General features: G+C 48.6%; 1 protein-coding gene across 5 annotated transcripts; it reads right to left on the reverse strand.

Moving 5' to 3' along the window:
- Nucleotides 1-9,764: 9,764 nt before the first annotated feature.
- On the reverse strand, nucleotides 9,765-25,470 carry LOC105473092 (asialoglycoprotein receptor 2). 5 transcript variants are annotated; one of them, XM_011726735.3, is made up of 9 exons: nucleotides 25,378-25,470; nucleotides 24,558-24,734; nucleotides 19,052-19,168; nucleotides 18,744-18,839; nucleotides 18,128-18,199; nucleotides 16,569-16,655; nucleotides 16,338-16,489; nucleotides 10,532-10,638; nucleotides 9,765-10,183 (listed from the first exon to the last, which is right to left on the reverse strand). In XM_011726735.3, exons 2-9 carry the CDS (start codon nucleotides 24,679-24,681, stop codon nucleotides 10,018-10,020), a joined length of 921 nt encoding a protein of 306 aa, XP_011725037.1. In that variant the 5' UTR covers nucleotides 24,682-24,734; nucleotides 25,378-25,470; the 3' UTR covers nucleotides 9,765-10,017. The 5 variants fall into 5 exon arrangements, with proteins under 5 accessions (XP_011725037.1, XP_011725041.1, XP_011725025.1 ...); XM_011726739.2 differs by lacking the exon at nucleotides 25,378-25,470 and adding an exon at nucleotides 25,045-25,200 and having other exon boundaries at nucleotides 24,615-24,734; XM_011726723.2 differs by lacking the exon at nucleotides 25,378-25,470 and adding an exon at nucleotides 25,045-25,199.
- Between the last annotated feature and the right edge of the window lie 46,027 nt (nucleotides 25,471-71,497).

Genomic DNA, 71,497 nt, shown 5'->3' on the forward strand with positions numbered 1-71,497 from the left:
ATTATGATTATGCACAAAATTTCAATAGTTTAAACAAAATGGAACAATGCCTCAAAAACCACTAACTACCAAAATTTACCCACGATTAAATAAATATACTGAATAGGGCTGAGCACGGTGGCTCATGCCTGTAATCCCAGCACTTTGGGAGGGCAAGGTGGGAGGATCACGAGGTCTGGAGATCGAGACCATCCTGGCTAATATGGTAAAACCTCATCTCTACTAAAAATACAAAAAATTAGCTGGGCATGGTGGTGGGCACCTGTAATCCCAGCTACTCAGGAGGCTGAGGCAGGGGAATCGCTTGAACCCGAGAGGCGGAGGTTGCAGTGAGCCGAGATGCGCCACTGCACTCCAGCCTGGGCAACAGAGCTAGACTCCATCTCAAATAAAAAATAAATAAATAAGTAAATAAACTGAACAGTTCTAGAACTATAAAGAAATTGATTTTAGCCAGGCACAATGGCTCACACCTGTAATCCCAGCACTTCGGGAGGCCCAGGCAGGAGGATCACTTGAACTCAGGAGTTTGAGACCAGCCTGGGCAACATGGCAAAACTCCATCACTACAAAAAAAGAAAATACAAAAATTAGCCAGGTGTGGTGGGGTGCACCTGTGGGCCCAGCTACTCTGGAGGCTGAGGTGGGAAGGTGACCACAGCTGTACACCCACCAGCTGTACACTCACTGCAGAAAGTCGAGGCTGCAGTGAGCCATCATTGCACCACTGAACTCCAGTCGAGGTGACAGAGGCACTGTCTCACAAAAAAAAAAAAAAAAAAAAGGAAAGAAATTGAATTCATAGTTTAAAACCTTCCAAAACAGAAATCACCAGCCCAGATGGCTTAACTAGCGAATTCTACCACACATTTAAAGATGAAGTAACACCAATTCTATGCAATCTCTTCCAGAAAATAGAAGAGGGACCACTTCCTAACTCATTTGATTAGGCTTACATTTGCTCTGATCCTGAAAGCAGACAAAGGTAATAAAAGAAAAGAAAACTACAGACCAATATCTGTCATGAACATAGACATAAAAGTCTCAACAAAATATTAGCAATTGGAACCTAGCAATACATAAAAGGATAATACACTATAACTAAGTAGGGCTTATCTAAGGCCTGAAAGGCTGGTTCAATATTCAGAAATCAATAATGTAATCCAGCATATTAACAATCTAAGAAGAAAAGTCATAAAATTGTATCAACTCATGCAGAGAAGGCATTAGACAAAATTCAATACCCATTTTTGATTTTTTAAAATACTCTTAGTACACTAGGAATAGAAGGAAAGTTCCCCAATCTGATAAAGGGCATCATGTACTAATATATCATTCATTGTTATTCAATAGACTTTTTTTTGGATTTTTCTTCCTATACATTCAGCTATTGAAAACAGTTTTAATTTCAGGTCTCAAAAATCCAGCCCAGACTAAAGCAAACTTTTTTTTTTTTTTTTTGAGACGGAGCCTCACTCTGTCGCCCAGGCTGGAGTGCAGTGGCACGATCTCGGTTCACTGCAAGCTCCACCTCCCGGGTTCACGCCATTCTCCTGCTTCAGCCTCCCGAGTAGCTGGGACTACAGGCACCTGCCACCATGCCCGGCTAATATTTTTGTATTTTTAGTAGAGACGGGGTTTCACCGTGTTAGCCAGGATGGTCTCGATCTCCTGACCTCGTGATCTGCCTGCCTCGACCTCCCAAAGTGCTGGGATTAGAGGCGTGAGTCACTGCACCCGGCTCATTTTATTCTTAACACTCAGCACCGCTGTCTGTCTGTCGGAGGGCCGCCCTCATGCAGCTACAGAGGCAGGAAGTCTCGGAACCGATGTCAGCCTGTGACTGTTGCCTGAGGTGCGAGCACTACAGCTCCCCGTTCCTAATGGGGGCGGCTCTGAGATGTGACCTACACTGTTTCCAATGCTCCCCAGCGGGATTGAGGCATAGTTACACCACCACCACCACCACCACCAAGGCAAGACTTGCCTTCAAGCACTTCCTGATTAATTCCTTTCACAAGAACCCGCCTCTCACAGCGAGCTTCTATGGCAGGCACGCTTGCCTTCCTTCCCTTCCTCTTGCTGCTTCCCCGTTCTCCTGTCCGGTTCTCCTAAGATCACTTTCTAATGAATCGCTTTCACAAGAATCATCTCGGGGACTGCCCAAGAGAAGCCAGGACTGGAGTCTCGGGCTGTTCTGTTCCTCCTTTCTCTTTCTTTTCCTCTTCTCAGTACTCCTTAAGGGCTGGGGCAAGGGAGAGAAGAATGCAAGGAAACCAGGCCTGTCATCTGTGCTAGTGTAGCAGTCAAGGAGGTCTTCACAGCAAGCATCCAACACTGGCCTTTCATGAGGCCTATCGGGGGTGCCCAGAGACCCCCGACAGATCTTCTGTGACACAGCCGTTCACCACCAGTTCCTGCCCAGATGAAAACTGTACACCCACCGCCTCTTTCAGCCTCGCTCTGCCATGCAGTCCTCTTGGGCAGGGTCCTTCCTAGTTGGCTCAAGCCTGACATCCATGGAGTTGCCTCGGCTCACAGGTTCTCTGACGTTCTTATGCTGCCGACTACCAAGTGTAGCCTGATCAGCTGGTGGACGGGGCGGCTCCAGCCCGGGTATTTGCCTTCAGACTTCTCCTGTCAAGAAGCAGAGATGAGTCTCTTCCTTCACAACTGCCACAAAACTCCTGAGGACACAGCCACAGCCTCCACTAAAACTCTTCTTGCCCTTCTCAGATAGCATTCCACAGTGGTCCCAGTGGTGTCTGCATCTTATAAGGCTACCATCAGGCCTGGTAGGGAGATGCTCGTCTTATCCCCTGGGAGACAACCACCATCTCTACAAACAGTTCCCTTGGGACTCTATTATCTCACTGATAAAGGTATAAAGAAGCATTCCCCTTCCTGTGGAGGGAAAAACTGTTGATTCCCTGGCTACATCTAAGAATTCCCTTGAAGCCTGGCACAGTGGCTCACGCCTGTAATCCCAGCACTTTGGGAGGCTGAGGCGGGTGGATCACTTGAGGTCAGGAGTTTGAGATCAGTCAGGCCAACATGGTGAAACCCTGTCTCTACTAAAAACACAAAAAGGAGCCAGGCATGATGGCGGGTGCCTGTAATACCAGCTACCTGGGAGACAGAGGCAGGAGAATCACTTGAACTTGAGAGGTGGAGGTTGCAGTGAGCTGAGATCGCACTACTGTACTCCAGCCTGGGTGACAGAGCAAGACTCCGTCTCACAAAAAAAACAAAAGTTTAAAAAAATGAATTCCCTTGAAACAATCTCCTTAAATCCCCATTCATCTTTTACATAGCCTGGGAAGAGTGGTGGTGATTATCTTGCGTCTCTTAATTAGTCCTGCCTCGATGCATCCAGCTTATCTCTGTTTTAAATGGCCACTTACCAGCAATCACTCTTGGCTTTGGGAATCTAGCCACATTTCTATAAAAACAGGAAAAGTGTCATTTAACCTCCCTATTTCTTGTGGTCATGTCACTTTTCTCAGTTCCTTAATTGGGCTTGCCAAGATATTATTTACCATATTAGTCTTTTTGGAAATGGGTTTTTGTTAAGAGGATAACATGACAAGCTACAGACTTGGAGAAAATATTTGCAAACCACATATCCAACAGAGGGTTAGTACCTAGAATATATAATGAATTATCAAAACTTGACAGTAAAAAAACAAACAATCTCAATTAGAAAATGGGCAGAAAGCTGGGCACAGTGACTCACGCCTGTAATCCCAGCACTTTGGGAGGTCAAGGCAGGCGGATCACCTGAGGTCAGGAGTTCAAGACCAGCCTGGCCAACATAGCAAAACCCTGTCTGTACTAAAATACAAAAATGAGCCGGGCATGGTGGCAGGCACCTGTAATCCCAGCTACTCAGGAGGCTGAGGCAGGAGAATCACTTGACCCTGGGAGGTGGAGGTTGTGGTAGCTGAGATCGCACCACTGCACTCCAGCCTGGGTGACAAAGCAAGACTTTCTCCCAAAAAGAAAAAGAAAAGAAAAGAAAAGAAAATGGACAGAAGACATGAAGAGACATTTTACCAAAGAGGATATGCAGATGGAAAATAAGCACATGAATGAAGGTACCACCTCATTAGCTGCCACAGAAACGCAAATTGGAACCACAGTAACGTATCGCTTTATATCTATCCAAAGAGCCAAAACTTTCAAATACTGACAACCAGATGCAGGTGAGGAAGTGGGCACACCGGATCATTTATACATTGCTGGTGGGAATATCAAATGGTACAACCGCTCTGTGAAAACAGTTTGGCAGTTTCTTTTAAAAGTAAACATGCACCCACTACATGACCCAGAAATTGCACTCTTGGGCATTTCTCTCAGAGAAATAAAAATGTGTGTTCATACAAAAACTTCACATGAATATTCACAGCAGCCGTATTTGCAACAGCCAAAGACCGGAAACAGCCCAGATGTCCTTCAATGAGTAAATGGCTAAACGAACTGTGGCACATCCATCGATACCACAGAACAGCGCTCAGCAACAGAAAGAAACGAACCATTGACACGTGCAACAACTTGTAAGAATCTCCGGGGAATTACGTTGAGTTTAAAAAGTCAGTTCCATGGCCAGGCATGGTGGCTCACGCCTGTAATCCCAGCACTTTGGGAGGCCGAGGCAGGTGGATCACGAGCTCAGGAGTTCAAGACCAGCCTGGGCAAGATAGTGAAACCCCGTCTCTACTAAAAATACAAAAATTAGCTGGGTGTGGTGGTGGGTGCCTGTAATCCCAGCTATTCAGGAGGCTGAGGCAGAAAATTGCTTGAACCCGGGAGGCGGAGGTTGCAGTGAGCAGAGAGAGTGCCACTGTACTCAAGCCTGGCGACAGAGCGAGACTCCCTGTCTAAAAAAAAAAAGCCAATTCCAGGCCGGGCATCGTGGCTCATGCCTGCAATCCCAGCACTTTGGGAGGCCGAGGCAGGCAGATCACCTGAGGTGAGGAGTTTGAGGCCAGCCTGGGCAACATGGTGAAACTCTGTCTCTACTAAAAATACAAAATTGGCCAGGCATGGTGGTGGGCGCCTGTAATCCCAGCTACTCAGGAAGCTGAGGCAGGAGAATCACTTGAACTCAGGAGGCAGAGGTTGCAGTGAGCCGAGATCACACCATTGCACTCCAGTCTGGGCAACAGGGTAAGAGTCTGTCTTAAAAAAAAAAGGAAAAAAGAAAAGAAAGAAAAGAAAAGAAAAAGCAAACGACTTTGTAATATGCAGAAGTAAACAGTGAGTATGCAGGGAAAAAAAGAGGCAAAAATGGGTTTTACAGGAATTTTGAAAGATTAATTATTAAAATATTATAGGACTGGCGCAGTGGCTCACACTGTCACCTATGGAAAGTATCCGAGTTACCGGTGGTGATCCTTACAGGTCTGTAGCAACCTCATTTCTTGCCTCCTCAGAAGAAAGAATTTGACTGAGGGGCATAAGGCAGAAGGAGAGGCCAAGGCAAGTTTCAGAGAAGGAGTGGAAGTTTATTTTAAAAGGCCCTAGAACAAGAAAGAAAGGAAAGGAAAGTACATTTGGAAGAGACCCAAGCAGGCTACTTGAAGGACAAGCTCGACGTTTAACCTTGATCCGAGGACTCCAGGCTGGCCCCTTTCCCATGATTCTTCCCACAGGCTGGCTGCCCACCTTACACTTGGGAGGTGAGCATGTGCAGCGAGTCTAGGAAATTGTACATACACCCATCTGAGGCTTTCCTCCCTTTTCCAGTGGCGTGCCCCCAGAAGGTCATACTCTGCCATTTTGTTTCTTTTATTTTCCTTTTTTTCTTTTTTTGAGACAGTCTCGCTCTGTCGCCCAGGCTGGAGTGCAGTGGTGCCATCTCAGCTCACTGCAACCTCCGCCTCCCAGGTTCAAGCAAGTCTCCTGCCTCAGACTCCCGAGTAGCTGGGACTACAGGCACCCACCACACCTGGCTAAATTTTTTTTTTTTTTTTTTTTTTTTTTGAGACGGAGTCTCACTCTGTTGCCCAGGCTGGAGTGCAGTGGTGTGATCTTGGCTCACTGCAAGCTCCGCCTCCCGGGTTCACGCCATTGTCCTGCCTCAGCCTCCCGAGTAGCTGGGACTACAGGCGCCCGCCACCACGCCTGGCTAATTTTTGTATTTTTAGTAAAGACGGGATTTCACCATGTTAGCCAGGATGGTCTCAATCTCCTGACCTTGTGATCCGCCTGCCTCAGCCTCCGAAAATCCTGGGATTACAGGCGTGAGCCACCGCGCCCGGCCTAATTTTTTTATTTTTAGTAGAGACAGGGGTTTTCCCCATATTAACCAGGCTGGTCTCGAACTCCTAACCTCGTGATCCGCCTGCCTTGGCCTCCCAAAGTGCTGGGATTACAGGCGTGAGCCACCGCGCCTGGCTCATTTTGTCTCTTAATGTGGGTGCCCGGGAAGTTGCCTCTCCCTGGAATCTGCATTCAGTCGACACTTCAGTGCAACAGGTGTTGTCCCTCAGGAAATGGCCTCTCCCTGACACCAGCTACCAATTTATCACTTTTAGAGAGGCGATGTGATCATTGCCGAACCATCACCCAACATTCCTAGTGGGTGGGAAAGCCCCCTCCTGCCTGCTCATGCCTATCTACCTGTAACAACACCTGGAAACCCAGCACTTTGGGAGGCTGAGGCAGGTGGATCACTTGAGCGCAGGAGTTTGAGACCAGGAGGCTCAAACTGGTCTTGAACCAGAAGGCCTTCTGGTCTTGAACCCAGTTTAGTGAGACCTTGTCATTATAAAAAAAATGTAAAAACTAGCCAGGCGTGGTGGGATGCACCTATAGTCCCAGCTACTTGGGAGGCTGAAGTGGAAGGATCACTTGAGCCCAGGTGTTTGAGGCTGCGGAGAGCCATGATCATGCCACTGCACTCCAGCCTGGGTGACAGAGCGAGACTTTGTCTCAAAAATATATGTATAGATGTGTGTGCGTTTATACACATATATATGTATATGTACACACAAAATTTATATATATGTATATATATAATAGCATTTTCTAGATTCTGTGATGTTTCTGGTAGCTTTCTGCTTTTGAAATTTGTGATTTTTTAAATTTAAATAAATGGTAATTTTTATGCTTAATTTTATATGCATAATTTTGTAATTGTTCTTACAGAGGGCTCCCCAAAATTGTGTACACCTCAGGCCCCATAAAACTTGGAATCACTTCTCTGGCTCTAGGAAAAAGTACATCAAATACAACTAAAATACTGATTATATGACTGGTTTGCACATCTGGAAAAATCATATTGTCAAGCTTTTTATAGTTCAGGAAGACTCAGCAATAAGTTCAAAGAATATGAGGCAAATTTTTTAAATGGAACACTGATAAATTTCAGAAGAAAGGAGAGTTGTGCAAGAAAGGAAGTGTAATCAGATTATAGTAGTTGATTCAGCAGTAACAATATTGACACAGATACAACTGATACAAATTTTAAAGTAGTATTTAAATACAAACTGTAGACTACCTGGGAAGATTTTACCTCGTTTACATGATGGCGACTAAATAATGTCTACAATTGATACAAAGGACTAAATAATGTCTACAATTGATACAAAGATGAAATATCAGTTCGTGTGTCTTACTTAGAACTGCAGATGTCAGTACTAAAGAAACAGCTAGAACCACTGAAAGCAGTTTCTCCAGGCAGTAAGAGGAGCTAAAGGGGGCAGGTCAAGTAACCTATAGCCCTATAAAACTTCTAGTCTTACAGACTTTATACTTCTAGTTTTATAGATTTTATAAAACTTCTAATTTTCTATAAAAATTCTAGTCCTAGAAAACTTTAGAGTTTTATTACTTCCATAATTTATTTTTTGAGAAAGGATCTCGCTCTCTTACCCAGGCTGCAGTGTAGTGGCGCAGTCATATCTCACTGCAACTTCAATTTCCCGGGCTCAAACTATCCCCCCATCTCAGCGTCCCAAGCAGCTGGGACTGCAGGCATGAACCACCACCTCCAGCTGGGGTGTGTGTGTGTGTGTGTGTGTGTGTGTGTGTGTGTGTGTGTGTGTGCGCGCGCACACGCGCTCAGGCGATCCACCACCTCAGCCTCTCAAAATGCTAAGATTACAGGCGTGAGCCACTGCGCCCAGCCTATTTTCACGATTTTTTTTTTTTTTTTTTTTTTTTTGAGGCAGAGTCTCGCTCTGTCGCCCAGGCTGGAGTGCAGTGGCGCGATCTTGGCTCACTGCAAGCTCCGCCTCCCGGGTCCACACCATTCTGCTGCCTCAGCCTCCCGAGTAGCTGGGACTGCAGGCGCCTGCCACCATGCCAGGCTAATTTTTTGTATTTTTAGTAGAGACGGGGTTTCACCGTGGTCTTGATCTTCTGACCTCATGATCCGCCCGCCTCTGCATCCCAAAGTGCTGGGATTACAGGCATGAGCCACCACACCCGGCCTACGATTTTTTAAATTTAATCCCAATCCTGTACATTTTGAAGGGGCAATCCTAGAAAATGTTGCAACTGAAAACTTGACCTATCACAAGGTTATGAGCAAAAAATTACTTGGAAACATTCTATGTGAAAACAAAGAAACAAAAGTGGTAACTACTTGCCCCCGCAGGGAATGATGACATAATGTATCCTACATCCCTACTTGGAATTCTCTACAGCTGCTAAATCCAAGGAGGTAAAACCTGCCAGGTAATGGCATAGATTAGATTAATGTCCACCAGACACTGCGAAGCGGAACAGGCACTATGTAGTGACATAATATTGCATCTACTCATGCACACAGGAAGGGCTCTGGCAGGGGACATAGGAAAGAGCTGACTCTGGGGAGATGAGGGAGGACTGAGAGGACACTCGTGTGTGTGTGTGTGTGTGTGTGTGTGTGTGTGTGTGTGTGTGTGTGTGTGTGTGATTTAAAACATTTTTTACTAATAGAATGTATTACTTCTATAATTTAAAAATTAAAAAATATGGGGCCAGGCCCGGTGGCTCATGCCTGTAATCTCAGCACTTTGGGAGGCAGAGGCGGGCAGATCACCTGAGGTCAGGAGTTCGAGATCAGCCTGGCCAACATAGCGAAACCCTGTTTCTACTAAAAATACAAAAATTAGCTGGGCATGGTGGCGCACGCCTGTAATCCCAGCTACTCGGGAGGCTGAGGCAGAAAAATCACCTGAACCCGGGAGGTGGAGGTTGCAGTGAGCGGCGACCGCACCACTGCATTCCAGTCTGGGCAACAGAGCAAGACTCCATAATTAATTAATTAATAAAGGATGAACAATCTTTTTAAGGTCAGTTTCAGAATGTTCTTGGAGCGGGAATTTTGTCCACTGTGGAGACTGTTGGGGACACCCTGTGTTGGAGATATGTCTAGATCTGCTTGGGGAAAAAAAGAGAGAGCTGTGGTGGTAAGAAAGCGACTTACCCATCCTCCTCTTCATAACCATCTTCCTTGAAGGCTGAGAGTGGAGCTGGGGTGTGCCCTGCGACCCAGTCTGGGGAGAACCCAACGGCAGAGAAAGATGCTTCCTTTGGGAGCCCTGGGAGCCAGGCGGACCCTCCAGCCACAGCCCAGCTGACCCCTTTCCCACCGGTGCCAGCCACTAAGCCCATCTGTTCCAAGCCCCTTTCCCGTTTCCCTGACCAATGTCCCTCGGGATTAGGGACCAAGGGGCAGCTGTCTGGGACGCACACCTTGCCTCTTCTATACTCTCCCCTCTCCCTCCTCTTTGCATGCTGTGTTTCTCAGTTCCCAATAACCAGGCCACAAAGAGATTCAAGCATTTGTTTCTTCTTTCCTACTCCATTGAAGAGGCTGACAATTATAATAATTACAATGAATTACAGAAGGAGGTGGGATCTCAGCCCTCCAGGGTCAGGGACTCTTAAACTACCTCCTTTCTCTCTTTACTCAGCTCTTCCCCATACCCCTGTCTTAATGTTTCTTCCTTTCCTCAAAATCCTCAACAGAGAAGCCAGAGCTGGGCAGGTGTGGGGTATGGGTTAGACAGAGGTGTGCTGGGGTCAGGCTGCCTCGCCGGTGGCATTCCGCCTCTTCTCACACACCCAGCGGTGCACCTGCAGGCAGAAATCATCGTTCCAGCGGCCATCCGGCCGGACTTCAACACAGTCTTCACTTCCGCCCAGCTCATGCCCGTGCCAATCATCTGGCTGAGTGACAGCCCAGTTCCTAAGGAGGCAAGAGAAAACTCAGACTCTGCCACAGTGGTAAGAAAGCGACTTACCCATCATCCTCTTCACGACCATTCTCCTTGAAGGCTGAGAGTGGAGCTGGGGTGTGCCCTGCGACCCAGTCTGAGGAGAACCCAACCGCAGAGAAAGATGCTTCCTATCCCCAGTCCCAGCAACCCTCACCCCCAGCCCAGAAAAGCGCAGCTTTGGAGGGGTTGGGAGTCTGGGGAGGAGAGGACTGGGGAATTTGGTACCTGAGGGATGAGTCAGGGTGGCTTGGCATAAAAGGCCAAGGGGGCTGTCCCCAGAGAAATCTAACAAGGAGATGAGGGAAGAAGCCACTTACTTGTAGTTGTGCCTATAGTCTGTGCCGTCCACCCATTTCCAGGAGCCATCACTGTCCGTGAGACCTATCCAGGTATTGAAGGGGTTCGTGTGTTGTACAATGAATTTCTGGAAACACAGGCAAGAAGGAAGTTTACAGTCTCTTGGGCCTTTATCCTCCCTCCACGCAGGCATGGAACTGTGGCCCCCCTCAGCCTTCCCCAGCCTGATCTGCCCCCAGGCTGAAGCATCAGCTCCCAACAAGGCTGCTTCCTAGCTTTTCCTTCTGTCACTCTAGCTATTGTTCAGCGCACATTTGCTGGGCTAGACGTTGTGCTGTCTGTGCAAAGACGATCTCATTTAATCCTTCGAAGCCCTCTAAGATGGGCACTGCAGTGACCACACTTTGCAGGGAGTTGCAGAGACAGAGAGCCAATCCTGTACCTGAGTTAGTGGCCACCGTCCCCTGTTCACAGCCCTGGCCCAGTGTCCCCCTTCATTCCCGGCTTATGGCTCTACCCAAGCTCCAGTTCTCTCCCTGTCTTCTGCCCACAGCTTCGAACTCCTGGGATCCCAACCTGGTCCCTGCTCTTACTGCCCCCCAGACCCCAGACCCACTAAAGATCTCAGCTTCACTCGCCTCTCAAGTACCTCGGCCCCTGGCAGCTCTCACTTCTATGGTAGCTTCTATGAGATGTGTCAGGCCCAGGAGCTTCTAAGCTCAGACCCCATTATGATCTAGCTACACGGAGTCTGACAATGGGGGAAAATAGGGAGACGCCTGGGGTGTGAGGAAGCAGCCCAGTCAGCCAGTTGACAGGGGCTTGGGTGAACGTGGCCTTCGAGCCTGCAGACAGCTCCCCGGGACTCACACACACCCACACTCCCAGCATGGCAGCCCCTCCAACTGGCTTTCTCTTACACATACAGCTGTTCCTGGGGACCTAAGTCCTGCGGTTCAGTAGGGTAGGAGGGGAAGGTGTGGTCACCTGATTTTGTGGAGGAAGCAGAGGGATGGATCCGTTGAGCAATGTGCACAGTTAACAATTCCCTCTGACAGCCTGTGAAGGGGCCCCAGTAGTATTGGAAGGACAATTGCCTAATTCTACTCCCACCCTCTAGAAAAACAACTAAGGTTGCAGTTATTCACCTCATCTGATTGAGCACCAGAAACTGTGGCATCCCTAAATCCTGGAATCCCACAAACAGGACAATGTCCCATGCGTGAAGGGGCAGTCCTGAGGCAGGTGAGGCTGCTCCCCAAATTCAGAGGACTCAACGGAGTTGGAGAGAAAGTGCCTGGAGACACACTATGTGCTGCTACCTGCTGCCAGTCCTCCCTCCCATCACCACCAGCAACGGAACAACTGGCCTGACACGGTGGCTCACGCCTGGAATCCCAGCACTTTGGGAGGCCGAGGCGGGCGGATCATGAGGTCAGGAGATCGAGACCATCCTGGTTAACACGGTGAAACCCCATCTCTACTAAAAATACAAAAAATTATCCGGGCGAGGTGGCGGGCGCCTGTAGTCCCAGCTACTCGGGAGGCTGAGGCAGGAGAATGGCATGAATCTGGGAGGCGGAGCTTGCAGTGAGCGGAGATGGTGTCATTGCACTCCAGCCTGGGTGACAGAGCGAGACTCCGTCTCAAAAAAAAAAAAGTAACGGAACAACTGAGCAGAGATTACAAATTAGCAGCACTCGGCCCTCTGTGTTAAAGACTGAGAGAAGGAATCAGATCGTGCCAGATGATCAGAGAAGACGGTCCAGGATAATTCATTCCCCTTTTCCTGGGTGAACCATCGGAAAGAAAGCATTGTGCCCATTCATAAAAGTAACAGAGAAAATCGACACGAAACTTATGCCCCCAAAAAGAAAGAGGAAGATGAGGTAGAGGAAAAAAGAATTGTGATATCAAAAAGAGAGGTGAAAAATAGACTTTGAAAAGAAGCCTTGTTTCAGAATATGAGGGGATGTTGGAGAACAGTTTCTTTACATACTCGAAAAATTTTAAAAACAATGACATAAGGCCGGGCGTGGTGGCTCAACCCTGTAATCCCAGCACTTTGGGAGGCCGAGACGGGCGGATCATAAGGTCAGGAGATCGAGACCATCCTGGCTAACACGGTGAAACCCCGTCTCTACTAAAAAATACAAAAAACTAGCCGGGCGAGGTGGCGGGCGCCTGTAGTCCCAGCTACTCGGGAGGCTGAGGCAGGAGAATGGTGTAAACCCGGGAGGCGGAGCTTGCAGTGAGCTGAGATCCGGCCACTGCACTCCAGCCTGGGCAACAGAGCGAGACTCCGTCTCAAAAAAAAAAAAAGAATGACATAAAACATGAAAGAAGATATCAAAAAAAAAAAAAAAAGAGAGAGAGAGAGAGAACATGATAAGGAAAGGAACTGAAAAGTTTGAGCTACATTAAAAAATAAAAAAGCCCAGGCATGGTGGCTCACGCCTGTAATCCCAGCACTTTGGGAGGCAGAGGCAGGTGAATCACCTGAGGTCGGGAATTGAGACCAGTCTGACCAACATGGAGAAAACCCATTTCTACTAAAAATACAAAATTAGCCAGGTGTGTCGGCGCATGCCTGTAACCCCAGCTACTTGGGAGGCCGAGGCAGGAGAACTGCTTGAACCTGGGAGGCGGAGGTTGCAGTAAGCCAAGATTGCACCATTGCACTCCAGCCTGGGCGAGAGAGCAAGACTCAGTCTCAAAAAAAAAAAAAAAAAAAAAAAAAAAAAAAAAAAATTTTCAGATAAAACACTTAAGCAACCTAGGAAAGGAAAGACACAGACACATGGGAATAAGAGGTGTCCTGGTCTCCTCACCTTTCCTATGGAAGTTATACAAACTTTTAGTTTTCAAAGCCAATAATTTTCAGCCTATTAAAGTTATACAAGCAATCACTGGAATAACTCTAAATAAACTACATAGCTTCCAAAATGCCATAAAGGAGAAAACAAAAAGAACACCTCTCACACAGCAATTGTAAGAAATTAAAAAGCATGTAAAGCAGAAAAAAGAAAGGACTAGAATTAAACATAGCTATTAAAATATAAATGAGACATTCACCTATTGAAAGAAAAGGTACTTATTAGATTTTAAACATCAAAAACAAAACCTGCCAGGCACAGTTTTTGGATTACAGTGGCTCAGACACCTGTAATCACAACACTTTGGGAGGCCCAGGCAGGCGAATCGCTTGAGGCCAGGGGTTCAAAACCAGCCTGGGCAACATGGCGAAACACCGTCTCCACTAAAAATACAAATAACTACCCAGGTGTGGTGGTGTGCACCTGCAGTCCCAGCTACTCAGGAGGCTGAGGTGGGAGAATCCCTTGAGCCTGGGAGGCACAGGTTACAGTGAGCTGAGATCATGTCACTGCACTCCAACCTGGGCAATAGAGCCAGATCTTGTCTCAAAAACAAACAGAACAAAAAAACCTATACAGGAGAAATACCTTAAGCTTAGCTGCCCCATGGTACCCTTCAGGGAATGATCCAGGATGAAGCCAAGATTAATTTAAATCAGTTTTTTTTTTTTTTTTTGAGTCTGAGTCTCACACTGTCACCCGGGCTGGAGTATAATGGCGCAATCTCAGCTCACTGCAACATCTGCCTCCCGGGTTCAAGTGATTCTCCTGCCTCAGCCTCCCAAGTAGCTGGGATTACAGGCACCCACCACCATGCCCAGCTAATTTTTGTATATTTAGTAGAGACGGGGTTTCATCATTTTGGCCAAGCTGGTCTCAAACTCCTGACTTCATGATCCGCCTGCCTCGGCCTCCCAAAGTGCTGGGATTACAGGCGTGATCCACTGCACCCGGCCTAAATCAGCATTTTTAAGGGCGAGATCCAGGAGTCGATATTTTTTTTAACTCTTGAAGAAATTACAATGTACAGTCAAGACTGAGAATCATTAATTTAAAACAGAGATTTGAAAAGGTAAGAAACGAAAGGATGGACAGAGATACAGCAAGCAAGTGCAAGTGAAAAAAAATCAAGGACTGTGGTATTTATATATCAGATAAATTCAATGCAAAAAGCATTAAGTGGGCCACATGGTGGCTTCATAATGACGAAAGCATCATCTGCCACGAAGTTGTAGTGACCATGAGCTTACTGTGTGCCAAATCACAGAGCACTGAGATCTTAGGTTGAACTGCATGAAACTGACATTTTTATAGGTCAAACCTGATTAAATGCTGGCAAGTTCAACCTGACCAGTAAAGCAAAATATGTTTGTACTCACTCTATGCTGTCAAGCACTAACAGAGCCTGATGTCATGCAAACAATACATATATTCTGGCCCCTGTATCACATGGCTTAACTACTGTGGCATTAAAATACTTCCAAGTTCACGCCAAGCACAGTAGCTCACGCCTGGAATCCCAGCACTTTAGGAGACTCAGGTGGGCCGATCACTTGAGGTCAGGAGTTCAAGACCAGCCTGGCCAAAATGGTGAAACCCTGTCTCTACTAAACATACAAAAATTAGCTGGGCACGGTGGCATGAACCTGTAATCCCAGCTACTCAGGAGGCTAAGGCAGGAGTATCACTTAAACCCAGGAGGCGGAGGTTGCAATGAGCTGAGATGGCGCCATTGCACTCCAGCCTGGGCAACAAGAGTGAAACTCCGTCTCAAAAAAAAACTTCCCAGTTCATACAGAACAAGGCCCTCATAGACCCCACAGTACCAAGGCAGCACGTAGCAGTTGAAAACACTGGCTAAAGAAGCTGTGTGGGTCTCAATTGTGGCCCCATCTCTCGCTAGCTGTGTGACAAGTTACTTAACGTCTCTGTCCCTTTAGTGCTGACATCCTCCCTTCCCTCATACTGGGAGAAATATGAGCGCCTGTGCCCTGGGATGGTGGGATTTGAAGAAGTGAAAGGATGAAAGCACATAGTAAGTGCTCAGTAAATGTTACCATTATTACCCTCCTTTTCCAAAACTGTCCTGTCTATTCTAATGGGCTGATTCTTCTCCAGGAACTTTGCTGTCTGGCAGCAGCCGTGGGAAGGGGAGACAGAGCACCTTGGAGGGAACCGGTCACCCTCTGCAGGTGAGTCACGGGGTTCCTGCCTGCTGGGTTCCCTTCATCCACGTGACCAGCATTCCGAAGGCCAGCATAGCAAGAAGGGACTCTCACTGCCTTCCCTGTGTTCTCCGCCCTGTCCTGGCCCCTTCGGTCATCCTGTCTCTCATTCTGTCTCCTGACCTGCTCCACATCACCTGGTTGCCTGGCTCCTGTCTCTTTGTCAAGCTCCAGGCTGCAAACTCCCACCTCTTAAAATCGACGGCTGCTTTAGATCAGAAAGCTGAACATATTTAAAAAAAAAAAAAAAAAAGATTCAATGGCTGTTTCACTGAACCTGCCAGAGCTCCACCACAATTCTCCTTCTGCTTCTGGACTCTTTTTTCAGATTCAAAGGACAGGTCGGGCGCGGTGGCTCACGCCTGTAATCCCAGCACTTTGGGAGGCCAAGGTGGGCGGATCACGAGGTCAGGAGATTAAGACCAGCCTGGCTAACACGGTGAAACCCCGTCTCTACTAAAAATACAAAAAATTAGCTGGGTGTGGTGGCGGGCGCCTGTAGTCCCAGCTACTTGGGAGGCTGAGGCAGAAGAATGGTGTGAATCCAGGAGGCAGAGGTTGCAGTGAGCCAAGATCGCACCACTGCACTCCAGTTTGGGTGACAGAGTGAGACTCCATCTCAAAAAAAAAAAAAAAAAAAAAAAAAGGATAAAATAAGCCTGATCCAGCCTCCCAGAGCCTGCCTTCCAAGGGCTTCCTCCTGCCTGTGGGAAGCGTGGCCTCACCTGCTCCTCCCAGGAGTTGATGACCACCAGGTGTGAGTTCTCCAGCTGGCAGTACTTCTCCGCCTCGGCCCAGGCCTTCCCGGAGCGAGAGAACCAGTAGCAGCTGCCTTGGTGCTCCACCCAGTTGACAGGGCAGCAGGTCCTTTGGGAGCCTGAGGGGGCAGGGGGCAGGGGGATGAGATCCAGCCGGAGGGGCAGGCACACTGGGCCTGGAGACGGCCCCACCCCTACCGTTGCTGTGGAGGAGCTCCATCTGGCAGGCCACGAAGCGCAGGTCCACGGGGAAGTGCTTCAGATGGAGGAGCAGGATGTCATGATCTAGGACAGATAGGCTGAAAGTGTGGCCGGCAGGCGCAGTCCCCACCTGCCAGGCTCCAGCCTGTGGCTGGGGAAGTACATACACCCACAGACACGTACACCATGCATAGACCACACCACACAGCATACCACACACACACACACACCACAGACACATACCACACATAGACCACACCACACACCACACACTACACCACACACACACATACACTACAGACACATAGACCACACCACACACCATACCCCACAAACACACGCCACAGACACGTACACCACGTATAGACCACACCATACACTACACCACACACATGCACACGCATACCACACACACATAGACCACACCACACACACCCACCCCACAGACATGTATACTATGCATAGACCACACCACACCACACACATATACACATACCACAGACAGATCACACCACACACCATACCATACACACACACCACAGACATGTATACCACATATAGACCACACCATACACATACCACAGACACATAGACCACACCACACACCATACCACACACACACCACAGATGTATACCACACATAGACCACACCACACACACCACACACATACCACAGACACAAAGACCACACCACACACCATACCATACAAACACACACCACAGACATGTATACCATGCACAGACCACACCACACACACCACACACACAACACAACACATAGACCACACTAAACACATCACACACACACACCACACCACACACCATACCACACACACATACACCAGACATGTATACCACACAGACCACATACACACATACACACCAGACACATAGACCACACCACACACCATACCACAAACACACCCACACACTACAGACATGTATACCACACATAGACCACACACACAGACCCGTCACACACACACTCAGACATGCCACCCAGACCACATACATACATACACATATATACCACACCACACACCACACGCACACAGACACATACCAACACACACCCCCACATCGACAGAGACACGCCACACACACACTACAGATACTACAACACACAGACCCATCACACACACATATACAGACACACACAAATACACACATACACCACACCACACGCAGACCCATCACACACACAAACACACCAAGCGACAATCACACATCACATATATACACACATACACCATACCACACACAGACCCATCACACACAACACCACACATGTACACACAACACACACACATATACACCACACTACACACCACACACAGACCCATCACACACACCACCACACACGTACACACACAACACACACATATACACCACACTACACACCACACACAGATCCATGACATACCACACCACACATATGGAGACAGATACACACACTTGCAGGCGCACACACGCACACACACATATGTGCACACTACACACACACCACACACATACACATGCACGCACATGAGCACACACCCCGGAGGCTCTCTGACCTGCTTTCAGGTCCTGCTGCTGTTTCTCCAACTTGTCTCCTAGGGATGTGATCTTGTCACCCACGCTGCCTCCTGAAAGCCGAAAGCCAGCTGTTTCCATGCTGAGCCTCCCTCCATCTTCATGCTGCTGGGGCACCAGGGGGCCAGTGCCTTGTCCTGGGCGTTGCAGGCGTCCACCTGCTGGCCTCCTTGACCCCACCCAGGCTCCCTGCACTGCCACAGTAGCTCAGGCCACTCTCCTGCTTCAATCCCTCCAATCGGTCCCCATTTTCTCAAAATAAAGCCTCGCTCTGTCAGCACGGCTCGCCTGCATGGCCCGGCCCCTCCCCACCTCTCTGGCCACCCTTATCGGCCTCCCGCTCCGATGGGCTCCTGCCACACTCGATTTGCTCACAGGCCCAAGACATGGTGACTTCCTCGCCTCCGGGTGTAGCAGATCCAACCTCTCCACCTGGCACGAGCCTCCTCCGTCCCCACCTGCCTCCCTCCTATATATCCCCCAGGGCTCCTGGACGCCTTGCCCAGCCTGCACCCCCACAAAGCCCTGTTGCAGACTCAGCATTGAGCCCAGCAAACCTGTGTGGATAAACGAGAGCCCAGCCATCCAGCGCCTCACCGTGGGTGCCGAGAGCATGGACCTCCATCAGCGTGCTCGAGGAGAAGTTGCTGAAGGCTTCCTTCAGGCTCCGCAGCTCTGCTTGCAGCTGTGCACCTTGTCAGGAGGCAGTGGGGACAGGATGAGGTGGAGGGGCTGTGTCCCCATCACCGTCTGTGTGACCGGCCCCTCAATGGCCCCGCATTTGCCCCAGCTTGTGCTCCGTCCCGCCTCCATCCCTTCCCCTCCCGTCACCCCGTCACTGCCCGCCACTGCCCGTGTCTCTTTCCCCACCCTTGCCCATCCCTGCTGGCCCCTGTGACCCTCACTTTGGGACCCGATCACACAGATGGCCACGAGCAGCAGGATGTTGAAGCTCAGGGCAAGCAGACTGAAGTGGACCATGGAGCAGAGACGCTGTGCCAGGGGCTGGGCAGGAGGTGGCCCTGTGGGAGAGGGGCATAGGAGCCAGAGGGTAAAGGCAGGGTGCTGAAGCCTGAGGAGGCATAACCTGGATGGAGGGATTGGTTGGGGCCGTGGGGGAGTCATCGCAGGCTTTGACCCCAGCATTTGAGCATTACACATTTGCACCCATATTACCATGTACAAATATACACACGCAGCTACCCTGGTGCACACACACCCATGCACACGACTCAGGATATTCACATCAGCTGTGTGCAAAGCCCGGATCCTGGAGCTAGGGGACCAGGAGACACAGAGGGGGCTGGGGGACAGACCCGGCCCTGCCTAGGCACACATCCTGAGACGGGGAACCTGTGAATGGTTTTCCTCCCATCCAGCCAGTGGCAGAGGCCTCCAGATCATCTCGGACCTTAGTCTCAGCTCTTCTAAGGCCCCTGTCCCCTCAGATTGGAGACTCCAGCAGCTGGGCCCTGTGTTATTCCTAAAATCCATACTGGAACAATCCTTCCCCTTCCAAAATTCCATTGAGATCCTTAAGTCTGGGTCATTCCACTATAGCCCACTCTCCAAGCACAACCCTCCAGGTCCCACCTGTTGTCCTCATCCCCCACCACACAAGGCCTCCTCCCCAGCGCCCTCCGCCCTCGCTCCCCTAGAAAGCTCATTCCACACTAAATTTGCTCCCCTCAGCCCGAGGTCATCTCACAGGTACCCCTCCCGCCCCTTGATCCATCTGCACCCTGACAGCACTGACACATACATTCACATGCCCTCACAAACTCACACACACTCACACACTCTCACACATTGCTCACGTCACTCAAAAACACACATTTGCACACACTCACGACCATGCTCTGCTGTACCCACTCTCACATGTGCACGCACATGCTAATGCACACATTCATACACCCTCCCACACACATACACACACCAACACCTTCTGACACACCCATCACGTACACTCACACACCCACGTCTTCCTGCACACAGAGCTGGGCTCCCCCTCTGCTGCCTCCAGGCCCAGAGCAGCGCCAGTTGTCCCAGCCCTGAGCTCCCATCTTTGCAGCATCCACCTGCAAACAGAACACCTTCTTGGCCTTGGACCCTGACTCTGTGGACTTCCCTGTCTTCTCATTCTTATCATCCCCCACCCAGCACGACCACAGCCTGGGGAGGCTCAGTCAGGGGCCCAGATCTTCCTCCCCAGGTCACTTCCTGCCACTGTCCTGAGTCAGACACTGCCCCTGTAAGTGACTCTCCATAACTCTTCATCTTTTGCACACCAATGACTTCTACCTTCCCCCGACTGCAGCCACACTCAGGACCCCATTCGACCCAGGGAGGCCTCTGACACCTCCACTGCCCACTCCCGCTCTGAGCACAGCCCCACCCGCCCTCTCACTGCCGCCATCACTTCCTCCGAGGCCTTCGCATTCCTCTCCATCCAGAAGCGCCCCGGGACCACGGTGTTCCCCACCAAGCTGACCCTCCACGGATGAGTCCCTGACTGTTGTTTTCAGCACCCTCCACTCAGAGGGTCCTGTCCTGCTTCCCAGTCAGACTTACCAACTCCCTGGGTAACGCTGGGTCAGCCCAGCAACGTGTCTGTACATCCACGCTGAAACCGGACTGCCCACAGGCAGCCCAGCTGTGCCTCCAGGTAGCTCTGAGATCACGCACGAGCATTCAGTTTCTCCGTGCTTCCACTGTCTCATGTGTAAAATGGAGATCACAGTCCTAGCTACCCAATTGGATTGCTCGGATAATTAGATGAGTTAAAATACGTAACATGGGCTGGGCGCGGTGGCTCAAGCCTGTAATCCCACTTTGGGAGGCCAAGACGGGCAGATCACGAGGTCAGAAGATCGAGACCATCCTGGCTAATGCAGTGAAACCCCGTCTCTACTAAAAAATACAAAAAACTAGCCGAGCGAGGTGGCGGGCACCTGTAGTCCCAGCTACTTGGGAGGCTGAGGCAGGAGAATGGCGTGAACCCGGGAGGCGGAGCTTGCAGTGAGCTGAGATCCGGCCGCTGCATCCCAGCCTGGGCGACAGAGCGAGACTCCATCTCAAAAAAATATATATATATGTATATATATATGTAACGTGCTTCTTAGGCAAGTTTGAACTTAACAGACGGGGTCTGCCCAAGATGGGAAGATTTCTTCTCTCCCCAGAGACAATCAAAACAAAAACAGACAACTATAGAACATGACAGCTTTCAAGACTCTGGATATCAGGCAAGGAGGAGTAAAGATCCCTGAGGGATAAGAAGCGAACGAGATGAGCCCTCTGATCACCCCAGCTTATTGCTTGGAGAGAGTCTGCAGGTTACAGGCCAGGAAAGGGAATTCAGGCAGAGCCCAAGAGACTCCCCATGTTGAGGAGATGGAGCTGAGAGTCTGAGGAGACCAAAACAAGAGTTTAGACGATCAAACTAACTCTAAGTTACTTAACCGCATCCCAGAACAAAGCCCAAGAACATTTAGAGGAATACACAAATATCCAGCACCCAACAAGGTGAAATTGACAATGTTGGATAGTCAATAAAAGATTTCAAGGCATACAATGAAACCGGAAAACACAAGGCATAAGGAGGATGTTCGTAAATTTCAAAAGAGATCCAGAACTGACACGGATGCTAGAATTAGCAGACAAGGATGGTAAAACAGGTATTATAGCCATACCCCATTATGTTCAAAAAATTAAGAAGAATTGTGGAGGATATTTAAAAGTCCCCAGGTGAATTTCTAGAGATGAAAACTACAATGTCTGAAATGAAAACACACACTGGCCGGGCGCGGTGGCTCACGCCTGGAATTCCAGCACTTTGGGAGGCCAAGGCAGGCGAATCCCAAGGTCAGGAGATCGAGACCATCCTGGCTAACACGGTGAAACCCTGTCTCTACTAAAAATACAAAAAACTAGCCGGGCGTGGTGGTGGGTGCCTGTAGTCCCAGCTACTCGGGAGGTTGAGGCAGAAGAATGGCGTGAACCCGGGAGGCGGAGCTTGCAGTGAGCCGAGATCACGCCACTGTACTCCAGCCTGGTGACAGAACGAGACTCCATCTCAAAAAAAAAAAAAAAAGAAAAAGAAAAGAAAAAACACACTGGATGGAAATAATGGAAGATGAGAAATGCGTAAGAAAAATTTACGGCCAGGCACTGTGGATCACATCTGTAATCCCAGCACTTTGGGAGGTCGAGGCGGGGGGATCAGTTGAGCCCAGGAGTTCAAGACTAGTCTGGGCAGCATGGCAAAACCCCTTTATGTGGCGAAACCGTCTCTACAAAAAAAATTTTTCAATTAGCCAGGTGTGGTGGCACATGAAACCCACATGCTACATGGGAGGCTGAAGTGCAAGGATCGTTTGAGCCCAGGAGTCGAGGCCACAGTGAGTTGTGATCGAGCAGCTGCACTCTAGCCTGGGCAACAGAGTGAGATGAGAGAGAGAGAGAGAGAGAGAGAGAGAGAGAGAGAGAGAGAGAGAGAGAGAGAAGGGAGGGAAGGAAGAAAAAGCAAAGGAGAGAAGAGGAGGGGAGGGAAGGGGAGAAGAGGGGAAAAGGGGTAGGGGGAGGGGAGGGGCAGCGGGAAGGGAAGGGGAAGGGGAAAATTTAGTTAACTTGAAGAACATCTATAACTCTATAAAATGAAACACCGGGAGAAAAAAATAATAAAAAAATAGAGCATGGGTGAGCTGCGGGACCATTCCTACATGTATAATTGAAGTCTTTAAAAGAAAAATGGGTAACAGAAAAAAATCAAGTGCTGGGAGGAGTGGAAGATGCGCCCTGGCGAGCCACCGATCAGTGTCAGCTCACATGATGACACTGCCCCAGCCCCCACCACCCAGGCGGCTGGAGAGAAACGCAGTGACTTGGTTGCATCCCTTCAGACGGCCCCTCACTGGTGTCCCTCAGTCCATTCAAGTGAGCTGGCTCTCCCATTAATTTCAGAAATCCTGGCCTCTCTCCAAGCCTCCTGCTCAAACTCTAAATTCTCTTACCCTCAGAAGATTCAGCAGCATTCAATATTCTTTCTGAGTGTTCACTATGTGCCGCGCGCCGTGTGGGCACTGGAGTTGCAGAGGAGAGTGAGGCAGACAGGGCCTCTGCCTGTGGGGCCACCGCCTGTTGAGAAGTCCAGCCAGCCTACTACAGGGAGAGGAGACGCTACGGGTGTTCCTGAGTGCTCCCCGGAGGGCCCACTTGTCCCTCCTGTGCCATGCCTTGCCCTGCCCAGCACCAGCCCTCCCTCAGCTAGCCAGCCTCAGGAAGGAGGAGTCCCTCCTCCCAGCCCAACTAACCAATCCCCTTCCTAAGCTCCAAGCCCCTGCCCCCCTGCCCCCCTGCCTCCATGGAACCCGGCTCCACCACCAGCACCCACACACCTGACACTCCTCCATCCCTGGCTCTTGCCCTGCTGCCTAGAATTGCTCAGATCTCTCTCGCCTTAAAATCTTTTCCCACCAGCCTGGGCAACATAGCAAGACCCCATCTCTCAAAAAAATTTTTTAATTTGCCGGGCACAGCAGTGCACACCTATAAGCCCTAACTACGTGGGAGGCTGAGGTGGGAGGATGGCTTGAGCCTAGGAGTTCGAGGTTGCAATGAGCTATGATCCTGCCACTACACTCCTGTCTCTAAAAAACAAATTTCCAAAAAACTTGGATCCTTCAGTCAAGATTTATTAGAGAAGGATCCAGGGAAGGGTCTTGGGAGATAGGGGGAGGATCTCCCTATCCAGGATCTCTCTGTATTCATGTCCCCCACCCACCCCAACTCACCCCACCTCTACATACACATGCACACATACACTCACACACACACACACATGCACACACTCATATGCACAACATACACACACACTCACACAACATACACACACAACACACACACGCACAACACACACACAACATACATGCACTCACACAACATACACACAACATACACGCACAACATACACAACATACACACACAACACACACGCTCTCACACACAACATACACACACTCACATACACAACATACACATGCTCACATCACACAACACATGCATGCTCTCACGCGCATACACACACTCACACACACAACAGTCACACACACACGAGTCCCAGCTGAATCTGCATTCCTCATATGCACATACATGCACATGCACACACGGGGCACACGTGTTCTTGGGTTGGGAGAAGGGCAGGAAGTTATTGTCCAGATCTCCCCACACCTCTGGGCACATGCCTTTCCTGAGGTCCTGGGGTAGACAGGAAGGTGAGGTGAGGGGACAAGCGGGGGTGCCCGGCCCTCCTCAGTCCCTGTTCACAGAGTGGGTGCGGCAGAGACCTCAAAGAGACAAAGCGATCGCGAGCTGAGACGGAGGGGAGCGAAGCCACAGACACTGCACACTTGCCTTTCAAAGATGGATTTCCTCTCCTGAGATTCAGCCCGCGAGGCCCTGGCCCCTCACCTCGGTGGAAGGGATGGTCATTTTCCTCCGAGCTCAGCTGCTGGATATCTTGAAAGTCCTTGGCCATGATGGGGCCCGGACTGGAGCTGGAGCTGGGCTGGGCTGAGGTTGCTCTGAGGGCTGGGGCGGGGGCAGAGGTGCAGATTCACGCGGAGGCTGACTACGGGGTGGATGCAGGGTCAGAGGGGGTCGGGGTGGTGGCCTGCGTTGGATCTGAGGTTGGCAGGGGGTTTGGACTGAGGTTTGAAATCCCACTGGGTCCTGTCCCTTCTCAGGAGACCTCTTGGGCCTTGACCTGGCCAGGAGACCCCTCTCCACGCTCATGGACCAGACCACCCCACAGTTTCCCACGGGGTCCTCCCCGTCCCTGAACCAAGGCCTCCTTGTTCCCAAACATCCTCGTCCCAGTTGCCTCCCCAGCCTCAGTCACCTGTGAGAGGTGTGGAGCTCGGACACCCAGCTCCCGCAGGCAATCTCGGCCTTGGCCAAGGAGGGGTTAAAGCCAGGAGAACTGGGGCAGGTGGAGCTCATAGAGGAGAGGCGAGTGGAGGAGGAGCTGGTCCAGGCAAGGCCTGCACCAGAGGGTCTGAGTGTCCAAGTTCTAACCTGGCACCTCCTGGCCTGGGACTTTGGACAGTAAACAGAAGAGGAAACAGAGCTGTAATTCATTGGTGGGGTGGGGGCAGGGGACGGGGCCATCTCTGTTCTTATTCCCAGAGACGGGGCATCCCTTGGGCTGCCCTCAACTCCACATGCCACTCACCCCATTCATTGCACCATTTGGAAGGGGTGCCAGGCCAGGAGCGGCTGGGGTGCAGTTTGCCGTTTCCCTCTCTTCCTCCCCCTTTCACTTCCTGCCTCTGAATTTCCCAGAACTGTGGGTGTCTCCAAATATCCCTGACCAGGATCAGAGGGACCGGTTCTCTACTCTTGCCCAATCCGGCGGCTGAGCCACAGACCCCAGCTTCCTGTGGGCTCAGCCCCCGGACTCTCAGCTCTGGCCCTACTTGCTTCACTCTCCTGGGGAGTAAAGTCCCTCAAATCCAGAAACTGCAGCAGGAGGAGGAAGGGGCTTTGCAGAAAAACAGCTCTCCTTGCAGGAGGAATCCAACCTCAGAGAACCCCGCCCGGCCCAGACCCCGCCCCAGCCCAGGCAACACAGACACTGTCCTTAGGCCCAGCCACTGCCCTAAATTCTCCAAGGTGTTTCCTCATTTATCACAGCACAACACCTGCTACGAGGCAGGAATTCTGCTATTCCCATTGCACAGGGAGGAAGCGGAGCCTCGGAGAGACGAGGCAACTTGCTCTAGGTGGAAGCCCAGGTGAGTAGAGAAACTGGGAAAGCAAAATGGAGTAAAGAGGGGAAAATAACATATAACAAAAGCTCTGGCCGGGCACGGTGGCTCACACCTGTAATCCCAGCATTTTGGGAGGCCGAGACGGGTGGATCACCTGAGGTCAGGAGTTTGAGACCATCCTAGCCAACATGGTGAAACCCCTGTCTCTACTAAAATACAAAAATTAGCTGGGCGTGATGGCGGGTGCCTGTAATCCCAGCTACTCAGGAAGCTGAGGCAGGAGAATCGATTGAACCTGGGAGGTGGAGGTTGCAGTGAGCCGAGATCACGCCACTGCACTCCAGCCTGCGCAACAAGAAACTCCACCTCAAAAAAAAACAAAAAAAAAAAGAAAAGAAAGAAAAAAAAAAAAAGAAAGAAGAAAAGAAAAGAAAAAAAAAGGAGAGTCTTCATGGTCCTACGAGGAAGACTGGCTTCCATGAACCAAGGAGCGTGATTCACTAACTGTCTGCACTTGTGCTAACAATAGCTCGGGAAAGAAAACACAGTTTTTGTGCATGATATTCTGACCCTCACCAAACTTGGGCTGCTGGCTACAGGCAGGGTTTCTCTTATGAAGCTGCCCATGTGTCCCCAGGTGCCGAAAAGGAATTCAAACAGAGGCCTTTTCTGTTCTTGGAACTTTCTGACCCACATAGGAAGTAGCCACACCCCAGTACCCTGACATTCCCACCCAGCCACCAGGCAGTGGCAGCCCTTCAACTGCAACCCACAGTGAGAGACGAGTTTCATGCTACGATCCAGAACGTACACACACAAGCACCCACACACACATGCACATTTGTGTGTGTTACTTTCTCCTGGATCCCCAGTGCCTGCCACATAGCAGCTGCTTAACAAGTATCTACTGAATGAGTGAATAAAATAATGCATTTGGAAATGCACGGTTGACACTAAAGTTTGATATGGCAACGTGTACCTTACTACTTGCCTTCTGTTGAGTTTTCCAATTCATTAATGGGTCACAACTCAAAGTTTGAACAACAGTGCTGTGAAGCCCCCATCTTGAGGGGTATGTGGATTTAGTCTTGAGATACAGGTAAGAGTTTAACCGATGGATTGTCTACTACATGTCAAGCTTTGCCACCTGTCAACCAGGGATGGGGCCATTCTCATTGGCCGCCCCTCTTGACTGAACCGATTCCACATTTCAGGGCTTGTCACTTACACCCCCACTCACGGCACTACAGGGAGGGAAGGGACAGAGAAAGCCAGACTCGTCCTCTGTGTCCTTCTCTTTCTCCCTATTTGAAAATCATTTTAACTTAGAAGTTAACATGTACTTGGACTATTTCTAAAGTTTCCATATGGTCTTCTTACTTTGTTGTTGGAGGGGTTTTCTGTTTTGGGTTATGGAATCCTATTTTATTTGTTTTTTTTTTTTTTTTTTGAGACAGAGTTTCACTCTTGTCACCTAGGCTGGAATACAATGGTGTGATCTCAGGTCACTGCAACCTCCACCTCCCGGGATCAAGTGATTCTCCTGCTTCAGCCCCCTGAGTAGCTGGGATTACAAGCATGCACCACTATGCCCGGCTAATTTTTTGTATTTTCACCATGTTGGCCAGGCTGGTCTTGAATTCCTGACCTCATGTGATCCACCCATCTCGGACTCCCAAAGTGTTGGGATTATAGGCGTGAGCCACCGTGCCTGGTCTTACTTGGTTGATTTTTATTTGGGGTTTCTTCATACCTCAGACACAAAGGTTAGATTGGTCATATTCCTTACTTCTTGACAGTAGGTCTTCCTCAGGGGTCCGAGCTAAACCTTTGTCCTGTTTCATTCCTCCCTAGCCCCCATCCCATTTCCCCTCACCAATTCTATACTCTGTACCCGCTATAGGCAGCCAGAAGGCTGAGTGCCCTGTGTGACAGTCCCCAAAGATGGTGCCCATCAATTTCTCCCCTCACCACAGGTGCAAGTCACACCACCCATCCAGGGGTAGAGTCTGTTTCCCCTCCCCTTGAGTCTGGGCTGGCCGTGTGACTTGCCTTGACCAACAGAAAGCACTAGAAATGACACTCTGCCGGTTCTGGGCCTAGACCTCAAGAAACCTGGTAGCTTCAGTTTTCAATCTTGGAAGTCAGCCACCATGCTATGAGAAGTCCAGCCATCCTGCCAGAGAGAGTCCTGGGGGATAAGACAGCACATGGAGAGAGAAAAAGGCCACACAGAGGAGCACTGAGGCCCCAGACGTGAGCAAAGCCTTCTGGGAGTTTCCAGCGCAGCCCAGTCACCAGCTGATTGTAACTAAGTGTTTCACTCCAGCCAATACCCCGTGGACCGCCCAGCCTAGCCCTGCCCAAATTTCTGACCCAGAGAATCTTAAGAAAAAACAGTTTGGTTTAAGCCACTGGAGTTTTGGGGTGGTTTATTATGCATCGGTAGATAGCTGAAACAATACGTATTACTAAATGTGTAGGTACCCTTATAAAATACGTGATGGAGTTTGCATGTCTATCTATTCTGTATTTACATTAATGGAACTTTCATATATCTCATTTGTTTCTGATCTTTCTCACTCAACAATAAATTTTTAAGAGCTATTTGTATTGCTATTTGTTACAATGTATTGTTACATTGCTATTTGTATATCTGGTTTGTTGCTATGAATTGCTACATGGTATTCAATGGTGTGTATCTATCACAGTTTATTTCCCCTAATAATGAACCCAGGTTGTTGCCAACAACTAACTCTCACAATTAACATGATGACTGATATCCTCATCCTGTTCCCCTGTGGACCTAGGTGAGAATTTCTCTTGAAACTGTATCCAGGCCAGGTGTGGCAGCTCACACCTGTAATCCCAACACTTTGGGAAGCTGGAGTTGGGAGGATCACTTGAGGCCAGGAGTTCAAGGCTGCAGTGAACCATGACCACACCACAGCATTCCAGTCTGGGCAACAGCCAGCCCCTTTCTCAAAAAAAAAAAAAAGGAATGAAAGAAAAAAGAAAAGAAAAGAGGAAGGAAAGGAGTAAGGGAGGGAGGGAAAGAGGGAGGGAGGGAGGAAGGAAGGAAGGAAGGAAGGAAGGAAGGAAGGAAAAGGAGAAGGGGAAGGGGAAGGGAGGAGGGAGGGAAGGAGGGAAGGAAGGAAGGAAGGAGAAGGGGAAGGGGAAGGGAGGAGGGAGGGAAGGAAGGGAGGGAGGAAGGAAGGAAGGAAGGAAAGAAAAGGGGAAGGGGAAGGAAGGAAGGAAGGAGAAGAGGAAGGGGAAGGGGAAGAGAGGAGGGAGGGAAGGAAGGAAGGGAGGGAGGAAGGAAGGAAGGAAGGGGAAGGTAGGAGGGAGGGAAGGAAGGGAGGGAGGAAGGAAGGAGAAGGAGAAGGGGAAGAGAGGAGGGAGGGAAGGAAGGAAGGAAGGAGGGAGAAGGGGAAGGGGAAGGGAGGAGGGAGGGAAGGAAGGAAGGGAGGAGAAGGGGAAGGGAGGAGGGAGGGAAGGAAGGGAGGAAGGAAGGAAGGGGAAGGGAGGAGGGAGGGAAGGAAGGGAGGAAGGAAGGAAGGGGAAGGGAGGAGGGAGGGAAGGAAGGGAGGGAGGAAGGAAGGAGAAGGGGAAGGGGAAGGGAGGAGGGAGGGAAGGAAGGAAGGAAGGAGAAGGGGAAGGGGAAGGGAGGAGGGAGGGAAGGAAGGAAGGAAGGAAGGGAGGAGGGAGGGAGGGAAGGAAGGGAGGGAGGAAGGAAACTATATCCCAGAATGGCATTGCTCAGTCACAGAGTATTGCCATACCTAACTCCACTCAGGACTGCCAGACTGTTTTCCAGAATGGCTCTGCCAGTTCACACTCCCACCAGCAGTATATGAGGATTCTCTTTTTGGCTTTGTCGCTTGATATTATTAACATCCCAATTGTTGCCAAGCTGATGCCATATCCTTGTTCTTTTATTTTGCATTTCTGGCTAACAGTGAGTTTGAACATTTCTTCATCGATTTATTAATCATTTGGGTTTCCTCTTGCATGCACTGCCTTTTCATATCCTTTATCTGTTTTTCTGTTGGCTTTCCTGAATTCACTTTGTTGATAAGCCAGAATTTCCTGTAAGTTCTACTTGTTCAGAAAAAAAAGACCTTCTGAAAATAGAAAAATATGCATATTGTTAACTCCAAAAAATTTAATAGACGCTCTGAAATATAAAACTTAGAAAATCTTCCAGGAAAAAAAAAAGACATAGAGGGTTTTTTTTGTTTGTTTTAATGATAAAACCGTTAAATTGGGAGAAATTATTTTTTCTCTGGTCTCATGCTACTGAATGTATTTCCCACTAGGCAAACTAGACAATGTCCAGACGCCCTTTCTTTCTTTCTTTTCTTTTCTTTTTTTTTTTTTTTTTTTTTTTTTTTTTGGAGACAGAGTCTCCTTGTTGCCCAGGCTGGAGTGCAGTGGCACAATCTTGGCTCACTGCAACCTCCGCCTCCCGGGTTCAAGTGATTCTCCTGCCTCAGCCTCCCGAGTAGCTGGGATTACAGGCACTCACCACCACACCCAGCTAATTTTTGTATTTTTAGCAGAGATGGGGTTTCACCATGTTGGCCAGGCTAGTCTCGAACTCCTGACCTCAGGTGATCCACCCGCCTCAGCCTCCCAAAGTGCTGGGATTACAGGCAAGAGCCACCGCGCGGGGCCCAGACTCCCCTTCTTAACCCATGCCTCCGCAGGGGAGGAAACTGACTGATTGGCATGCTTGGCTCCGCCCCTTGGGGGCTCCCTTTGGTATCTTTCTGCCCACAAGAAGCACACCTTGTATTCTCCTCTCTGCCAGGCAGCACAGAGCTGCACCTGCTTTGCCCTTCTCTGCCTGTGACTGGGTGGATACATCTGCTTAATTCTTGGATTAACTAATTACAAGGTTTTTTGATCTAAGGTTTGAAGTCAAATCCTCCTTGTTGCTGATCAGTAATTATGCTGACATCTTGATATCCCCTCATCTGTCTACTGTGTCTTGGTTCTCAATTGATTTCAAACTTAAGAGGAAAAGAAAGGGTTCTTTTTTTATTAGCCCCATAAAACCTCCGCAAATAACACAAACAATACGTTTAAAGAGCCAGCATTCAACTAATAGAAGCTCTAGAAGATAAATAAGAGGAAGAAAAGAAGAAAAAGATCAGAGAAAGAATATAAGGATGGTACTTAGAATTAAAAAGGATAAGTCTCCAGATTTAGGTATTCTAGTAATAGCCCAGCCAAGCACATTCATTCAAAAATGACCCAAAGCATGTCACCACGAAATTTCAGAATACCAGAGATAAAAAGAAAACTCTAAAAACTACCAGGGGTGGGAGTAAATCACCTACAAAGAAACAAGAATCAGAATGGATTTCACTTTTCTTTTTTTTTTTTTTTTTTTTTTTTGAGACGGAGTTTCTGCCGCCCGGGCTGGAGTGCAGTGGCCGGATCTCAGCTCACTGCAAGCTCCGCCTCCCAAGTAGTTGGGACTACAGGCGCCCGCCACCTCGCCCGGCTAGTTTTTTGTATTTTTTAGTAGAGACGGGGTTTCACTGTGTTAGCCAGGATGGTCTCGATCTCCTGACCTCGTGATCCGCCCGTCTCGGCCTCCCAAAGTGCTGGGATTACAGGCTTGAGCCACCGCGCCCGGCCGGATTTCACTTTTCAGCTGTTACATTGAATACGAAGAGACAACAGGATGATGCCTTCAAATTTCCAAGGAAAATTTTTTTCAACCTAGAATTGAAGACTCAAATGATCAATGGTATGAGAAGGTAGGCTACAGAACGGTCAGAAACTCCAGTTCTCAGACTATTTATCTCCTACTCCCATGTCAGGAATTACCACAGGAAGTGAGGAAATAATCCAAAAGCAATACATGTAGAAGAACATCTCAGTGTAAGCCTTTTTCATTATTAGGAAAGAAAATCTTAGTCAGTTCTTTCTGTATTTTTTGCCTACAGGCTGACTTTCTTTCTTATAATGCCAACTGGTGAAATTCCAGAACCTGGCCTTGGAAATGCAAGTCACCATAAAGAACATGGGTTTAAGGTCTGGGCACGGTGGCTCTCGCCTGTAATCCCAGCACTTTGGGAGGCCAAGGTGGGCAGATCACCTGAGGTGGGGTGTTCAAGATCAGCCTGACCAACAGGGAGAAACCCTGTCTCTATTAAAACTACAAAATTAGCCGGGTGTGGTGGTGGGTGTCTATAATCCCAGCTACTAAGGAAGTTGAGCCAGGAGAATCACTTGAACCCTGGAGGAGGAGATTGCGGTGAGCCAAGATTGCACCACTGTACTCCAGCTTGGGCAAGAAGAGCGAAACTTGGTCTTAAAAAAAAAAAAAAAAATTGTTAGCGAAACATCAGGAGTTCAGTCAAAGTCCTGTGGCTTGTGCTGCGCAAAGAAAGCCCATCACTGAGATAATGAGTAGTGCCAAGAAAGAAGGCTTTAAATCAGGTGCTGCAGCCAAAGAAATGGGAACTCTCTCAAATCCCTCTCCAGGAGTGACTAAAACGAGGGGTTATATAGCAGAGAATAAATTTAACAATGTGTAAGAAAACAAGAACTAGGGAGGTGCAAAGAGGTGTTTGGTGCATGATCTGGTCAGTTTCAGTTCTTTCATACTTTTTTTTAAGGAGTCTCACTCTGTCACCCAGGCTGGAGTGCAGTGGCGCGATCTCAGCTCACCACAACCTCTGCCTCCTGGGTTCAAGCAATTCTCCTGCCTCAGCCTCCTGAGTAGCTGGGATTACAGGTGCCCGCCACCATGCCTGGGTAATTTTTGTATTTTTAGTAGAGACGGGGTTTTACCTTGTTGATCAGGCTGGTCTTGAACTCCTGACCTCCTCTACATTTTTGAGAGGACTGAAGGTACTTTCCTGGGGAAGGAACTCAGATCAAACAAATATAAGTTTCGTTTGGGCACGGTGGCTCATGCCTGTAATCCCAGCACTTTGGGAGGCCAAGGTGGGTGGATCATGAGGTCAGGAGTTCAAGACCAGCCTGACCAACAGGGTGAAACCCCGTCTCTACTAAAAATACAAAAATTAGCCGGGCATGGTGGCAGACACCTGTAATCCCAGCTATTTAGGAGGCTGAGGCAGGAGAATCACTTGAACCCGGGAGGCGGAGGTTGCAGTGAGCCAAGGTCACACCACGCCACTGCAGCCTGGGCAACAGAGCAAGACTCTATTTCAAAAAATAAATAAATAAATATATATATGTGTGTATATATACATACACATATATATATGTGAGTTTCAAGCTTTAGCAGCAGAAGGGTCAAGTTCCATGTTTATCCAAAACTGTCTATGGAACTATAGGGCCAGTTTCAAAATCAGAAGAGGGGCACTGGCCCTTCCCTCTTCTCCTGTGGGCATGATGGAATAACCAGGAGTTGTGAGTCTGCTAGGATAACAGCAAATAATTCGAATTAAGTTAACACTCAAGACACTGACTGTGGCTAAGAATGCCACAACGGAAGTCCTCCTGAGAAAGAAGAATCTTATTTTAGAGTTTTTATTTTAAGAAATAGAAAACTGTCCTAAGGAAAACATTGCAAGATTAGAATAACTGGCATATCTCCAGTAAAAGCAAAAGAAACTATGCAAGAAGAGGAATGTTATCACAGTAGAGTACTAGGTTCTGCAGGACGTAACATTTACATAGACATGTCATGTGAATGCTTCATTTTTGTTTTTCTTTTTTTTTTTTTTTTTTGAGACGGAGTCTCGCGCTGTCACCCAGGCTGGAGTGCAGTGGCCGGATCTCAGCTCACTGCAAGCTCCGCCTCCCGGGTTCACGCCATTCTCCTGCCTCAGCCTCCGGAGTAGCTGGGACTACAGGCGTCCGCCACCTCGGCCGGCTAGTTTTTTGTATTTTTTAGTAGAGACGGGGTTTCACCGTGTTAACCAGGATGGTCTCGATCTCCTGACCTCGTGATCCGCCCGTCTCGGCCTCCCAAAGTGCTGGGATTACAGGCTTGAGCCACCGCGCCCGGCCATTTTTGTTTTTCAACTAAAGATGCTGATATAACTGCATTTGGAAGACAGCAGTGGCATAAGAGCTAATCCTCATCTCAGGAAATAAGCAGTAGACTATTAATAAATCCCCTCTCCACTTTGTGCAGTGGTCACCTGGCATTGGGAGGGATCTAGTCTGAGGAAAGCTGACCAGTAATTGTACTTTCCTGCCCTTGTATTATTATTATTTCGTATTTATTTATTTTTTTTGAGATGGAGTCTCGCTCTGTCGCCCAGGCTGGCGTGCAGTGGCAGGATCTCAGGTGACTGCAACCTCCGCCTCCCAGATTCAAGCGATTCTCCTGCCTCAGCCTCCCAAGTAGCTGGGGCTACAGGCACCTGCCACCACACCTGGCTAATTTTTGCATTTTTCGTAGAGAGAGGGTTTCACCACATTGGCCAGGCTGGTCTAGAACTCTTGACCTCAGGTGATCCACCTGCCTCCGCCCCCAAAATTCTGGGATTACAGGTGTGAGCCACTGCACTCAGTTCCATCCCTGTATTCTAAAGGATGTTAGCAAGAACCCTAGGAAGCCCAACTACAGCAGAGGCACAGACTTAGCAGCAACCATTGTAAACATTGGCTGTGGGAAGCAGAGGAGAGGGGAATTCGGGAGAGCCAGTTTTCGGGTTGAAACAAGCAGGTGGCTGGTGAAGCCACTCATCACACAAGGAGCCCGTGGGAGGGCTGGTTGCCTGCAGGACAAGGAGTCACCGAGTTTTGTTTGGGACATGGGTTTCTTGTGCTGGTGGTGCATTCGGGTGGAGCTGGCTAGAAGGCAGTTGGACACAGATGAATCAGACACTTGGGGGCTGGAGACTGCGAACCATCAAAGGCAATCAAAGCCAGGGAAGCAGAGAGAAGGGTCTAGAACAGAGCCTGAAAAACACCCACAGGGACCTGGAAAGGAGAAGGGGAAGGTGCAGCCAGACAGGCAGAAGGAAGACAAGGAGGGAAGCGTCCAGTCCAGGATGAATACCTGAGCCTCTGTATTCCTCTGTCATGGCTACTATTGAGTGTCAACTTGATTGGGATTGAACGATGCAAAGTATTGTTTCTGGGTGTGTCTGTGAGGGTGTTGCCAAAGGAGATTAACATCTGAGTCAGTGGACTGGGAGAGGCAGGCCCGCCCTCAACCCGGGTGAGCACCATGTAATCAGCTACCATCTCAGCTAGGATAATGCAGGCAGAGGAACGTGGAAGCACTAAACTGCCCGAGTCTTCCGGCCTCCATCTTTCCCCCGTGCTGGACGCTTCCTCCCCTGAAACATCGGACTCCAAGGTCTTCAGCTTTTGGACTCTTGGACCAGTGGTTTGCCAGAGGCTTTCAGGCCTTCGGCCAAAGACTGAAGGCTGCCCTGTTGGCTTCCCTGCTTTGGAGATTTGGGGACTCGGACTGGCTTCCTTGCTCCTCAGCTTGCAGATAGCCTATTGTGGACTTCTCTTTGTGTTAGTGTGAGTCAGTACTCCTTAATAAACTCCCTTTCATATATACATCTATCCTATTAGTATGTCCCTCTAGAGAACCCTGACTAATACATTCTCTCCACACAACTTCCCAGTATGTTCCCTACTGAAGTGACAGTAGTAATAATTCAATAGAGAAAATATTCATATAACTATTGGAAATTAAGAAAAGATTTCCCTCACATGCCACAAACTCTGATGCATCTCTGCAAGGTGTGGTGTGGATAAGCGTGAGTGAAGGGCAGAGCAGCCCAGGACTCTGGTGTGGAGGGAGGCAGAAGGAGCCCCAGGGAATGCCACAAGTATCCCTACCCTGTTCAGGTGGCATGAGCGGGGGACAGGGCTATTTGGAGTGCCAGGTTCAATGGTATTGAGGTCGGCAAGAAGTGCCTCAGATGCCGGGTCCCTAGTCAGCTGGGGCCTCTGCAGTACTGTGACTCCCCTTAGCAGGGCACACTGGCCCTAAAGGAGGCAGAAGAGCTACAAGCTTGGCTGCAAACCACAAGAGCAACACGTCATAGAGGACAAGTCGCTGTCCCAGCTTCCTCTATGTTGCCACATAAATCCAGAGAACAGGCTGGGCGCCGTGGCTCACGCCTGTAATCCCAACACTTTGGAAGGTTGAGGTGGGCGGATCACCTGAGGTCAGGAGTTTGAGACCAGCCTGGCCAACATGGTGAACCCCTGTCTCTACTGAAAATACAAAAAAAAAAAACTTAGCCGGGCGTGATGGCAGATGCCTGTAATCCCAGTTACTCGGGACGCTGAGGCAGAGGAATTGCCTGAACCCGGGAGGTGGAGGTTGCAGTGAGCCAGGATGGCACCACTGCACTCCAGCCTGGCGACAGAGCAAGACTCCATCTCAAAAAAAAAGAGAGAAATCATAGAACACTGGCCAGGCGCAGTGGCTCACACCTGTAATTCCAGCACTCTTCAGGAGGCTGAGGCAGAAGGATCGTCCGAGACCAGGAGTTTGAAACCAGACTGAGCAACACTGCAAGACCTTCATCTCTACAATTTTTTGAGACAGAGTCTCTCTTGTCACCCAGGCTGGAGTGCAATGGCGCAATCTCAGCTCACTGCAAGCTCCGCCTCCCGGTTTCAAGTGATTCTCCTGCCTCAGCCTCCTGAGTAGCTGGGACTACAGGTGCCCACCACCACGCCCCACTAATTTTTTATATTTTTAGTATAGACGGGGTTTCACCATGTTAACTAGGATGGTCTCGATCTCTTGACCTCGTGATCCGCCCGCCTCGGCCTCCCAAAGTGCTGGGATCACAGGTGTGAGCCACCACGCCCGGCCAATATGGTGCATTAACAGCCAAGATGGAGTCACTTTTGTCTCCACTCCAAGTGTGCATGGAAAAAAGCGGGTTTTGTTTTCCAGAAGAAGTGTACGTTCTTAATTTTTTTTTTTTAGGATGGAGTTTCACTCTCTCACCCAGGATGGAGTGCAGTGGCATGATCTCAGCTCACTGCAACCTCCACCTCCCGGGTTCAAGTGATTCTCCTGCCTCAGCTTCCAGAGTAGCTGGGACTACAGGCGCGTGCCACCACGCCCGGCTAACTTTTTTGTGTGTGTTTTTAGTAGAGACAGGGTTTCACCATGTTAGCAAGGATGGTCTCGATCTCCTGACCTCGTGATCCGCCCGCCTCAGCCTCCCAAAGTGCTGGGATTACAGGCGTGAGCCACTGCACCCGCCCTAAAAGTGGATGTTCTTTTTAACAGCGGATGAGATTCTAAAACAAAAACATAAAGTGGGCTGGAAGGAAGAGAAGGAGGCATTTGGAGAAGAGTTTCTACAGGTGGGAGGTGCCTTGTCCTCCCCTCTCCCACCCCAGGGCGCAGGAGCAGCTCACAAGGCTCCTATGACGTGAAGGCTTCGAGGAGGACCCTCTCAGAAGCTTAGCAAGGATTTCAGAAATAGGTAAAGGGGGCCGGGCGCGGTGGCACCCGCCTGTAATCCCAGCACTTTGGGAGGCCGAGGTGGATGGATCACTTGAGGTCAGGAGTTTGAGACCAGCCTGGTCAACATGGTGAAACCCCTTCTCTACTAAAAGTACAAAAATTAGCCGGCATGGTGATGCACGCTTGTAGTCTCAGCTACTCGGGAGGCTGAGGCACGAGAATGGTTTGAACCCAGGAGGCGGAGGTTGTAATGAGCTGAGATTGTGCCACTGCACTCCAGCCTGGGAGACAGAGCCAGACTCCTTAAAAAAAAAAAAAAAAAAAGAAATAGGTAAAGGGAATATTGTGTTCTAACTGGAGTTCTCTGAGGGCCCAGGACCTCAGAATTACCTTGTTCAAACAAAGCCCGAAAGAGCCAACCCTAGCTAAGGGAGAAGGGTGTTCCTGCTCAGCAACCCACAGTCTCTGGGAAGACTGGAAGATCTTCAAGAGTTCCCGTAACCTCGCGGTGTGAAGGCAAAGCGGGAGTGATCCGAGGGAAAGTCGCGTGCTACCCCAGAAGGAAAAAGTTTGAGCCAAAGGAACCGGCGCAGAACGTGGACAGGTGGAGACCACCGTAGGAGCTGAAAAGAATGCATTTCCCCCATAAGGTCATCCGCACAAGCCAATCATAAATGCCTGGTAGAGTTGGATCCTGCTCACACTGAATAAATGGTAAAGAATTCTGTGTTCACCCCAGCAGGAAAGTGAAATAACTTAGTTGCAACCACAGTGGTAGTTCAGTATCCCGTCTATTCAAGTCAACCAAAAAAATATATATGGAATATGGAAAAATATAGAACCCAAGAAATATGGGCTGTGAGTTCAATCCCATCTGGAGAGCATGGATTTAGCAACTAGAACGGGATAGAGAGCTTCTCTCTGTGGCTCCAGGAAAATTATACTAGTAATGGGCAGTGTCAGAACTCTGTCCAGCAAGCAGCCCCAGGCAGAGCCCGGCAACCCCAGGGGACACAGAACGTGAATGCTTTTCCTTCAAGAATGTGTATTCCAAACCTAGGAAGGTTTGAAACTAAATATATAGGCAACGAAGTAAAGCTAACATCTAGTATTAATACATTTGTGCTAAATTTAAGACAATCTATATTTGGTATTATAACGTGTAAGAAAATTCAGCATACTAAAAGATTTGAAATTAGCCTGTGATAGCAAATTAAAATATAAAATGAAGTACTTGATTTTAGACTCGTGCTTTCTTCTTCAGTTGAAATGTATGACATAATTACATTAGGTTTGTAAACAATGTTGGAATGTTGAAGAGACCTTGAGATTCCTTATGAATATTAATTTGCCTTATTTACTGAGTTTTTTATTGTTAAAATCAAATCCTTAAAATACACCTAATGTGTAAAACTCAGTTTAAAAATGTTTCCAGGCACGTAACTGCATTGTGAATGAAGCTGATTGTTTAAGAGAGTTTTGTGTCTTTGACCTTCACTATTGCGCAATACTCAGTGAGAAGGTAAAGTTGGTGGCTCTTATTTAGCACAATTTATTAAAAGAATGATTATGGCCAGGCGCGGTGGCTCACTCCTGTAATCCCAGCACTTTGGAAGGCCGAGATGAGCGGATCACCTGAGGTCAGGAGTTCGAGACCAGCCTGGCCAACATGGTGAAACCCTGTTTCTAATAAAAATACAGGCTGGGCACAATGGCTCAAGCCTGTAATCCCAGCACTTTGGGAGGCTGAGACGGGCGGATCACAAGGTCAGGAGATCGAGACCATCCTGGCTAACACGGTGAAACCCCGTCTCTACTAAAAAAATACAAAAAACTAGCCGGGCGAGGTGGCAGGGGCCTGTAGTCCCAGCTACTCGGGAGGCTGAGGCAGGAGAATGGCGTAAACCCGGGAGGCGGAGGTTGCAGTGAGCTGAGATCCAACTACTGCACTCCAGCCTGGGCGACTGAGCAAGACTCCATCTCAAAAAATATATATATATAAAATTAAAAAAAATAAAAATACAAAAAATTAGCCAGGCGTGGTGGTGCGTGCCTGTAATCCCAGCTACTCCGAAGGCTGAGGCAGGAGAATCGCTTGAACCCAGGAGGTGAAGATTGCAGTGAGCCGAGGTTATGCCACTGCACTCCAGCCTGGGTGACAGAGTGAGACTCTGTCTCAAAAAACAAACAAGCAAAAAAGAATAATTACGTTTATAAGCTGAACTTACAAGAAGCTTAAGGAAAATTAGGTTTAAAATGTACTTTAACAAACTGGCTGTTAATTTCTTTAAGGAAACAAAATGGTAATGAACAGTTCGTTCAGTACGCAAATACCAGCATGAACATGAAAAGCTCTGCTTGACTTTAGGGTCCACATGCCAAAGGGCAGGTCCAAGGCAGGCCACTGGAGACAGCGCCCCACCCATGCCAAGACCACCTGCAGCAGAGCCACCCTGGACTCCTCTTTCGCCAGGCAAGTGAACAGGGCAAACATGGACAGGCCCCCAGCACCAGTCTGAGAAGTCCAGAGGCCAAGAGGCCAAGAGGGTGGGCTTCATACCCCGCCCACCCGTCTCCCCACATCAGGAGACTCTGTGTGTACCCCCACCACACCCTTCCCCTTTTTCTTCCCTGCTCTCTTTTTCTCCACAGCACTCATCGCCATTTGATAATGAATGTTATGTCTTTCGGTTATTATCTTTCTGCACATACAGCCAGACACCGAGACAGCAGGAACTTAGGCTCACTCAGTCCTAAATCCCCAGCACCTAGAAAGGTACCTGCGCTTGGTCTGTCCCCATGAATCTGTGTTGCATGAAGGCACTGATGGCCTCGGCTCCTGCTTCGTGCCTCTCTCCTTGTCTGGACTGCCAGCTCCCTGACCTCAGGAACTACCTTACTCACCGCTCAACCTTCGTGCCCAGCACCAACCCAGAAAAAAAAAACAAGAGTCTGATCCATGTAAAAGTGACTCCCCGTGGGAAGCCAGGCAGGGCCTTCAGAATCAAACAAACGTGATCTTGAATTCCGGTTCTGCCACTTACCAGCCATAAGGGAATCTTGGACAAGTGACTCAAGTTTTCTGATCTTCAGTTTCTTCAGCTGGAAGTGGATATCATAATAACGGTCTCACTCTGTTCTTGTTGGAATTAAATGGGTTAATGGAAGGCAAAGTGTCTAACACTGAGCCTTTTTTTTTTTTTTTTTTTTTTTTTTTTTTCTAAGCAAAGCCCTCACATTGTAGGTGCTCGGTGAAAATCAGTTCCTTCACTCTCATGGTAGGTACTCAACGAAAATCAATTCCTGGCCGGGCGCGGTGGCTCACGCCTGTAATCCCAGCACTTTGGGAGGCCGAGGGGGGTGGATCACAAGGGCAGGAGCTCAAGACCATCCTGGCCAACATGATGAAATCACATCTCTACTAAAAATACAAAAATTAGCTGGGTGTGGTGATGCATGCTTTAATCCCATCTACTTGCGAGGCTGAGGCAGGAGAATCGCTTGAACCCCGGAGGCGGAGGTTGCAGTGAGCCGAGATCACGCCATTGCACTCCAGCTTAGCGACAGAGCGAGACTCCATCTCAAAAACAAAAAAAAAGAAAAGAAAAGAAAATCAATTCCTTTACTCCTTTTATCCTCCTCCAGTTGCTGCAGAGAAAGCTCTGCTTCCCTCCCCCTGAGCTTCAGGTACCTGACTTACATTTATCCCCCTGGGCAGTGACAGGAGTCAGTATGGGCGGGCCGGAGAGCCTGGCACCTGAGCCCCAGAGGAAGGCCCTAGCTTCCTGTGGCTCAGGCTGGAGGATGGGAGCAGAAGAATCAGTTTCTGGTTGGGAATTTGGAGACACTAACAATTTTGGGAACTTCAAGAGCAGGAAGCGAAAAAAGATGTGAGAGAAAGGGGAACCACCAACCCTTCTAGACAGTCCCCTCCCCACCCCCAATCACAAAAACGAGGAGCCCAGGAGAGCCAACTCCTGGGAAGGGACAAATTCCCAGTTCCTACCCGGCCCATCTCCAGCCCGGTCCAGAACTCAGTCCTGAACTCAGTTCCCGGCTCCCACACCTCCATCAGCCCCAACCCCACTAGCAACCTGTCCCAGGCCCAATTCCAACAAAGAAAAGGGGTGGAGCCCTGGAGAAAGTGAGGTTCCCCAAATTAGGAGAGAATTCCCTGGCTTCTCCGCTGTCAGTTTCCACTTCCCCTGATCTCTGTCTTCCTGTGTTTATCTGCCTCATTCCGTGCTTCGGCCGTTCCCTCCACCACAGGCTCCCTCTCTGCCTGTCTCTGGCTCACTCACTCACATATTGCATGGCAGGGATGTGCTGGGGAAGAGGGAGCAGGCCAGTGAGTGAGAGCAGAGGAGGCAGAGGATGGGGCCAGAGAGGGAGGAAGGGGCTGGATCACCGCGGACCTCCAGAGCATGGAAGGCCGGAGGAGTTTGGAGTTTTCTCCTCTGTGAAATGGGGAATTATTGATGAGTTAAACAATGAGACACACGGCCTGATTTACATTTTTTTGAAGTCACCTTCAGGCTGCTGTATGAGGATGAACCTTTAGGGGTGAGAGTGGGCAGGGGATGTTGGTGTCAAAGTCCCAGAAGAGAGGTGATGATGGTGTTTGGGACTGGAGGTGGCTGTGACAACAGTGAGAAGATGTCAGATTAAAAGCAGATCATGGCCAGGTGCAGTGGCACACGCCTGTAACCCCAGCACTTTGGGAGGCTGAGGTGGGTGGATCCTCTGAGGTCAGGAGTACAAGACCAGCCTGGCCAATATGGAGAAACCCCATCTCTACTAAAAATACAAAAACAACAACAAAAAAAAAAAAAACAAAAAAAAACAAAAAACATAGCCAGGCATGGTGGTGACACCTGTAATTGCAGGTACTCGGGAGACTGAGGCAGGAGAATCGCTTGAACCCAGGAGGCGGTGGTTGCAGTGAGCCGAGATTGCACCACTGCACTCCATCCTGGGTGACAAGAGTGAAGACTCCGTCTCAAAATAAAAATAAAAATTAAAAAAAAAAGCAGATCTTGGGCGAGGTGCAGTGGCTCACGACTGTCATCCTAGCACTTAGGGAGACAGAGACAGGAGAATGGCTTGAGGCCAGGAGTTTGAGACCAGCCTGGGCAACATAGTGAGACCCTGTCTCTACAAACAATAAAAAATAAATTTGAAAAAAAAAGAAAAGGTAGATAGTAGATCTTGTAGGAAGAACTGTAGCAGGATGAGCCGCAGACAAAACTCCTCAGACACCGGATTAAAGAGGGAAGAGGTTTTTTATTCGGCCGGGAGCGTCGGCAGACTCGCGTCTTAAGAACCGAGCTCCCTGAAGAATAAATACGTAGCGTTTTTAAAGGTTTACAACGTTAAGGGATCCATGTAAAAGGGTCATGATAAATCAAGCAAGCGTGGAAAATGTGACGGGGGGGCTACATGCATCAGCTAACAGAACGAAAAGTTTTACAGTGCTTTCTCATACAATGTCTGGAATTTACAGATAACACTAGTAGTTTTGGTCAGGGGTTAATATTATCATTATTATTTTAACCACCAGGGCCAGGTGGTGGTGCCAAGGTCGTCTAGCTATTTATCTTACTTCTGTTTCTTTCCAACTTTTTGCTTTCTCCCCCTTCTCCTGTCTTATAAACTAGGGAAAAGGGGAGACGGGGAAAAGCCGGGAAAGACAGCAGGAGAAGTGGTGGTCTCATTCTATTGAACCATCAACTCAGCACTGGCGGGGGAGGGCCTGTGGGCAAGGAAAGTAAGGCTTCCTGAAGAAGCTTTGCATGCGGCTGAGAAAGTGAGAGCAGGGTTAACTGAGCCGGGAAGAGGGGCAGGAGTGGGTTAAACGCCCAATGTAGAAAGAGGAACTAAAAGGGCCAGAAGCCCTGGCTCACGCCTATAATCCCAGCATTTTGGGAGGCCCAGGGAGGTGGATCACTTGAGGTCAGGAGTTCAAGACCAAACTGACCAACATGGTGAAACCCGTCTCTACTAAAAATACAAAATTAGCCAGGTGTGGTGTCACGCACCTGTTGTCCCAGCTACTCGCGAGGCTGAGGCAGGAGAATCGCTTGAACCCAGAAGAAAAGAAAGAGAAAGAAGGAAGGAAGGAAGGAAGGGAGGGAGGGAGGGAGGGAGGGAGGGAAGAAAGAAAGAAGAAAGAGAAGAAGGAGGAAAGAAGAAAGAAACTAAAAATAGCTCAATTTGGGATAGACTGTGTTTGGGGTCCCTGTTAGACCCTGAGGTGAGATGCTAAGGGGGACGTTGAATAAACAATCTGGGCAGGGACATACACACCACACACACTGATCCCAATCCCATGAGCCCCATTGTCCTGAAGGGATATCCCTGCTCCTGCCCAGCTGGTCCCTGACCCCTGACCCCTGACCCCTGGCCATGCTGGCCTGAGATCTGTGTCTCCTTCTCAAATCATTGGGCCCCAGGGCCACTGTCCCTTGGTCTCCACTGGGTGTACTGGAAAGGCAGGGTGAGGTACAAGAAGCCCCATGAAAACCATGAAATCAGCAGCTCAAACACCAGCGAGTCGCCAGCTTTTGCAACAGCTCATAAGGACGGGTGTTTCCTGCGAGCCCTGCAGGCTTCCAAACTGCTTCTCTTTGTTTTGTAAAGCACTGTTCTATCAGTCCCCAACAGAACCCTGCAGTGGATCCCGCCTCCCTAATCTACTGTGCTCTGCATCTATCTACATCCGCAGTGTTTGCCGTGGTCTTGTTGCTAGAGGCTGGTTCCCCCTGCCTGATTTATAAAATTCATGTAACCCAGGATTTTTTGTGGTGTAGATAACTCTACGTTGAAAAGAATGCATGCTTTTTATTTTATGTATTATTATTATTATTATTTGTTGTTGTTGTTGTTGAGACAGAGTCTGGCTCTGTTGCCAGGCTAGAGAGCAGTGACATGATCTTGGCTCACTGCAACCTCCGCCTCCCAGGTTCAAGCAATTCTCCTGCCTCAGCCTCCCGAGTAGCTGGGATTACAGGCATGCGCCATGCCCGGCTAATTTTCTTTCTTTTTTTTTTTTTTTTAGATGGAATCTCGCTCTGTCACCCAGGCTGGAGTGCAGTGGCGCAATGCTTACTGCAAGCTCCGCCTCCCAGGTTCACGCCATTCTCCTGCCTCAGCCTCCCGAGTAGCTGGGACTACAGGCGCCCGCCACCTCGCCCGGCTAATTTTTAGTATTTTTAGTAGAGACAGGGTTTCACTGTGTTAGCCAGGATGGTCTCAATCTCCTGACCTCACAATCCACCCGCCTCGGCCTCCCAAAGTGCTGTGATTACAGGCGTGAGCCACTGTGCATGGCCGACATGCATGTTTTTGAAATGCCACAAGGGCACTGGGGACTGGAATCAGGAACGGAAACGGGAAAGCTTCCCTTGTCCCCGTCGTCGCAGGGCGTGTGACAGTGGGAATGACTCGCTTCTTCAGAGTCCCCCTGCTCAAACCTCTAGGGGGAGCCAGCTGATGGGCAGCTTGTGAGTGTCCAACCCCACGGCAGCATCTGGGGACGGACGAATGCTTGGGCTCCTGAAGCAACAGTAGGCGTGTGTGACGGGGGGCTCTTTTAGTTTTGCCGTCTGTAGGCCGCTTGTGTTAATCAGCTCTATTAGATCCTCTGCCTTATCACAAGCACAGAGGGCTTTCTGTGTCCTGGCGTTCTTGCCTTGGTGTACTGGAAGAACAGGATCATATGTGAGATTGGAGAATGAGTACAAGGTTTTGTTTTTTTTTTTTTTGAGACGGAGTCTCGCTCTGTCGCCCAGGCTGGAGTGCGGTGGCCAGATCTCGGCTCACTGCAAGCTCCGCCTGCCGGGTTTATGCCACTCTCCTGCCTCAGCCTCCCCAGTAGCTGTGACTACAGACGCCCGCCACCTCGCCCGGCTAGTTTTTTGTTTTTTTAGTAGAGACGGGGTTTCACCGGGTTAGCCAGGATGGTATCGATCTCCTGACCTCGTGATCCACCCGTCTCGGCCTCCCAAAGTGCTGGGATTACAGGCTTGAGCCACCGCGCCCGGCGAGTATGAGGTTTTTTTATTGAGTGGTAGACCTCAGTGAGGTGGATGGGGTGGCCAGAAGGGGGCTGGAGTGGGAAGGTGGTCTCCCCGGAGTCGGGCCGTCCGGTGCCGGGACTCTCCTCCAACCGCCTCAGCCAAACTGCAAATCATTCTGCTGGTCAGTGACCTGCTGGCATCCGCCTGCCAGTGTGCTCTTATGCCGGTGTGTTCCCCTCAACGTCCAGCCGCTTGTGTGTCTGCCTGCTAGGGTCTCAGGGCTTTTATAGTCACGGGATAGGGGTGTGGCAGGCCAGGATGGTCTTGGGAAAGGCAACATTTGGGCATGAAAACAGAAATGCCTGTCCTCACCAAGGTCCGTGGCACAGGCCTGGGGGTGAAGCCCTAGCCGGAGACCTGCCCTTCTCTCCCCAGCACTTCCCTGCCCGACTCCTGTGTCAGAACCAAATGGTTTTCTGTCTTCTCGATAAGATCACAAGGCTCTATGAAGCTAAGCACAATCCGAGGGTTCTGGGGGGTGGGGGAGGCATCATATGCCCACAGGGTGGCAGCTCTTGCCTATGTCAGAAGCACAGAAATGAAGGGACCCTGTCTTCAGGAACAGCACAGTTACAAGCTCACGCTTGTAATCCCAGCACTTTGGGAGGCTGAGGTGGGTGGATGGTGAGGTCAGGAGATCGAGACCAGTGTGGCCAACATGGTGAAACCCCGTCTCTACTAAAAATACAAAAAAGTTAGCCGGGCGTGGTGGCGGGCACCTGTAGTCCCGCTACTCTGGAGACTGAGGCAGGAGAATCGCTTGAACCCGGGAGGCAGAGTTAGCGGTGAGCCGAGATCGCACCATTGCACTCCAGCCTGGGCAACAAGAGCGAAACTCCATCTCAAAAAAAAAAAAAGAGGAAAATATACAGGTTCACAAGCATGGAGTGAGTGGGACCCCAGAAATAAGGTGTCCAGAGAGGGCTTTCTGGAGAAATGGTGCCTCTGCCACGCCTGGAAGTGCCTCAGTCCAGAACTTCACCCTCCAGACTTTCCACCTACACACCTGCCTGTCAAAGGACAGCAAACTCCAGGAGAGCCGCTTGCCACAAGTATATAGCATCTAATATATTTGTTTGTTTTCATATAAAATTAATTTCAAATTAAATATTCCTGGATGATTAGGTGTTATCTAATGGGTACAAGGTACATTGTTTGGGTGATGGAGACTCTAAAAGCCCTAAGTTCACCACTCTACAATCTATGCATGTCACACTTGTTTCCCGTAAATTTATACAAATAAATAAAGCTGGGCCGGGTGTGGTGGCTCACGCCTGTAATCCCAGCACTTTGGGAGGTTGAGGCGGGTAGATCGCCTGAGGTCAAGAGTTTGAGACCAACCTGGCCAATATGGCGAAATCCTGTCTCTACTAAAAATACAAAAAAAAAAAAGAAAAAATAATTAGCCGAGCATGGTGGTGGGCGCCTGAAATTCCAGCTACTCGGAAGGCTGAGGCAGGAGAATTGCTTGAACCCAGGAGGTGGAGGTTGCAGTGAGCCGAGATCGCGCCACTGCACTCCAGCAGGGGCAACAAGAGTGAGACACCGTCTCAAAAAATAAACAAATAAATAAATAAATAAAGCTAAGAAGCAATACTTTTGAAATAAATATTACTTGAGTTAAAATGAACTAACCAAGAAAAACATGCGCCTGACACATGATCGCTAATACTGCAATCGATACATAATCGATAATACTGCAATACAGGTGTACATTTGTTAGAGCTTCTTATGTGCCAGGCGTTGTACCTGCACGCTACATCCATTATCTCAGTTAAGCCTCCTAATAAGCCTAGGGAAAAAGGATTGCTGTTATCCCAATTTTACAGATGAGTAAACTAAGGCCTAGAGAAATTAAGCAACTTCATTAAGGTCACTCATAAAGCTGGGCACGGTGGCTCACACCTGTAATCCCAACACTTTGGGAGCCCGAGGCAGGAGGATCACTTGAGTTTGGGAGTTTGAGACCAGCCTGGCCAATATGGTAAAACCCCATCTCTACTAAAAATAGAAAATGTATCCAGGCATGGTGGTGGGCACCTGTAATCTCAGCTACTTGGGAGGCTGAGGCAGGAGAATTGCTTGAAGCCGGAAGGCAGAGGTTGCAGTGAGCCAAGATCGTGCCACTGCACTCTAGCCTAGGCAGCAAGAACAAAACTCTACCTCAAAAAAAAAAAAAGAAGTTGCTGTCTATGATGAATGGGTCCTCACCAGGCACTAAATCTCCTGGTGCTTGATCTTGGCCTTCCCAGCCTCCAGAACGCTGATCAACAAACTTCTGTTGTTTGCAAATTACCCATTCTAAGGCATTTTGCTATATCGCTACAAATGAACACAGACCCAGTTCCATCTGACTCCAGAACCAAAGCTCTTGCTACTTTGCACCCCTGGGGTGTATCCCTGGCATTGCAGACCTGCCTCTGTTCAGCACACAAGATAAGAAAGGTCCAAACCCCTTGCACCTACCTTTGAGCTCCACCCCGGCTCATCTCCAGCCTCCCCATTGCTGAATCCCCGGAATCCGAGTCCAGGCACCCATCTCATGACCTTCAGCTCATCTTCCAGGAAGTGACTTCAGAGGAGAGTAAACTCCTTCTCCAGGAAGCCTTCCCTGACTCACCAAGTAGAGCTCACCAGGCCCTCTTTGGTGCCACCTGCATGCGGGGCATATTCCGTAATCTTTGTTTGGGTGCACTGCCCGTCTCCCCTGCTGCACCAGGCCAGGCGGGACCCGTGGCTTTTTCATTTCTGTGTCTCTAACATCCTGCATGGAACCCAGCACACAGCTGGCCCAGACTCCCCAACTTTGCTCTTAGAATCAAGAGAGAGGAAAGCTAGTGTTTTTATACAAACACTGGAAAAGTCTCAAGAAACAGTTCATCAAAAAGTACAGAACAATGTGATTCATCTATCAGCTTTATAATCATTTGCATTTGGTAACCCACTCTCCCAGCTAGGGCTAAGTAGAAGTCAGTGATGCGGGATGGACAGAATTTCAACAGAGGACCCCAAGGGCTCCCTTGAGCCTCATCTCCACTGCTCCCCACTTGCCCCCAGCACCTGTCCAACATGCTCTATTTAGTGGATGACCCTGTAGAATCCTTGAGATTGCAGGCCTCAGAGAAGTGAGGCTTTTGACCAACTTGCTCAGTGCTGTGTCCCTGCAACATAGAAGAGCACCTAGCGCACAGTAGGCTGTCAAGAAACGTTAGTTGGGCTGGGCACGGTGGCTCACGCCTGTAATCCCAACACTTTGGGAGGGCGAGGCAGGCAGATCACTTGAGGCCAGGAGTTTGAGACCAGTCTGGCCAACATGGCAAAACCCCCATCTCTACACAAACTTTTTTTTTTTTTTTTTTTTGAGACGGAGTCTTGCTCTGTAGCCCAGGCTGGAGTGCAGTGGCTGGATCTCAGCTCACTGCAAGCTCCGCCTCCCGGGTTCACGCCATTCTCCGGCCTCAGCCTCCCGAGTAGCTGGGACTACAGGCGCCCGCCACCTCGCCCGGCTAGTTTTTTGTATTTCTTAGTAGAGACGGGGTTTCACCGTGTTAGCCAGGATGGTCTCGATCTCCTGACCTCGTGATCCACCCATCTCGGCCTCCCAAAGTGCTGGGATTACAGGCTTGAGCCACCGCGCCCGGCCTCTACACAAACTTTTTAAAAATTAGCCGGGTGTAGTGGCACGTGCCTATAGTCCCACTACTCAGGAGCCTGAAGTAAGAGGATCTTTTGAGCCCAGGAGTTCAAGGCTGCAGTGAGCTAAGATTGAGCCATTGCATTTCAGCCTGGGTGACAGAGCCAGGCTCATCTCAAAAATTAAAAATAAAGAAATTCTGACACATGCTACACCGTGGATAAACCTTGAAGATATTATGCTGAATGAAATAACCCAGTCAGTCACACAGGGACAAATATTGTATAATCCCACTACCTAAGGTAGTCAGATTCACAGAGACAAAAAGTAGAATGGTGTGGTTGCCAGGGGGAGGGGTTGGTGGGCGGGGAATGGGGAGTTGCTGTTCAAAGGGTTCAGAGTCTCAGTTTCGCAAGATGAAAAGAGTTCTGTGGATGGTTGCACGGCGATGAATGTGCCGCATGCAACAGAAACGCATACTTAAAAACGGTTACATTTTATGTAGTGTGTATTTTACCGCAATTTTTTATGTAAAAGGCAAAGTTTTTAAAAATTACTGGTCAGTATTAAACCTCATTTCATATTTCTAGTTTACTTTTTCGCCCTTAGGAAATTGGGTTTTTTCTTTTTCGCTTATGTTCCCAGCATCAGTATAGCAGCGCCACCATGTGGTCACAGCTGCAGGTGCCAGTCTGCAAGGGGAGAGACTCCCCTGCACCGCAACTATTTGTTAATACAGGTTGAGCAACCCTAATCCAAAAATCCAAAATCCGAAAGGCTCCAAAATCCAAAATTTTCTGAGCTATAAGTGGAAAATTTCACACCTGACTCATGTGACAGGTTTCAGTCAAAATGCCGTCGAAACAGTTTCATGCACAAAATTGTTTAAAATAATATATAGGCCGGGCGCGGTGGCTCAAGCCTGTAATCTCAGCATTTTGGGAGGCCTAGATGGGCGGATCACGACGTCAGGAGATCGAGACCATCCTGGCTAACACGGTGAAACCCCGTCTCTACTAAAAAATACCAAAAACTAGCCGGGCGAGGTGGCGGGCGCCTGTAGTCCCAGCTACTCTGCCCGGGAGGCTGAGGCAAGAGAATGGCGTGAACCCGGGAGGCGGAGCTTGCAGTGAGCTGAGATCCGGCCACTGCACTCCAGCCTGGGCGACAGAGCAAGACTCCGTCTCAAAATAAATAAATAAATAAAACTAAAAAATAAAAAATAAAATAAAATAAAATAAAATATAAAATGACCTTCATAGCCTAGACAACATAGCAAGACCCTGTCTCTACAAAAAATTTAAAAATTAGCCAGGCATGGTGTTGCACGCCTGTACTCCCAACTACTCAGGAGGCTGAGGCAGGAAGATGACTTGAGGGCAATCAATCTGCATTTTATACTTCCAAGTAGCTGAAGTGAAACATTAAACAGTAAGGAGATCATTCTTGCATAGCTAAGAGTATTCAGTTATTCAGCTCCTGAGAACCATTTGGTAACACTTACCTCTCATTACCTTTCTTTTGCCAACTTGTAACTCATTCTAGCTTGAATCACAAACACTTTCTGGTTCACATCTTAGAGTCGGAAAAAGGCTTGCGAAGCCCCTAAAGGTGTTGAAGCAGCTTGGCATGAGACCATGATAGCTTCTGTTTCATCCCCAGATCTATTAAATGGAGTTCAGAAACCAGGATGATTGCATTTATAAACCCCAGATTTAAAAGACTCTTTGAAAAAGAGTTTCTCGAGTTTTACTTTTGACACACTAAATGCAGCGTTGGCCAGGCTGTTCTCGAACTCCTGACCTCAGGTGATCTGCCCACCTTGACTTCCCAAAGTGCTGGGATTACAGGTGTGAACCACCATGCCCGGTCCCCATTAACTTTTAATAATAAAACATGGTGGCCGGGCACGGTGGCTCATGCCTGTAATCCCAGCACATTGGGATGCCGAGACGGGCAGATCATGAAGTCAGCAGATCGAGACCATCCTGGCTAACATGGTGAAATCCCATCTCTACTAAAAATACGAAAAAACTAGCTGGGCATGGTGGTGGGCGCCTGTAGTCCCAGCTACTCCGGAGGCTGAGACAGGAGAATGGCATGAACCCGGGAGGCAGAGCTTACAGTGAGCCGAGATCGCGCCACTGCACTCCAGCCTGGGCGAAAAAGAGAGACTCCATCTCAAATAATAATAACAATAATAATAATAATAAAACATGGTGCCTGATTACAGGAACTTAAACTTGTTTTGTTTACCTACGCTGACATGTAAAAGTTACTAATAACTTCTTTGTCTAGGCAAGTTAGCAAGTGACTTTGTAAGCCCTGAGCAGCTCCCCTTATCTGTGTAAGTGGGAAGCCAGCCGTCGCCTACCCCAGGCAGGGGAGGCAGGACTTTTCCAGTGGCTCGGGGGAGACTGCCCTTCTTTGCCAGTTTTGGTTTGCAGACAGGCCACTGAAAGGTGGGGCCAAAAAGCTTCTGTGAAGCAAAGAAATTTGAGACTCTAGTCCCTTTCTTTTGGAGATCTAATGTCCTTAGAACCTCTGTGATGAATAGAGATGGCTCTAGCTAAAGTCAGCTGACGGGAAAGGGCACCAAAGGGCCCGAGGGAAGCCCATCATAACTGAAGAGGAAATAGAACGCGTGATCCTGTGTCTTAGTCAGCTTGCATTGCTATTGCAAAACACCATAGACTAAGTGGCTTAAACAAAAAACATTTATTTCTCACAGTTCTGGAGGCTGGGAAGCCCAAGGTGAAGGTACTGGCAGATCCAGTGTCTGGGGAGGGCTCACTTCCTGGTTTGCAGACAGCCGCCTTCTTGCTGTGTCCTCACGTGGATGAGAAAGCGCACTCTGGCCTCCTTCTCTTCCAACAAGGGCACAAATCCCATCGTGGGGACCCCACCCTCACAACCTCATCTAAATGTAATTATCTCCCAAAGGCCCCACCTCCAAATATCATCACACTGGGGAGTAGGGCTTCCACCTATGAATTTGGGGTGGGGAGGACAGAAACATTCAGTCCCTAGGACCCTGTATCAGTGCTAAGGCCAGGTAGGTTTTGTGAGGGAAGCCGGGTTTGGCACAGGTTGAAGCTGCCCCCTGACCAGATAGATGCTGAGAAGATGTACTTTGAGGACCACAGCTGAGCAGGGCTATGAACTGAAGTGTTTTTTCTCTGGAGCCTGAGGACCCAACACAGTTCTCAGCAGCACTAACGAGGGACCGGGTGTGCCCTGAGCAAGCTGTCATTGGGGGTTAAAGACTGAAACTCTCGGCCGGGCGTGGTGGCTCACGCCTGTAATCCCAGCACTTTGGGAGGCCAAGGCGGGTGGATCACAAGGTCAGGAGATCGAGACCATCCTGGTTAACACGGTGAAACCCCACCTCTACTAAAAATACAAAAAATTAGACAGGTGTGGTGGCGGGCACCTCTAGTCCCAGTTACTCAGGAGGCTGAGGCAGGAGAATGGCGTGAACCCGGGAGGCGGAGCTTGCAGTGAGCCAAGATGGTGCCACTGCACTCCAGCCTGGGTGACAGAGCAAGACTCCGTCTCAAAAAAATAATAATAATTAATGAAAATAAAGACTGAAACTCTCACAGCCTAGGTGCCTGGTGGCTTTGGGGACAGAGCTGAGCAGGGCACAACAGGGGTAAATGGTCTGTTCCATTAAGCTTTTGAAGCAGCAGCGTTGTCTGAGGTAATACCCAAGGTTCATTGTCTCATGCCAAGGAAATTGAGGATGCGGGCAGACACAGGAGTGAGTTTAAGGGCAGAGGTTTAATAGGCAAGAGAAGGAGAAAAGCTCTCTCTCCTCCAGAGAGAGAGAAGTTCCCCAGTGGGTCTTCTGGCTCTGTGGTGAAATGCACGGGGTTTTATAGGTGAGTTTGAGGAGGCAGTGTCTGATTTGGAGTTTGTTTTGTTTTGTTTTTGAGACAGAGTTTCACTCCTGTTGCCCAGGCTGAAGTGCAGTGGCATGATCTCGGCTCACCGCAACCTCCGCCTCCCAGGTTCAAGCGATTCTCCTGCCTCCGCCTCCCAAGTAGCTGGGATTACAGGCATGCACACCACGCCTGGCTCATTTTTGTATTTTTAGTAGAGACGGGGTTTCACCATGTTAGTCAGGCTGGTCTCAAACTCCCGACATCAGGTGATCCACCCGCCTCAGCCTCCCAAAGTGCTGGGATTACGGGCGAGAGCCACCGCGCCCAGCCAGCCAGGCAGTGTCTGATTTACATAGGGCCCAAAAGACTGGGGGAAACAGGTGTGCTATTTACATAATGCAAGAAGAAGCTGGCCACCCCACCCTAATCTTTTATTATGCAAATGGATTCTCTACCTGTCTGGTGTCACGTTGCTGGTTCCTTTACTGTACACGTGGTTGATAAAAGGGAAGATGAAGCCTCCATGTTGAACATGCCTGGCCCCAGGTAGCCTTTTCCGATTGGCACAGCTGCCGCCATTCACCCATCCAAGCGTCCAGGTTTCCTGTCTATGTCTGCAGCTCGATTTTACAGGCTGCTCTTTGTTAGAAGAGAAATGATTTGGGGGCTGCTTTTTGTTAAAAGGGATGCCTTACCGAGGACTCTCTTACCCTTACCGACTGCCTAAGTCATTTCTTTTTAGTTCTTGTATTACTGTATCAAACTATAGCCAAACTATAGCCAGATCCACGGTGACTACAGCACAGCCACGGCAGGGGTGGCCTCTGGCTGAGCAGGACTTGTTTGCTGCAGCAGCATCTGGTGGCAATCACAGAAATGAGAAGGCAGTAGAGGCCAGGCACAGTGGCTCGTGGCTTGAACCCAGCAGGCGGAGGTTGAAGTGAGCCGAGATGGCGTCACCGCACTCCAGCCTGGGCAACAGAGTGAGACTCCATCTCAAAAAAAAAGAACTTCGGCATTTGAGAAAAAGCCTAAGAATTTGGCATTGAACAGGATATCCAGCCCAAAAGGGACCTCACCTGCTCTGTTGACTGTTGAATGGCCCAACCACATCTGGTTGCAGTGGCAAAGGGCTGACCTCCACGAGCAGACGAAAGTGCCTCCTGCGAGTGACCGATTCATCCAGGCCTTGGACCGAGAAACAGCTCCTCACTGCATCAGCTGGACCATGTACAGACCAGAGACAGGGCAAGAAAAAAGCAGAGGCTGTTGGCCTGCCAGAGAAGAAAGCTGCCGGCAAAGAGAGCATCTCTGTGAAGACCCCAGCTGTCCCACGAGCAGGGTTAACCCCAACAGCACCTTGTGGAGAACAAGAAGCCTCAGCTGGCGGTGACTGCACGTGACACTCGTCAAGCTGGCTGTCTCCCTGTCTGCGCTGGGTCCTACAGTGGGGGTCCCTTACTGCATTACCCAGGGGAAGGCAGGACGGAGATGCCTGGTCTGCAGGAAGAGCCCAGGAACTGTCACCTTCACACAGGCTCACTGGGAAGACAAAGCAGCTCTGGCTAAGGTGGGGGAAGCTATCAGGACCGATTACAATGGCAGGGATGATGAGATCCACAGTCGCTGGGGAGGCAATGAAACCTCCTTTGCAAAAATTATAACTGAGGAAATTATGACAGTGAAATAAATCAGACGTAACCGACTCCATCTTGCTTCTACCCTTTAAGCTGTCCTTGTTCATTCCTCGGCGTCGGCTGAACTCACTTCGGGGAGGAATTCAGTTCATGGTTTGACTCTGAAACAAAATTGATAACAGCCCTTAACCGAAAAGACTCTCTTCTTGCCTGGGGACCAGTCTGCCTTTGCAGGACTAACAAATTAGCTATGAGTTCAGAAATTACAGTTTAGGGGTCATGCAGCCTCTGACTCTAAGAGTCTGAACCTCCCCAAATTGTTCCTCGGAATAACAGCACTATTGTAAAACCTAAGATCTGTACCTGAGATCCTTTTCAGACCCTGCACTCAGTGGATCAGCAGACACCACCCAGGCCAGTAATCTGACCTAACCAGTTCTGCCACCGCACCCAGGAACAGAAGACAGCAAGAAAATCTCACTTTGATCTCCGGTGATTCCATCTCCAACTTGACCAGTCAGCACTCCTCGTTCCCAAATCCCCAGCCGCCAAATTATCTTTAAAAACTCTGATCTCTGAACGCTCGGAGACTGATTTGAGTAATAGGAAAACTCTGGGCCGTGTCACGTGTGTCCGAGTGAAGAGCCCACCAAACAGGCTTTGTGTGAGCAACAAGGCTGTTTATTTCACCTGGGTGCAGGCGGGCTGAGTCCGAAAAGAGAATCAGCAAAAGGTGGTGGGATTATCATTAGTTCTCATAAATTTTGGGATAGGCGGTGGAGTTAGGAGCAATGTTTTGCGGGCAGGGGGTGGATCTCACAAAGTACATCCTCAAGGGTGGGGATAATTACAAAGAACCTTCTTAAGTTTGGGGGCATTTACAAAGAACCTTCTTAAAGGTGGGGAGATTACAAAGTACATTGATCAGTTAGGGTGGGATGGTGGAATGTCATCAGTTAAGGCTCTTTTCACTTCTTTTGTGGATCTTCAGTTGCTTCAGGCCATCTGGATGTATACATGCAGGTCACAGGGGGATATGATGGCTTAGCTTGGGCTCAGAGGCCTGACAGGCCGGGCGCGGTGGCTCACGCCTGTAATCACAGCACTATGGGAGGCAGAGGTGGGCGGATCATGAGGTCAGGAGATTGAGACCATCCTAGCCAACATGGTGAAACTCCCATCTCTACTAAAAATACAAAAATTAGCTGGATGTGGTGGCACGTGCCTGTAGTCCCAGCTACTCAAGAGGCTGAGGCAGGAGAATCGCTTGAACCCGGGAGATGGAGGCTGCAGTGAGCTGAGATCACGCCACTGCACTCCAGCCTGAGCAACAAGAGTGAAACTCTTGTGGAAAAAAAAAAACCTCCTGTCTACTGCGCCGCCGGCTCTGTGTGAATTACTCTTTCTCCATTGCAATTCCCCTGTTTTAATAAATCAGCTCTGTCTATGCAGCAGGCGAGGTGAGCCCATTGGGTGGTCACAGCTATGCCCTGGGTCGAAAATCTGTGGCTCAGACATTGCTAAGCTGGAAAAGGCAAAGGCTAAAGAACTTGCCCCTAAACCGGGTTAAACGTCCACTGTTCGTTTTCTGTACATAAATTTTTTTTTTAATTCTCCTTCAAACAAAATACTGGTCTATCGAGGTGGCTCATGCTGGTAATCCCAGCAATTTGGGAGACTGAGGCAGGACAATGGCTTGAGCCCAGGAGTTCGAGACCAGCCCAGGCAACATAGTGAGACCCCTCTCTCTCCAAAAAAAAAAAAAAAAAAATTAGCTAGGCGTGGTAGCACATTCCTGTAATCCTATCACAGGGTGAACCCCAAAATTAGAGGTCAGCCCAGGAGGTCACATGAGTTCCTGCCTTTACGCAGGAAGGAATTCAAGAGGGAGCCAACAGCTCAAGCCTGTAATCCCAGCACTTTGGGAGGCCAAGGAGGGCGGATCATCTGAGGTCAGGTTCGAGATCAGCCTGGTCAACACGATGAAACCCCGTGTCCACTAAAAATACAAAAATTAGCCAGGTGTGGTGGTGCATGCCTGTAATCCCAGCTACTCAGGAGGCTGAGGCAGGAGAATCGCTTGAACCCGGGCGGCGGAGGTTGCAGTGAGCCCAGACTGCTGCCATTGCACTCCAGCCTGAGTAACACAACGAGACCCTGTCTCAAAAACACAGAGGGAGCCAACAGAATAAAGTGAAAGCAAGTTTACTAAGAAAGTAAGGAAAGAAAAGAGTGCCTACTCCATAGGCAGAGCAGCCCTGAGGTTCGCTAGTTGGCTACTTTTATGCTTATTTCTTTTTTTAAATTCATTTATTTTTCAAATGGAGTATTATTTCTCGATCGTATGCTAAACAAGGAGTGGATTATTCATGAGGTTTTCAGGAAAGGGGCAGGCAATTCCTGGAACTCAGGGTTCCTCCCCCTTTCAGACCACATAGGGTAACTTCCAAGTGTTGCCATGGTGTTCGTAAACTGTCATGGTGCTGGTGGGCATGTCTTTTAGCATGCTCATTTATTTTTTTTTTATTATTGTTATTATCTTTTTTTTTTTTTTTTTGAGACGGAGTCTTGTTCTGTCGCCCAGGCTAGAGTGCAATGGTGCGATCTCCGCTCACCACAACCTCTGCCTCCCAGGGTCAGGTGATTCTCCTGTCTCAGCCTCCGGAGTAGCTGGGACTACAGGCACCCGCCACCACGCCCGGCTAATTTTTTTTGTATTTTTAGCAGAGACGGGGTTTCACCATGTTAGCCTGGATGGTCTCGATCTCCTGACCTCGTGATCCGCCCGCCTCGGCCTCCCAAAGTGTTGGGATTACAGGCGTGAGCCACTGCGCCCAGCCACATGCTCATTTATTATAATGAGTGTATAGTGAATAGTGAGGACAACCAGAGGTCACTTCAGTTGTCATCTTGGTTTTGGCGGGCTTTGATCCACCTATGTACCGCATCTTGTTTTAGCAGTGGGGTCCTCGTGATCTGTACCTTGCAAAACCAGTCCTGCCGAGCTCCTGTCGCAGTCCCAGCTGCTCAGGAGTCTGAGGCAGGAACATCACTTGAGCCCAGGAGCTCGAGACTGTGGTGAGCCATGTTGCTCCAGCCTGGGCAATACAGCAAGACCCTGTCCAAGAAATAAATAAATAAATAAAGGCACAAAGATTTCCCATATACTCCCTGCCCCTCCCATCCCCCCAACACACACAACCTCTCTCCGTAGATTTGTTGTTAATGTTTGTCTGCATAGGTTGCACCTCTGGTATGTAATTTATGTTTTCATTGTTTCTAACAAGTTAATTTGTGTGTAAACATGCAACCTGCACTTCCTCAACCCCAGAAAGTGCTGATAATGAAGAGTTCATTTGCTCCCAAAACAAAGCTAAGTTTTCATTTCACCAGTGGGAGTATTACCCTCTGTGTTTTCAGGTCATTAAATATTTGCAATAAAAATACAATTAATCATTTAGTGTACCTCAATGATGTGTGTATTGAAGGATTTAGCACCTCTCTTGAACAACAAACCATATTGCTCAACTGAGCACCATCCTCTTGAGGGACACTGGAGAATCTTTATTTTGTTTCTAAACTCACTCCTTAAATCCTAGCACTTTGGGAGGCCGAGGCCAGCAGATCACCTGAGGTCAAGAGTTTGATATCAAGGCGGGGGGCGGTGGCTCACGCCTGTAATCCCAGCACTTTGGGAGGCCGAGACAGGCAGATCACGAGGTCAGGAGATCGAGACCATCCTGGCTAACATGATGAAACTCCGTCTCTACTAAAAAATACAAAAAACTAACCGGGCGAGGTGGCGGGCGCCTGTAGTCCCAGCTACTCGGGAGGCTGAGGCAGGAGAATGGCGTAAACCCAGGGGGTGGAGCTTGAAGTGAGCTGAGATCCGGCCACTGCACCCCAGCCTGGGCGACAGAGCGAGACTCCATCTCAAAAAAATAAGAGTTTGATATCAGGCTGGCCAACATGGTGAAACCCCATCCCTACTAAAACTACAAAGATTAGCTGGGCGTGGTGGCACACGCCTGTAATCCCAGCTACTCTAGAGGCTGAGGCAGGAGAATCGCTTGGACCCAGCAGACGGAGGTTGCAGTGAGCTGCACACCTTTCGCACTCCAGCCTGGGCGACTTCGTCTCAAAAAAAAAAAAAGAAAGAAAAAGAAATCTCAGGATCCCAAAATCCCTAAGCCAAAGGAAAAGTCAGGCAAAGGTTTGCCTTTTTATTCCTCCCATTTTATTCCTAAATAAGATAGCTACAAAGGTAAAAAAGCCTACATACCTCCCTCACAATTTGCCCACACTAAGCCAGACTAAATTGTGTCTTCAGTGAAAGGCTGATCAAGGACTTAAAAGGATGCAACCTTTTGTCTCTCCTCTACCTATAATGGGAAGCCCCTCTCCCCCCCGCTTCCCCACCCTCGCTGTCTCACATCTCTCTAAAATGTATAAAAGCAAGCTGTACCCCAACCACCCTGGCCACATGTCCTCAGGACCTCCTGAGACTGTGTCACGGGTGTGTCCTTAACCTTGGCAAAACAAACGTTCTAAATTGATTGAAACCTGTCTCAGGTCAAAAAGTGTTAGGGTACATTGAGTTGCGTTTTGGTTTTTGGGTGTGTGTACATCGTTCTCTTCTCCACAAAATCAGAAAGTGTGGCTCTGCGCTGGAGAGGGCGGGATCACCCCAGTCACCTGAGCAAGGAAGCCCCCAAGCCCAAGGAAAAGAGGGCACAGAGAGGAGAGGAAGCCCCAGAGCCCACTGCCCCGCCCAGAGCCACCCACCAGCCTGGAACTCCGCTGCAGAAAAACAAACCAAGGAAAATACAACTGAAGCTTGTTTGATGGCAAAGCCTTTCCTTTGCCTTGTGGATGAAGGAATGCAGATCGCCATGACGAGGGGAGCTTAAATTAGAGGAATTTATCCGAAGGAAAGAAGGAATTTCCTCCACGGAGTGGCCTAGAAACTGCAGAGAAAAACACAGGGGATGGGGTCAAGTCACTTCAAAGTAGCCGCAGCAGAATGGCCCAAAGCGGGTCATTTTTTTTTTTTTTTTTTTTTTTTGAGACGGAATCTCGCTCTGTCTGAGTGCAGTGGTGCAAACTCAGCTCACTGCAACCTCCGCCTCCCAGATTCAAGCGATTCTCCTGCCTCAGACTCCCGAGTAGCTGGGATTACAGGTGCCCGCCACTACGCCCAGCTAATTTTTTTGTATTTTTGGTAGAGACGGGGTTTCACCATGTTGGCCAGGCTGGTCTCGAACTCCTGACCTCAGGTGATTCACCCACCTCGGCCTCCCAAAGTGCTGGGATTACAGGCGTGAGCCACGCGCCTGGCTCAGAGTGAGTCTTAAAAGGACAAAAAGAACAAACTTCATTGCTAATGCTCCAGACCGGCCCAGCAGTGAAAGCAGTGATACCATCTTACCCTGGCCCTTTTTGCCAGCTCTGGAATCTTGCCAATGAGGAATTTAACCAATCAAATATGGGTTCCAAAATAGGAACTCATTAGCACAAATCTTGCAGGATGCTTTCCTCACTTGTGGGATTTTATTACATGATAATCCTAATTTTTGTATGGAGAGAAATGTTTATTGGTAGATTTGGTTACTTTCTGACAGTACAGGTTTTCTGAGACGGAGTCTCACTGTGTCGCCCAGGCTGGAGTGCAGTGGCGCGATCTCGGCTCACTGCAATTTCTGCCTCCCGGGTTCAAGCAATTCTCCTGCCTCAGCCTCCCAAGTAGCTGGGATGACAGGCACCCACCACCATGCCCGGCTAATTTTTGTATTTTTAGTAGAGACGGGGTTTCACCATGTTGGCCAGGCTGGTCTCAAACTCCTGACCTCATAAGCTGCCCACCTCGGCCTCCCAAACAGCTGAGATTACAGGCATGAGCCACCGTGCCTGGCCTCTCTTTATTACATTCATTCATTTATTTATTTATTTATTTATTTATTTATTTTCGTATTTTGAGACAGAATCTCACTGTCACCCAGGCTGGAGTGCAGTGGCATGGTCTCGACTCACTGCAACCTCTGCCTCCCAGGTCCAAGTGATTCTCCAGCCTCAGCCTCCTGAGTAGCTGTGATTCCAGGCATGCACCACCATGCCTGGCTAATTTTGTACTTTTAGTAGAGTTGGGATTTCTCCATGTTGGTCAGGCTGATCTCGAACTCCCAACCTCAGGTGATCTGCCCGCCTGGGCCTCCCAAAGTGCTGGGATTACAGGCGTGAGCCACCACGCCCGGCCCAGAGTCTTTTTGATAAATAACATTTTCCCAGACAATTATTTAGCTTTTTAAATTTGGTTTTTAAAAACAATGAATAAATTAACTTATATCCACATCTCTCATTCCCTCTCTCAATTCTACCAACAAACTTTTATTTTAGTCTTTTTTTTTTTTTTTCGGTCACCCAGGCTTGAGTACAGTAGCGCAATCTCAACTCACTGCCACCTCCACCTCCCGGGCTCAAGCGATCCTCCCACCTCCGCCTCCCAAGTAGCTGGAACTACAGGGTCAAGCTACCATACCCGGCTAATTTTTGTAGACACAGGGTTTTGCCATGTTGCCCAGGCTGGTCTCAAACTCCTCGGCCCAAGTGATCCACCTGCCTCCGCCTCCAAAGTGCTGGGATTACAGGTGTGAGTCACTGGACCTGGCCTGTTTTGGTCTTAGTTCTGCATTAAATATATTAAACATTCACTGCCTTCCTCTTGCTAAAATTTACTTTTTTGCTAGCCCTTAGTTGACTCAAGTTTATCCTCCAGTAATTTCTCCAGGAAGGGTTCGTGAGAACTATATTTTCTTTTTTTTTTTTTTTTTGAGACGGAGTTTCACTCTTGTTGCCCAGGCTGGAGTGCGATGGCATGATTTTGGCTCACTGCAACCTCCGCCTCCCAGGTTCAAGTGATTCTCCTGCCTCAGCCTCCCGAGTAGCAGGGATTACAGACACCCGCCACTGCACCGGGCTAATTTTGCATTTTTAGTAGAGACGAGGTTTCTCCAAGTTGGTCAGGCTGGTCTTGAACTCCCAACCTCAGGTGATCTGCCCGCCTCAGCCTCCCAAAGTGCTGGGATTACAGGCATGAGCCACCGCGCCCGATCGAGAACTATATTTTCTAAGATCATACATTCTCAAAATTGTCTATGGTTTACAGAATAAGGACAAGCCACAGACTGGAAGAAAATATTTCCAAAACACATATCTGATAAAGAGCTCGTATCCAAAATTTACAATAAACTCCAAAAACTCAACATCAAGAAAATAAACCACACAATTTAAAAATGGACAAAATAGCTGAAGAGACACCTCACAAAAGAAGGCATACCTATGGCAAATAGCATATGAAAAATGCTCAGCGTCATATGTCATTAGGGAATTTAAAATTAAAGTAACATTTGGAGGGTCAGGCATGGTGGCTCACACCTCGGAGGCCAAAGCGGGGGGAACAATTGTGCCCAGGAGTTCGAGACCAGTCTGGGCAACATAGGGTGACCCCCATCTCTACCAAAAAAAATTATTTAAATTAGCCAGGCATAGTGCCACACACCTGTGGTTCCAGCTACTTGGAAGGCTGAGGTGGAAGGGTTGCTGGAGCCCAGGAGGTCAAGGCAGCAGTGAGCAGTGATGGCACCACTGCACTCCAGCCCAAGCAGCAGAGTAAGACTCTGTCTCGAAAGAATAAAAAATAAAATAACAGTTGAACTCTACTACACATCTATTAAAATGGCTAAAATCCGAAACACTGGCAACATAAAATGTTGGCAAGGATGTGGAACAAGATAAACTCTCATTCGTTGCTGGTGGGAACGCAAAATAGTATAACCACTCTGGAAGACAGTTTGGAAATTTCTAGTAAAGCTAAACATAGGCTTACCATACAATCCAGCAATCATGCTCCTAGGTATTTACCCAAAGGAGTTGAATGCTTATATCCCCATGAAAACCCCAACACTGTCTATAGCAGCTTTTCATAATTGCCAAATATTGGACGCAACCAACAGATCCTTCAGTACACGAAACGATAAGCAAACTACGGTACATCCATGCAATAGAACATTATCCAGCTAAAAAAAGAAATGAGCTATCAAGTCATGAAAAGACATGGAGGAAGCTTAAGTGTATATTGCTAAGTGAAAGAAGTCAGTCAGGCCAGGCATGGTGGTGCATGCATGTAATCCCAGCTACTCGGGAGGCTGAGGCAGGAGAATCGCTTGAACCCAAGAGGCAGAGGTTGCAGTGAGCCGAGATTGCACCATTGCACTCCCACCTGGGCAACGAGAGCGAAACTCTGTCTCAAAAAATAAAAAAAAGAAGAAGTCAGTCTGAAAAAGCTATAAACTGTATATATCCAACTATATGATACTATATTCTGGTAAAGCAAAACTATTGAGACAGTAAAAAGATCAGGGGTTGCCAGAAGGAGGAGAGAGGGGAGAGGGAAACAAATTTTATGGTCTTCTAATGAAATCCCTGACTCATGTTTTTTTTCCTTGACTATCTTGTTCCATCTCTTCCGGCACTCCACATGGGTCCGCAGGCATCCAAGGCTAGCCTGATTTTTATCCCCTAAAAGAAAAAAGGAATTGATCTTTTTTCCTGACTGCTCAAATAGTTCTTTATTTTTAAAACTCAATAACTTTACTAGGCCAGGTCTCAACAAAAACATTCTTGATCAGTTTTCCCTGACATTTAGCTTTCTCTTTCGTGATAGATTCAAGCCTCTTTGATTTCAGGAGAACTTTCTTTTCTTTTTAAAGGAGAGACAGAGTCTCACTATGTTACCTGGTCTGGTTTGGAACTCCTGGCCTCAAGCAATCCTCCCTCCTAATCCTCCCAAAGTGCTGGGATTACAGGCATTAGCCACCATGCCTGGCCAATTTCAAGAAAACTTTCTTGAATTGTATCTTTAGCTGTATGTTTTATCTATTGTTTTGGTTTTATTTTTTAGAGAGTTCAGTTACGCATATATTGCATATTGAATTTCCTTTGCATCTTATATATATGCATACGTATACATAATTTTCCCATATTGTTTTTAATCTACCACATTTCCACTTCATTGGTTCACTTTTCTCATTTCTATTCTTTATGTCCTTTACAGTGTCTTCCATAGTAACTGTTCTCATTTATGCTCCCTCCAATTTCTTTTTTCTTTTTTTGAGACGGAATTTCACTCTTGTTGCCCAGTCTGGAGTGTAATGGTGTGATCTTGACTCACCCGCGGAGGCCTCCCAGGTTCAAGTGATTCTCCTGCCTCAGCCTCCCAAGTAGCTGGGATTACAGGCATGCGCTGCCATGCCCAGCTAATTTTGTATTTTTAGTAGAGACGGGGTGTAGGGAGACCCCCTGAAACTATTGCTACGGAATAAAAGATGAAATTCTCCTGATTATTGTAAATACAAAATTGCATGCAGAATTGTGTAAAGACAATGCCAGGTTGGACCGCCAGAATGAGCCAACAGCGTGTGATGTGCTTCCCCCTGCAGAGAGCCTATGAATGGATATGCAGTCAGGGAGGTTTCACATCACCAAGATTCCTATCCCAGAAAAGCAGATGTTCATAGCTCTGGGAATGGAATGTGACCCTTGTGTAGAGCCTATAAACGACGCATGAGGGGCGCCTGTTCATATTCATAAGATAGGGTTATAAACGCCCTTATCTTGCCACGGCTCTTCTAGGTCTCTTTAGGGTTAAGACGTACTCCCTTCTCAGAATCTGTGCTCTAACCGGTTGTCTAGTTTCATGTCCTGCTTCTATTGATTGTTTGCAACCAGCTTTCGCTGCACTTTTTTTTTTTTTTTGAGATGGAATCTTACTCTGTCACCCAGGCTGGAGTGCAATGGCGCAATCTCGGCAAACTCTGCCTCCCGGATTCAAGCAGTTCAACTCTGCTTCAGCCTCCCAAGTGGCTGGGATTACAGGCTCCCGCCACTGCGCCTGGCTAATTTTTGTATTTTTAGTAGAGATGGGGTTTCACCATCTTGGCCAGGCTGGTCTTGAACTCCTGACCTCGTGATTCACCCGCCTCAGCCTCCCAAAGTGCTGGGATTACAGGCGTGAGCCACCGCGCCCGGCCTGCTGCACTTATTACTACTGATTAGTATCTTACTAAACATAGGTTAGGGATAGACTGTGTTTCTGTTTTAAGGCTCTGTTAGAAATTGCTGACGCACACACTATATTGTAAGTTGTTTTCTCTGTACACTGTACTTCTACATACAGATGTTATGTTAAAGAATTACTTCATCCCCATGTGATCATCTCACCTCATAATCAAACGACCCTAAATCCCTCACTAACCTACCCCTGCCCTCACTAAACTTAATAACAAATGCTGGCATATCCAGTCACTGGCGGCACCGTGGGACCAGAAGGCAGTGACCCCCCTGGACCCAGCTTTCACTGTCTCGTGTGTGTCTTTTATTTCTCGACCTGCTGATCTGCCTGGGAACAAAGAAAGAGCCCTGTTGCATTGCGGGCTGCTGGCCAGATCCCGCAATAACAGAGTTTCTCCATGTTGGTCAGGCTGGTCTCAAACTCCTGACCTCAGGTGATCTACCCACCTCGGCCTCCCAAAGTGCTGGGATTACAGGCATGAGCCACTGTGCCTGGCCTCTTTTTACTTTTCCTTTTTTTTTTTCTTTTTTTGAAACAGAGTCTCACTATGTTGCCCAGGCTGGAGTCCGGTGGTTCATTCATAGCTTGCCCCAACCTCAAACTCCTGGGACAAAGTGATCCTCCTGCCTCGGCCTCCCAAATAACTGGAACTATAGGCATGCACCAGCACACCCGGCTATTTTTTTTTTTTTTTTTTTTTTGAGATGGAGTTTCACTCTTGTTGCCCAGGCTGGAGTGCAATGGCACGATCTCGGCTCACTGCAACCTCCGCCTCCCAGGTTCAAGTGATTCTCCTGCCTCAGCCTCCCTAGTAGCTGGGATTATAGGCATGTGCCACCACGCCCAGCCAATTTTGTATTTTTAGTAAAGACAGGGTTTCTCCATGTTGGTCAGGCTGGTCTCGAACTCCCGACCTCAGGTGATCCGCCCACCTCGGCCTCCCAAAATGCTGGGATTACAGGCGTGAGCCACTGTGCCCGGCCTACCCGGCTAATTTTTAAACTTTTTGCAGAGATGAGGGTTCATTATGTTGCCCAGGCTAGTCTTGAACTCCCAGGCTCAAGCGATCCTATCACCTAAGCCTCCCAAAGTGCTGGGATCACAGGCATGAGCCACTGCGCCCAGCCTCCTTTTTCATTTCTTCCAGCTGTTTCTGAAATTCAGTTTCCATTTCATCTGCTCCTGTTATCCCATAATCTCTGTTCTGAGCTCTTGCATTTCTGCCTTATTATCTTCCTGCATCAGGGTGATTACTTAATTAATTTTTTTAGTTCACAGCAAAATGTTTAGCTACAGTTTTCAGCTGTTCCATGGCAACATTTTTTCCTGGTAAGTATTCATCATCTACTGCTGAATTTTATTGCTGTTTTCCACATTTTTTCTTTGGCATAGCTTATCAATGCGGTGCTAGTTACTTTTTTAGACTCATCATTGAATGGGTGGGATTTGTGGGGGAGGAATATTTGCATGGTGGCCTTCCCAGCATCACAACTCTGAAGTCTCCCTCCTTGGCTCTGAAGGGATGGGCTGCTTTCCCTACACAAGGCTCAACTCTGGGATTCTTTGGGTGGCTCCAATCCCTCCACTTCACCAGGCAGCCGGTGAACAGAACACTGCCCCCAGCCTCGCTTCTTCCAGTGCCTTCTACTTGCTACCTCTGAGGATACACTAGGGAGCCTCTCACCTTCAGGGGTGTATTTTTGCTGTGGCTTCCAGAAAGCTGCGGCCCCTTGACCATCAGCCACGTTCCCTGCTTCCCCTCCTTCCCATCACAGCTTCAGTGTCGGTGGATATGTCTGTTTTCCAGTTTCCCTGAAAATGAAATCTTCCATGGTTTTTTCATTCTCCTCATTTCTCTTATGTGATAAAATAAAAGAATCAGTTCTGCCTCTGCCCTTTACAAGATGTGGTTTTATGAGTCAATACATTCTTTCTGTCTCTGTCACTTCCAAACAGGGAGTTCTGATTCATACAGGAAGTGGCTGCGCCCTCTGGTGATCTTACTTGGTTTCTCCAGCCAGCACCACAGTCCTGGCACTTAGCGCACTGTGGCTGCTGTCCCACATGAGAAGCAGAAGGCTGGCCACCAGCTGTGGACGGGCATCACAGGTGCCAGGACATGAGGACAGTCTCCTTTTGAATGCTTCATCTTGCCACCATCCAACATGTCAGTCTCCACTCTCCATGCCGTCCTCCCCTCTTCCTCACCTTCCTCCCTGGGCGCTGCATTCCCGGTCCACCACATCCAGGCCTGGATGCTGCTCCCAAGACTGCAGCCAAGTGCCCAGTGCGGCACATGGGCCAGTGGGCTGGGCCCATAGAAAGGCATTTTAAGGATAGAGGGGTTTGTGGCAATAATAAGAGATTCAGTTCACCTGGAAGATCTGATAATTGTAAAATTATATAATTCAATGAAATAACTTCAACAAAAAAGGAAAAACTTGATAAAACTATAGAGAGAAATTGACAAATCCACCACCAGAATGGAGAATTTCAACATGTCTCCTGCAATTATTGAACAAACAGGCCGGGCATTGTGGCTCACGCCTGTAATCCCAGGCATGGGTTTAGGAGGCCGACGCAGGCAGATCACTTGAGCCAAGGAGTTTGAGACCAGCCTGGGCAACATAGTGAAACTTGGTCTCTACAGAAAAATTAAAACATTAGCTGGGCATGTGCCTGTAGTCTCAGCTACTTGGGAGGTTGTGTTGGGAGAATTGCTAGATCTTGGGACGTCAAAGCTGCAGTGAGCCGTGATCTAGCCACTGCACTCCAGCCTGGGCAAAAGAGCAAGACCCCATGTCAAAGAAAGAAAAAAAGAAAAGAAAAAAAATCAAACAAGGGAACAAAATATACATATATACAGCAAAGATTTAAAAAAACAGAATGTAAAAGCATGATTTAATAACACATAAAACCCTGCTCCAAATAATTAAAAAGATTATACATTCAACTTAAGCACACTTGGAATATATATACTAAATTGATAAAGTAATAGGCTATAAAGCAAGTCTCAACAAATTTCAAGGAAGGAGTATCATATAGATCTCTCACTAAAATGCAGTTAGTAAGAAGCCATCGACTAACAGATAAATTTAAACATTCTTGTACTGTTGGAAATTTTAAAACCCACTTCTAACATGTTATAAATCAAAGAAAAAATTATAATAAGCTGGGCACAATGGCTCATGCCTGTAATCCCAGCACTTTGGGAGGCCGAGGCAGGTGGATCACTTGAGCCCACGAGTTTGAGACCAGCCTGGGTAACATGGTGAGACCCCATCTCTACTAAAAATACAAAAATTACCTGGGCCTGATGGCTCACACCTGTAATCCCAGCTACTCGGGAGGCTGAGGCAGAGAATAGCTTGAACCTGGGAGGTGGAGGTTGCAGTGAGCCGAGATCGCACCACTGCACTCCAGCCCGGGCAACAGAGCAAGACTGTCTCCAAAAACAAAAAGTAGTCTGGAGGGTGAGTGACCTGCAAGACTCACAAGAGGGGAAGCCAACAGAGATACCTACAGACTGAGTGCTGTGCGCCCTGGTGCCGGCAAGAAAGCCGAGGCTGGGGCTGGGTCAGCAACCAAATTCCAGTTTAGAGGCGGATTTGGTCATGGACGTGGTCAGCCACATCAGTAAAATTGGAGAGGGTTATTTTGCATTGAATAAATTTAACAGCAAAAAGAAGAAGGAGAAGGAGAAGGAGAAGGAGACAGGGTCTCACTCTGTCGCCCAGGCTGGAGAGCAGTGGCATAAACAAGGCTTACTGCAGCCTCAACATCCTGTGCTCAAGAGATTCTCCCACCTCAACCTCCCGAGTAGCTGGGACTACAGGCATGCACCACCGCACCTGGTGAATTTTTGCTTTTTTTTTTTTTTTTTTTGTAGAGACGGGGTTTCACCATGTTTCCCACGCTGGTCTCGAACTCCTGAGTTCAAGTGATCTGCCTGCCTCAGCCTCCCAAAGTCCTGGGATTATAGGAGTGAGCCACCACGCCTTGCCTGGTTGTTGATTTTTAAAAATCTTTTTCTCTACACTTTTCTGTAGGTTTGAAGTATTTTTAAACAATAATTTTTTTTTTGAGACAGGGTCTTTGCTCTGTCTCCCAGACTGGGATGCGTGGCACTATCACAGCTCACTGTCTTGAACTCCTGGGCTCAAGCAATCCTTCCTTCTCAGCCTCCCAAAGTGCTGGAATGACAGATGTGAGCCACCCCACCCAGCCTCATAATACTTTTTTTTACTTCTTTTTTTTTTTCTTTTCTTTTTTTTTTCTTTTCTTTTTTTTTTTTTCTTTTCTTTTTCTTTTGAGACGGAGTCTCGCTGTCGCCCAGGCTGGAATGCAATGGCACGATCTCGGCTCACTGCAAGCTCCACCTCCCGGGTTCACGCCATTCTCCTGCCTCAGCCTCCCAAGTAGCTGGGATTGCAGGCGCTGGCCACCACGCCTGGCTAATTTTTTTGTATTTTTAGTAGAGACGAGGTTTCACCGTGTTAGCCAGGATGGTCTCGATCTCCTGACCTCATGATCCACCCACCTCGGCCTCCCAAAGTGCTGGGATTACAGGCGTGAGCCACATCACCCGGCCTCTTTTTTTTTTTTTTTTTTTTTTGAGATGGAGTTTCACTCTTGTTGCCCAGACTAGTGTGCAAATGGCGCAATCTCAGCTCACCGCAAGCTCTGCCTCCTGGGTTCAAGCAATTCTCCTGCCTCAGCCTCCCAAGTAGCTGGGATTACAGGCATGCGCCACCATGCCTGGCTAATTTTGTATTTTTAGTAGAGACAGGGTTTCTCCACGTTGGTCAGGCTGGTCTCAAACTCCCAATCTCAGGTGATCCGCCCACCTCAGTCTCCCAAAGTGCTGGAATGACAGGTGTGAGCCACCCTACTCGGCCTCATAATATTACTTTTTTAATTAAAAAATAATAAAGGGTGAGGAAGTGAAAAGAGTGAGAGGAATAACTCAAAGAGTTTTGCTCTAAAGACAGCAAAGAAGTAGGGCAGCTGCTGAAGAGGTGATGCTGTCAACACAGTGGGTGCCTCAGGTGTGGGTGATGGGGGCTGTTCGGAAGCTCCCAGGCATGACTCAGGAGGAAGGGAAACTTGTTCATGCAGAGGAGAGTTGAGCCCTGGAATAAGTGAGTGGGTGTGGGCTCCATGGTCTCTGATAGGAGCAGAGCAAGCACACCCACTTAGCTGGAGGGAAGACGAGGTGAATGAGGATGTTGCAAGCAGAGTGGTTAGATGTGCTTCAAGGAGGGAAAATGACCGAGTCTTCCTAGCTGCTGTGGCAACAGCAACAAATCTCAGTGGTTTCACACCACAAGCGCATGCTTCTCACTCACAGCACAGTCCCACACAGGCCTTCCCTGGAGCGATGTAGGGATCGAGGCTCCTCGTCCTTGGCTCAGCTGTCCACTGGGGCTTCCTCAGAGCTTCCTTGGGATCCCTTCCATCTAGCCAGCTGAGGAGCAAAGAGAAAGAATGAGGAGGACCAGGCACGGGACATTTCAGCCAGGCCTGGATGCATACTACACTGCAGAAGGTAAAGCCCAGAATCTGGTCAGTTGCCCCAACCTACCTGCAAAGGAGGCTGGGAAATGAAGTCCTCCGTGTGTCCACAACAAGGGATGAGTTCAGGACTCTCTAGGAAGTCTCCACCACAGAGCGGGAGGCTGAGTCCTCAGCTGCCATTTTCCCAGCAACATTAGAAAGAAAGTCATCAGGTGAGAGTAAGAAAGGATCAAAGCAAGGAGAAAGTGTGGAACCATGATTTCAGAGAGATGAAGAGTGGATGGATTCATACGGTCTATAGGAACGCTGGGGAGTGCTGAAAATTCACTTGAACCAATGGCAACATTTGATAATGCATTCTGCTACATTTACACATTTTAAAAATGCCCTTGTTGGCTGGGCATGGTGGCTCACACCTGTAATCCCAGGACTTTGGGAGGCTGAGGCAGGTGGATCACTTGTGGTCAGGAGTTTGAGACCTGCCTGGCCAACAGGGCGAAACCCCGTCTCTAGTAAAAAAACAAAACTTAGCTGGGCGTGGTGGTGGGTGCCTGTAATCCCAGCTGCTTGGGAGGCTGAGGCAGGAGAATTGTTTGAACTGGAGAGGTGGAGGTTGCAGTGAGGGGACATCATGCCACTGCATGCCAACCTGGGTGACAGGGTGAGACTCTGTCTCAAAAAAAATTTTTTTTAATTAAATAAGTAAAAATGCCATTGTTCAATTAACTGTTCAAGAACTTGAAGTTTTAAATACTGTTCTTACTGAAATGGGTATTTTTTAAAACTTATTATTTATAAATGTAGGACCATATGTATTGTAAGAACAGTGAGCCTTAGTTTTGACCTCCCAGAATATTAGGAAATTTTTAGAAATGAATTTCAATTTACTTCAATGAAAAAAAATAGCCAAGCATGGTGGCTTATGCCTGTAATCCTAGCACTTTGGGAGGCTGAGGTGGGAAGACTGCTTGAGCCCAGGAGTTTCAGAGCAACCTGTAGACTGTAGTGAGACCCCATCTCTACCAAAAAAAAAAAAAAAAAGTAGCTGCATATGGTGGCATGCACCTGTGGTCCCAGCTACTCGGGAGGCTGGAGTGGGAGGATCACTTGAACCCAGGAGCTGAAGGCTGCAGTGAGCCAAGATGGCACCACTGCACTCCAGTCTGGGTGACAGAGCGAGACCCTGTCTCAAAACAAAACAAAAGTACACCCTTTAGCACTTACTGGAAAGGTGAAATAATGGTTGTTCAAAAATAACACACATGGCCAGGCGCGGTGGCTCACGCCCATAATCCCAGCACTTTG

Source organism: Macaca nemestrina, chromosome 17 (genome assembly GCF_043159975.1).
Source record: "Macaca nemestrina isolate mMacNem1 chromosome 17, mMacNem.hap1, whole genome shotgun sequence".
NCBI lineage: Eukaryota > Metazoa > Chordata > Mammalia > Primates > Cercopithecidae > Macaca > Macaca nemestrina.

Coding starts and splice junctions, on each gene's coding strand:
- LOC105473092 (XM_011726735.3), bottom strand. CDS start 24,681: ATGGCCAAGGACTTTCAAGATATCCAGCAGCTGAGCTCGGAGGAAAAT. Junction 18,840..19,051: donor CTGTGTGATCGGGTCCCAAA/GTGAGGGTCACA, acceptor CCTCCTGACAAG/GTGCACAGCTGCAAGCAGAG. Junction 10,184..10,531: donor GACTATAGGCACAACTACAA/GTAAGTGGCTTC, acceptor TTGCCTCCTTAG/GAACTGGGCTGTCACTCAGC.